Here is a 72089-nt window from a genome sequence, read left to right as displayed (position 1 = left end):
AAGTGGGGTCTTTTAAACACACATTATCAAATTTCATGTATATTATAATTTTATAGTTAAAATATTGATTATCAGAATAAAATTTAAGTAATCAGTCCTATTTCTAGCTTAACACTTAAGTTTTGAGCTAATTTCAGGTTTACAAGTGGGGACCTAAACCGTCTTCCTACCTTATATCTGGGGACATTTTGTATAAATTATTAGATTTTGAATTAGTGTCGAAGCCTATATGGTTCCATCAAGTATTTCAATTTCATTTTTCACACTCGATAAATTTACAAGTGGGGACCTTCACCGTCATTTCAACTGACAAGTGGGGTCTTTTAAACACACATTTTCAAATTTCATGTATATTATAATTTTATAGTTAAAATATTGATTATCAGAATGAAATTTAAGTAATCAGTCCTATTTCTAGCTTAACACTTAAGTTTTGAGCTAATTTCAGATTTACAAGTGGGGACCTAAACCGTCTTCCTACCTTATATCTGGGGACATTTGTGTATAAATTATTAGATTTTGAATTAGTGTCGAAGCCTATATGGTTCCATCAAATATTTCAATTTCATTTTTCACACTCGATAAATTTACAAGTGGGGACCTTCACCGTCATTTCAACTGACAAGTGGGGTCTTTTAAACACACATTTTCAAATTTCATGTATATTATAATTTTATAGTTAAAATATTGATTATCAGAATGAAATTTAAGTAATCAGTCCTATTTCTAGCTTAACATTTAAGTTTTGAGCTAATTTCAGGTTTACAAGTGGGGACCTAAACCGTCTTCCAACCTTACATCTGGGGACATTTGTGTATAAATTATTAGATTTTGAATTAGTGTCGAAGCCTATACGGTTCCATCAAGTATTTCAATTTCATTTTTCACACTCGATAAATTTACAAGTGGGGACCTTCACCGTCATTTCAACTGACAAGTGGGGTCTTTTAAACACACATTATCAAATTTCATGTATATTATAATTTTATAGTTAAAATATTGATTATCAGAATGAAATTTAAGTAATCAGTCCTATTTCTAGCTTAACACTTAAGTTTTGAGCTAATTTCAGGTTTACAAGTGGGGACCTAAACCGTCTTCCAACCTTATATCTGGGGACATTTGTGTATAAATTATTAGATTTTGAATTAGTGTCGAAGCCTATATGGTTCCATCAAGTATTTCAATTTCATTTTTCACACTCGATAAATTTACAAGTGGGGACCTTCACCGTCATTTCAACTGACAAGTGGGGTCTTTTAAACACACATTATCAAATTTCAAGTATATTATAATTTTATAGTTAAAATATTGATAATCAGAATGAAGTTTAAGTAATCAGTCCTATTTCTAGCTTAACACTTAAGTTTTGAGCTAATTTCAGGTTTACAAGTTGGGACCTAAACCGTCTTCCAACCTTATATCTGGAGACATTTGTGTTTACGTTATTAGATTTTGAATTAGTGTCGAAGCCTATATGGTTCCATCAAGTATTTCAATTTCAATTTTCACACTCGATAAATTTACAAGTGGGAACCTTCACCGTCATTTCAACTGACAAGTGGGGTCTTTTAAACACACATTTTCAAATTTCATTTATATTATAATTTTATAGTTAAAATATTGATTATCAGAATGAAATTTAAGTAATCAGTCCTATTTCTAGCTTAACACTTAAGTTTTGAGCTAATTTCAGGTTTACAAGTGGGGACCTAAACCGTCTTCCTACCTTATATCTGGGGACATTTGTGTATAAATTATTAGATTTTGAATTAGTGTCGAAGCCTATATGGTTCCATCAAGTATTTCAATTTCATTTTTCACACTCGATAAATTTACAAGTGGGGACCTTCACCGTCATTTCAACTGACAAGTGGGGTCTTTTAAACACACATTTTCAAATTTCATGTATATTATAATTTTATAGTTAAAATATTGATTATCAGAATGAAATTTAAGTAATCAGTCCTATTTCTAGCTTAACATTTAAGTTTTGAGCTAATTTCAGGTTTACAAGTGGGGACCTAAACCGTCTTCCAACCTTACATCTGGGGACATTTGTGTATAAATTATTAGATTTTGAATTAGTGTCGAAGCCTATACGGTTCCATCAAGTATTTCAATTTCATTTTTCACACTCGATAAATTTACAAGTGGGGACCTTCACCGTCATTTCAACTGACAAGTGGGGTCTTTTAAACACACATTTTCAAATTTCATGTATATTATAATTTTATAGTTAAAATATTGATTATCAGAATGAAATTTAAGTAATCAGTCCTATTTCTAGCTTAACACTTAAGTTTTGAGCTAATTTCAGGTTTACAAGTTGGGACCTAAACCGTCTTCCTACCTTATATCTGGAGACATTTGTGTTTACGTTATTAGATTTTGAATTAGTGTCGAAGCCTATATGGTTCCATCAAGTATTTCAATTTCAATTTTCACACTCGATAAATTTACAAGTGGGAACCTTCACCGTCATTTCAACTGACAAGTGGGGTCTTTTAAACACACATTTTCAAATTTCATTTATATTATAATTTTATAGTTAAAATATTGATTATCAGAATGAAATTTAAGTAATCAGTCCTATTTCTAGCTTAACACTTAAGTTTTGAGCTAATTTCAGGTTTACAAGTGGGGACCTAAACCGTCTTCCTACCTTATATCTGGGGACATTTGTGTATAAATTATTAGATTTTGAATTAGTATCGAAGCCTATATGGTTCCATCAAGTATTTCAATTTCATTTTTCACACTCGATAAATTTACAAGTGGGGACCTTCACCGTCATTTCAACTGACAAGTGGGGTCTTTTAAACACACATTTTCAAATTTCATGTATATTATAATTTTATAGTTAAAATATTGATTATCGGAATGAAATTTAAGTAATCAGTCCTATTTCTAGCTTAACATTTAAGTTTTGAGCTAATTTCAGGTTTACAAGTGGGGACCTAAACCGTCTTCCAACCTTACATCTGGGGACATTTGTGTATAAATTATTAGATTTTGAATTAGTGTCGAAGCCTATACGGTTCCATCAAGTATTTCAATTTCATTTTTCACACTCGATAAATTTACAAGTGGGAACCTTCACCGTCATTTCAACTGACAAGTGGGGTCTTTTAAACACACATTTTCAAATTTCATTTATATTATAATTTTATAGTTAAAATATTGATTATCAGAATGAAATTTAAGTAATCAGTCCTATTTCTAGCTTAACACTTAAGTTTTGAGCTAATTTCAGGTTTACAAGTGGGGACCTAAACCGTCTTCCTACCTTATATCTGGGGACATTTGTGTATAAATTATTAGATTTTGAATTAGTATCGAAGCCTATATGGTTCCATCAAGTATTTCAATTTCATTTTTCACACTCGATAAATTTACAAGTGGGGACCTTCACCGTCATTTCAACTGACAAGTGGGGTCTTTTAAACACACATTTTCAAATTTCATGTATATTATAATTTTATAGTTAAAATATTGATTATCGGAATGAAATTTAAGTAATCAGTCCTATTTCTAGCTTAACATTTAAGTTTTGAGCTAATTTCAGGTTTACAAGTGGGGACCTAAACCGTCTTCCAACCTTACATCTGGGGACATTTGTGTATAAATTATTAGATTTTGAATTAGTGTCGAAGCCTATACGGTTCCATCAAGTATTTCAATTTCATTTTTCACACTCGATAAATTTACAAGTGGGGACCTTCACCGTCATTTCAACTGACAAGTGGGGTCTTTTAAACACACATTATCAAATTTCATGTATATTATAATTTTATGGTTAAAATATTGATAATCAGAATGAAGTTTAAGTAATCAGTCCTATTTCTAGCTTAACACTTACGTTTTGAGCTAATTTCAGGTTTACAAGTTGGGACCTAAACCGTCTTCCTACCTTATATCTGGGGACATTTGTGTTTACGTTATTAGATTTTGAATTAGTGTCGAAGCCTATATGGTTCCATCAAGTATTTCAATTTCAGTTTTCACACTCGATAAATTTACAAGTGGGAACCTTCACCGTCATTTCAACTGACAAGTGGGGTCTTTTAAACACACATTTTCAAATTTCATGTATATTATAATTTTATAGTTAAAATATTGATTATCAGAATGAAATTTAAGTAATCAGTCCTATTTCTAGCTTAACACTTAAGTTTTGAGCTAATTTCAGGTTTACAAGTGGGGACCTTAACCGTCTTCCTACCTTATATCTGGGGACATTTGTGTATAAATTATTAGATTTTGAATTAGTGTCGAAGCCTATATGGTTCCATCAAGTATTTCAATTTCATTTTTCACACTCGATAAATTTACAAGTGGGGACCTTCACCGTCATTTCAACTGACAAGTGGGGTCTTTTAAACACACATTTTCAAATTTCATGTATATTATAATTTTATAGTTAAAATATTGATTATCAGAATGAAATTTAAGTAATCAGTCCTATTTCTAGCTTAACACTTAAGTTTTGAGCTAATTTCAGGTTTACAAGTGGGGACCTAAACCGTCTTCCAACCTTATATCTGGGGACATTTGTGTATAAATTATTAGATTTTGAATTAGTGTCGAAGCCTATATGGTTCCATCAAGTATTTCAATTTCATTTTTCACACTCGATAAATTTACAAGTGGGGACCTTCACCGTCATTTCAACTGACAAGTGGGGTCTTTTAAACACACATTATCAAATTTCAAGTATATTATAATTTTATAGTTAAAATATTGATAATCAGAATGAAGTTTAAGTAATCAGTCCTATTTCTAGCTTAACACTGAAGTTTTGAGCTAATTTCAGGTTTACAAGTTGGGACCTAAACCTTCTTCCAACATTATATCTGGAGACATTTGTGTTTACGTTATTAGATTTTGAATTAGTGTCGAAGCCTATATGGTTCCATCAAGTATTTCAATTTCAATTTTCACACTCGATAAATTTACAAGTGGGAACCTTCACCGTCATTTCAACTGACAAGTGGGGTCTTTTAAACACACATTTTCAAATTTCATGTATATTATAATTTTATAGTTAAAATATTGATTATCAGAATGAAATTTAAGTAATCAGTCCTATTTCTAGCTTAACACTTAAGTTTTGAGCTAATTTCAGGTTTACAAGTGGGGACCTAAACCGTCTTCCTACCTTATATCTGGGGACATTTTGTATAAATTATTAGATTTTGAATTAGTGTCGAAGCCTATATGGTTCCATCAAGTATTTCAATTTCATTTTTCACACTCGATAAATTTACAAGTGGGGACCTTCACCGTCATTTCAACTGACAAGTGGGGTCTTTTAAACACACATTTTCAAATTTCATGTATATTATAATTTTATAGTTAAAATATTGATTATCAGAATGAAATTTAAGTAATCAGTCCTATTTCTAGCTTAACACTTAAGTTTTGAGCTAATTTCAGATTTACAAGTGGGGACCTAAACCGTCTTCCTACCTTATATCTGGGGACATTTGTGTATAAATTATTAGATTTTGAATTAGTGTCGAAGCCTATATGGTTCCATCAAGTATTTCAATTTCATTTTTCACACTCGATAAATTTACAAGTGGGGACCTTCACAGTCATTTCAACTGACAAGTGGGGTCTTTTAAACACACATTTTCAAATTTCATGTATATTATAATTTTATAGTTAAAATATTGATTATCAGAATGAAATTTAAGTAATCAGTCCTATTTCTAGCTTAACATTTAAGTTTTGAGCTAATTTCAGGTTTACAAGTGGGGACCTAAACCGTCTTCCAACCTTACATCTGGGGACATTTGTGTATAAATTATTAGATTTTGAATTAGTGTCGAAGCCTATACGGTTCCATCAAGTATTTCAATTTCATTTTTCACACTCGATAAATTTACAAGTGGGGACCTTCACCGTCATTTCAACTGACAAGTGGGGTCTTTTAAACACACATTATCAAATTTCATGTATATTATAATTTTATAGTTAAAATATTGATTATCAGAATAAAATTTAAGTAATCAGTCCTATTTCTAGCTTAACACTTAAGTTTTGAGCTAATTTCAGGTTTACAAGTGGGGACCTAAACCGTCTTCCTACCTTATATCTGGGGACATTTTGTATAAATTATTAGATTTTGAATTAGTGTCGAAGCCTATATGGTTCCATCAAGTATTTCAATTTCATTTTTCACACTCGATAAATTTACAAGTGGGGACCTTCACCGTCATTTCAACTGACAAGTGGGGTCTTTTAAACACACATTTTCAAATTTCATGTATATTATAATTTTATAGTTAAAATATTGATTATCAGAATGAAATTTAAGTAATCAGTCCTATTTCTAGCTTAACACTTAAGTTTTGAGCTAATTTCAGATTTACAAGTGGGGACCTAAACCGTCTTCCTACCTTATATCTGGGGACATTTGTGTATAAATTATTAGATTTTGAATTAGTGTCGAAGCCTATATGGTTCCATCAAATATTTCAATTTCATTTTTCACACTCGATAAATTTACAAGTGGGGACCTTCACCGTCATTTCAACTGACAAGTGGGGTCTTTTAAACACACATTTTCAAATTTCATGTATATTATAATTTTATAGTTAAAATATTGATTATCAGAATGAAATTTAAGTAATCAGTCCTATTTCTAGCTTAACATTTAAGTTTTGAGCTAATTTCAGGTTTACAAGTGGGGACCTAAACCGTCTTCCAACCTTACATCTGGGGACATTTGTGTATAAATTATTAGATTTTGAATTAGTGTCGAAGCCTATACGGTTCCATCAAGTATTTCAATTTCATTTTTCACACTCGATAAATTTACAAGTGGGGACCTTCACCGTCATTTCAACTGACAAGTGGGGTCTTTTAAACACACATTTTCAAATTTCATATATATTATAATTTTATAGTTAAAATATTGATTATCAGAATGAAATTTAAGTAATCAGTCCTATTTCTAGCTTAACATTTAAGTTTTGAGCTAATTTTAGGTTTACAAGTGGGGACCTAAACCGTCTTCCAACCTTATATCTGGGGACATTTGTGTATAAATTATTAGATTTCGAATTAGTGTCGAAGCCTATACGGTTCCATCAAGTATTTCAATTTCATTTTTCACACTCGATAAATTTACAAGTGGGGACCTTCACCGTGATTTCAACTGACAAGTGGGGTCTTTTAAACACACATTATCAAATTTCATGTATATTATAATTTTATAGTTAAAATATTGATTATCAGAATGAAATTTAAGTAATCAGTCCTATTTCTAGCTTAACACTTAAGTTTTGAGCTAATTTCAGGTTTACAAGTGGGGACCTAAACCGTCTTCCTACCTTATATCTGGGGACATTTGTGTATAAATTATTAGATTTCGAATTAGTGTCGAAGCCTATACGGTTCCATCAAGTATTTCAATTTCATTTTTCACACTCGATAAATTTACAAGTGGGGACCTTCACCGCCATTTCAACTGACAAGTGGGGTCTTTTAAACACACATTATCAAATTTCAAGTATATTATAATTTTATAGTTAAAATATTGATAATCAGAATGAAGTTTAAGTAATCAGTCCTATTTCTAGCTTAACACTTAAGTTTTGAGCTAATTTCAGGTTTACAAGTGGGGACCTAAACCGTCTTCCTACCTTATATCTGGGGACATTTGTGTATAAATTATTAGATTTTGAATTAGTGTCGAAGCCTATATGGTTCCATCAAGTATTTCAATTTCATTTTTCACACTCGATAAATTTACAAGTGGGGACCTTCACCGTCATTTCAACTGACAAGTGGGGTCTTTTAAACACACATTATCAAATTTCATGTATATTATAATTTTATGGTTAAAATATTGATAATCAGAATGAAGTTTAAGTAATCAGTCCTATTTCTAGCTTAACACTTAAGTTTTGAGCTAATTTCAGGTTTACAAGTTGGGACCTAAACCGTCTTCCTACCTTATATCTGGGGACATTTGTGTTTACGTTATTAGATTTTGAATTAGTGTCGAAGCCTATATGGTTCCATCAAGTATTTCAATTTCATTTTTCACACTCGATAAATTTACAAGTGGGAACCTTCACCGTCATTTCAACTGACAAGTGGGGTCTTTTAAACACACATTTTCAAATTTCATGTATATTATAATTTTATAGTTAAAATATTGATTATCAGAATGAAATTTAAGTAATCAGTCCTATTTCTAGCTTAACACTTAAGTTTTGAGCTAATTTCAGGTTTACAAGTGGGGACCTAAACCGTCTTCCTACCTTATATCTGGGGACATTTGTGTATAAATTATTAGATTTTGAATTAGTGTCGAAGCCTATATGGTTCCATCAAGTATTTCAATTTCATTTTTCACACTCGATAAATTTACAAGTGGGGACCTTCACCGTCATTTCAACTGACAAGTGGGGTCTTTTAAACACACATTTTCAAATTTCATGTATATTATAATTTTATAGTTAAAATATTGATTATCAGAATGAAATTTAAGTAATCAGTCCTATTTCTAGCTTAACACTTAAGTTTTGAGCTAATTTCAGGTTTACAAGTGGGGACCTAAACCGTCTTCCAACCTTATATCTGGGGACATTTGTGTATAAATTATTAGATTTTGAATTAGTGTCGAAGCCTATATGGTTCCATCAAGTATTTCAATTTCATTTTTCACACTCGATAAATTTACAAGTGGGGACCTTCACCGTCATTTCAACTGACAAGTGGGGTCTTTTAAACACACATTATCAAATTTCAAGTATATTATAATTTTATAGTTAAAATATTGATAATCAGAATGAAGTTTAAGTAATCAGTCCTATTTCTAGCTTAACACTGAAGTTTTGAGCTAATTTCAGGTTTACAAGTTGGGACCTAAACCTTCTTCCAACCTTATATCTGGAGACATTTGTGTTTACGTTATTAGATTTTGAATTAGTGTCGAAGCCTATATGGTTCCATCAAGTATTTCAATTTCAATTTTCACACTCGATAAATTTACAAGTGGGAACCTTCACCGTCATTTCAACTGACAAGTGGGGTCTTTTAAACACACATTTTCAAATTTCATTTATATTATAATTTTATAGTTAAAATATTGATTATCAGAATGAAATTTAAGTAATCAGTCCTATTTCTAGCTTAACACTTAAGTTTTGAGCTAATTTCAGATTTACAAGTGGGGACCTAAACCGTCTTCCTACCTTATATCTGGGGACATTTGTGTATAAATTATTAGATTTTGAATTAGTGTCGAAGCCTATATGGTTCCATCAAATATTTCAATTTCATTTTTCACACTCGATAAATTTACAAGTGGGGACCTTCACCGTCATTTCAACTGACAAGTGGGGTCTTTTAAACACACATTTTCAAATTTCATGTATATTATAATTTTATAGTTAAAATATTGATTATCAGAATGAAATTTAAGTAATCAGTCCTATTTCTAGCTTAACATTTAAGTTTTGAGCTAATTTCAGGTTTACAAGTGGGGACCTAAACCGTCTTCCAACCTTACATCTGGGGACATTTGTGTATAAATTATTAGATTTTGAATTAGTGTCGAAGCCTATACGGTTCCATCAAGTATTTCAATTTCATTTTTCACACTCGATAAATTTACAAGTGGGGACCTTCACCGTCATTTCAACTGACAAGTGGGGTCTTTTAAACACACATTTTCAAATTTCATATATATTATAATTTTATAGTTAAAATATTGATTATCAGAATGAAATTTAAGTAATCAGTCCTATTTCTAGCTTAACATTTAAGTTTTGAGCTAATTTTAGGTTTACAAGTGGGGACCTAAACCGTCTTCCAACCTTATATCTGGGGACATTTGTGTATAAATTATTAGATTTCGAATTAGTGTCGAAGCCTATACGGTTCCATCAAGTATTTCAATTTCATTTTTCACACTCGATAAATTTACAAGTGGGGACCTTCACCGTCATTTCAACTGACAAGTGGGGTCTTTTAAACACACATTATCAAATTTCATGTATATTATAATTTTATAGTTAAAATATTGATTATCAGAATGAAATTTAAGTAATCAGTCCTATTTCTAGCTTAACACTTAAGTTTTGAGCTAATTTCAGGTTTACAAGTGGGGACCTAAACCGTCTTCCTACCTTATATCTGGGGACATTTGTGTATAAATTATTAGATTTCGAATTAGTGTCGAAGCCTATACGGTTCCATCAAGTATTTCAATTTCATTTTTCACACTCGATAAATTTACAAGTGGGGACCTTCACCGCCATTTCAACTGACAAGTGGGGTCTTTTAAACACACATTATCAAATTTCAAGTATATTATAATTTTATAGTTAAAATATTGATAATCAGAATGAAGTTTAAGTAATCAGTCCTATTTCTAGCTTAACACTTAAGTTTTGAGCTAATTTCAGGTTTACAAGTGGGGACCTAAACCGTCTTCCTACCTTATATCTGGGGACATTTGTGTATAAATTATTAGATTTTGAATTAGTGTCGAAGCCTATATGGTTCCATCAAGTATTTCAATTTCATTTTTCACACTCGATAAATTTACAAGTGGGGACCTTCACCGTCATTTCAACTGACAAGTGGGGTCTTTTAAACACACATTATCAAATTTCATGTATATTATAATTTTATGGTTAAAATATTGATAATCAGAATGAAGTTTAAGTAATCAGTCCTATTTCTAGCTTAACACTTAAGTTTTGAGCTAATTTCAGGTTTACAAGTTGGGACCTAAACCGTCTTCCTACCTTATATCTGGGGACATTTGTGTTTACGTTATTAGATTTTGAATTAGTGTCGAAGCCTATATGGTTCCATCAAGTATTTCAATTTCATTTTTCACACTCGATAAATTTACAAGTGGGAACCTTCACCGTCATTTCAACTGACAAGTGGGGTCTTTTAAACACACATTTTCAAATTTCATGTATATTATAATTTTATAGTTAAAATATTGATTATCAGAATGAAATTTAAGTAATCAGTCCTATTTCTAGCTTAACACTTAAGTTTTGAGCTAATTTCAGGTTTACAAGTGGGGACCTAAACCGTCTTCCTACCTTATATCTGGGGACATTTGTGTATAAATTATTAGATTTTGAATTAGTGTCGAAGCCTATATGGTTCCATCAAGTATTTCAATTTCATTTTTCACACTCGATAAATTTACAAGTGGGGACCTTCACCGTCATTTCAACTGACAAGTGGGGTCTTTTAAACACACATTTTCAAATTTCATGTATATTATAATTTTATAGTTAAAATATTGATTATCAGAATGAAATTTAAGTAATCAGTCCTATTTCTAGCTTAACACTTAAGTTTTGAGCTAATTTCAGGTTTACAAGTGGGGACCTAAACCGTCTTCCAACCTTATATCTGGGGACATTTGTGTATAAATTATTAGATTTTGAATTAGTGTCGAAGCCTATATGGTTCCATCAAGTATTTCAATTTCATTTTTCACACTCGATAAATTTACAAGTGGGGACCTTCACCGTCATTTCAACTGACAAGTGGGGTCTTTTAAACACACATTATCAAATTTCAAGTATATTATAATTTTATAGTTAAAATATTGATAATCAGAATGAAGTTTAAGTAATCAGTCCTATTTCTAGCTTAACACTGAAGTTTTGAGCTAATTTCAGGTTTACAAGTTGGGACCTAAACCTTCTTCCAACCTTATATCTGGAGACATTTGTGTTTACGTTATTAGATTTTGAATTAGTGTCGAAGCCTATATGGTTCCATCAAGTATTTCAATTTCAATTTTCACACTCGATAAATTTACAAGTGGGAACCTTCACCGTCATTTCAACTGACAAGTGGGGTCTTTTAAACACACATTTTCAAATTTCATTTATATTATAATTTTATAGTTAAAATATTGATTATCAGAATGAAATTTAAGTAATCAGTCCTATTTCTAGCTTAACACTTAAGTTTTGAGCTAATTTCAGGTTTACAAGTGGGGACCTAAACCGTCTTCCTACCTTATATCTGGGGACATTTGTGTATAAATTATTAGATTTTGAATTAGTGTCGAAGCCTATATGGTTCCATCAAGTATTTCAATTTCAATTTTCACACTCGATAAATTTACAAGTGGGGACCTTCACCGTCATTTCAACTGACAAGTGGGGTCTTTTAAACACACATTTTCAAATTTCATGTATATTATAATTTTATAGTTAAAATATTGATTATCAGAATGAAATTTAAGTAATCAGTCCTATTTCTAGCTTAACATTTAAGTTTTGAGCTAATTTCAGGTTTACAAGTGGGGACCTAAACCGTCTTCCAACCTTATATCTGGGGACATTTGTGTATAAATTATTAGATTTTGAATTAGTGTCGAAGCCTATATGGTTCCATCAAGTATTTCAATTTCATTTTTCACACTCGATAAATTTACAAGTGGGGACCTTCACCGTCATTTCAACTGACAAGTGGGGTCTTTTAAACACACATTTTCAAATTTCATGTATATTATAATTTTATAGTTAAAATATTGATAATCAGAATGAAGTTTAAGTAATCAGTCCTATTTCTAGCTTAACACTGAAGTTTTGAGCTAATTTCAGGTTTACAAGTTGGGACCTAAACCTTCTTCCAACCTTATATCTGGAGACATTTGTGTTTACGTTATTAGATTTTGAATTAGTGTCGAAGCCTATATGGTTCCATCAAGTATTTCAATTTCAATTTTCACACTCGATAAAAATACAAGTGGGAACCTTCACCGTCATTTCAACTGACAAGTGGGGTCTTTTAAACACACATTTTCAAATTTCATTTATATTATAATTTTATAGTTAAAATATTGATTATCAGAATGAAATTTAAGTAATCAGTCCTATTTCTAGCTTAACACTTAAGTTTTGAGCTAATTTCAGGTTTACAAGTGGGGACCTAAACCGTCTTCCTACCTTATATCTGGGGACATTTGTGTATAAATTATTAGATTTTGAATTAGTGTCGAAGCCTATATGGTTCCATCAAGTATTTCAATTTCAATTTTCACACTCGATAAATTTACAAGTGGGGACCTTCACCGTCATTTCAACTGACAAGTGGGGTCTTTTAAACACACATTTTCAAATTTCATGTATATTATAATTTTATAGTTAAAATATTGATTATCAGAATGAAATTTAAGTAATCAGTCCTATTTCTAGCTTAACATTTAAGTTTTGAGCTAATTTCAGGTTTACAAGTGGGGACCTAAACCGTCTTCCAACCTTATATCTGGGGACATTTGTGTATAAATTATTAGATTTTGAATTAGTGTCGAAGCCTATATGGTTCCATCAAGTATTTCAATTTCATTTTTCACACTCGATAAATTTACAAGTGGGGACCTTCACCGTCATTTCAACTGACAAGTGGGGTCTTTTAAACACACATTTTCAAATTTCATGTATATTATAATTTTATAGTTAAAATATTGATTATCAGAATGAAATTTAAGTAATCAGTCCTATTTCTAGCTTAACACTTAAGTTTTGAGCTAATTTCAGGTTTACAAGTGGGGACCTAAACCGTCTTCCTACCTTATATCTGGGGACATTTTGTATAAATTATTAGATTTTGAATTAGTGTCGAAGCCTATATGGTTCCATCAAGTATTTCAATTTCATTTTTCACACTCGATAAATTTACAAGTGGGGACCTTCACCGTCATTTCAACTGACAAGTGGGGTCTTTTAAACACACATTTTCAAATTTCATGTATATTATAATTTTATAGTTAAAATATTGATTATCAGAATGAAATTTAAGTAATCAGTCCTATTTCTAGCTTAACACTTAAGTTTTGAGCTAATTTCAGATTTACAAGTGGGGACCTAAACCGTCTTCCTACCTTATATCTGGGGACATTTGTGTATAAATTATTAGATTTTGAATTAGTGTCGAAGCCTATATGGTTCCATCAAGTATTTCAATTTCATTTTTCACACTCGATAAATTTACAAGTGGGGACCTTCACCGTCATTTCAACTGACAAGTGGGGTCTTTTAAACACACATTTTCAAATTTCATGTATATTATAATTTTATAGTTAAAATATTGATTATCAGAATGAAATTTAAGTAATCAGTCCTATTTCTAGCTTAACATTTAAGTTTTGAGCTAATTTCAGGTTTACAAGTGGGGACCTAAACCGTCTTCCAACCTTACATCTGGGGACATTTGTGTATAAATTATTAGATTTTGAATTAGTGTCGAAGCCTATACGGTTCCATCAAGTATTTCAATTTCATTTTTCACACTCGATAAATTTACAAGTGGGGACCTTCACCGTCATTTCAACTGACAAGTGGGGTCTTTTAAACACACATTATCAAATTTCATGTATATTATAATTTTATAGTTAAAATATTGATTATCAGAATAAAATTTAAGTAATCAGTCCTATTTCTAGCTTAACACTTAAGTTTTGAGCTAATTTCAGGTTTACAAGTGGGGACCTAAACCGTCTTCCTACCTTATATCTGGGGACATTTTGTATAAATTATTAGATTTTGAATTAGTGTCGAAGCCTATATGGTTCCATCAAGTATTTCAATTTCATTTTTCACACTCGATAAATTTACAAGTGGGGACCTTCACCGTCATTTCAACTGACAAGTGGGGTCTTTTAAACACACATAATCAAATTTCATGTATATTATAATTTTATAGTTAAAATATTGATTATCAGAATGAAATTTAAGTAACCAGTCCTATTTCTAGCTTAACACTTAAGTTTTGAGCTAATTTCAGATTTACAAGTGGGGACCTAAACCGTCTTCCTACCTTATATCTGGGGACATTTGTGTATAAATTATTAGATTTTGAATTAGTGTCGAAGCCTATATGGTTCCATCAAATATTTCAATTTCATTTTTCACACTCGATAAATTTACAAGTGGGGACCTTCACCGTCATTTCAACTGACAAGTGGGGTCTTTTAAACACACATTTTCAAATTTCAGGTATATTATAATTTTATAGTTAAAATATTGATTATCAGAATGAAATTTAAGTAATCAGTCCTATTTCTAGCTTAACATTTAAGTTTTGAGCTAATTTCAGGTTTACAAGTGGGGACCTAAACCGTCTTCCAACCTTACATCTGGGGACATTTGTGTATAAATTATTAGATTTTGAATTAGTGTCGAAGCCTATACGGTTCCATCAAGTATTTCAATTTCATTTTTCACACTCGATAAATTTACAAGTGGGGACCTTCACCGTCATTTCAACTGACAAGTGGGGTCTTTTAAACACACATTTTCAAATTTCATATATATTATAATTTTATAGTTAAAATATTGATTATCAGAATGAAATTTAAGTAATCAGTCCTATTTCTAGCTTAACATTTAAGTTTTGAGCTAATTTTAGGTTTACAAGTGGGGACCTAAACCGTCTTCCAACCTTACATCTGGGGACATTTGTGTATAAATTATTAGATTTCGAATTAGTGTCGAAGCCTATACGGTTCCATCAAGTATTTCAATTTCATTTTTCACACTCGATAAATTTACAAGTGGGGACCTTCACCGTCATTTCAACTGACAAGTGGGGTCTTTTAAACACACATTTTCAAATTTCATATATATTATAATTTTATAGTTAAAATATTGATTATCAGAATGAAATTTAAGTAATCAGTCCTATTTCTAGCTTAACATTTAAGTTTTGAGCTAATTTTAGGTTTACAAGTGGGGACCTAAACCGTCTTCCAACCTTATATCTGGGGACATTTGTGTATAAATTATTAGATTTCGAATTAGTGTCGAAGCCTATACGGTTCCATCAAGTATTTCAATTTCATTTTTCACACTCGATAAATTTACAAGTGGGGACCTTCACCGTCATTTCAACTGACAAGTGGGGTCTTTTAAACACACATTATCAAATTTCATGTATATTATAATTTTATAGTTAAAATATTGATTATCAGAATGAAATTTAAGTAATCAGTCCTATTTCTAGCTTAACACTTAAGTTTTGAGCTAATTTCAGGTTTACAAGTGGGGACCTAAACCGTCTTCCTACCTTATATCTGCGGACATTTGTGTGTAAATTATTAGATTTCGAATTAGTGTCGAAGCCTATATGGTTCCATCAAGTATTTCAATTTCATTTTTCACACTCGATAAATTTACAAGTGGGGACCTTCACCGTCATTTCAACTGACAAGTGGGGTCTTTTAAACACACATTTTCAAATTTCATGTATATTATAATTTTATAGTTAAAATATTGATTATCAGAATGAAATTTAAGTATTCAGTCCTATTTCTAGCTTAACACTTAAGTTTTGAGCTAATTTCAGATTTACAAGTGGGGACCTAAACCGTCTTCCTACCTTATATCTGGGGACATTTGTGTGTAAATTATTAGATTTTGAATTAGTGTCGAAGCCTATATGGTTCCATCAAGTATTTCAATTTCATTTTTCACACTCGATAAATTTACAAGTGGGGACCTTCACCGTCATTTCAACTGACAAGTGGGGTCTTTTAAACACACATTTTCAAATTTCATGTATATTATAATTTTATAGTTAAAATATTGATTATCAGAATGAAATTTAAGTAATCAGTCCTATTTCTAGCTTAACACTTAAGTTTTGAGCTAATTTCAGGTTTACAAGTGGGGACCTAAACCGTCTTCCAACCTTACATCTGGGGACATTTGTGTATAAATTATTAGATTTTGAATTAGTGTCGAAGCCTATACGGTTCCATCAAGTATTTCAATTTCATTTTTCACACTCGATAAATTTACAAGTGGGGACCTTCACCGTCATTTCAACTGACAAGTGGGGTCTTTTAAACACACATTTTCAAATTTCATGTATATTATAATTTTATAGTTAAAATATTGATTATCAGAATGAAATTTAAGTAATCAGTCCTATTTCTAGCTTAACATTTAAGTTTTGAGCTAATTTTAGGTTTACAAGTGGGGACCTAAACCGTCTTCCAACCTTATATCTGGGGACATTTGTGTATAAATTATTAGATTTCGAATTAGTGTCGAAGCCTATACGGTTCCATCAAGTATTTCAATTTCATTTTTCACACTCGATAAATTTACAAGTGGGGACCTTCACCGCCATTTCAACTGACAAGTGGGGTCTTTTAAACACACATTATCAAATTTCAAGTATATTATAATTTTATAGTTAAAATATTGATAATCAGAATGAAGTTTAAGTAATCAGTCCTATTTCTAGCTTAACACTTAAGTTTTGAGCTAATTTCAGGTTTACAAGTGGGGACCTAAACCGTCTTCCTACCTTATATCTGGGGACATTTGTGTATAAATTATTAGATTTTGAATTAGTGTCGAAGCCTATATGGTTCCATCAAGTATTTCAATTTCATTTTTCACACTCGATAAATTTACAAGTGGGGACCTTCACCGTCATTTCAACTGACAAGTGGGGTCTTTTAAACACACATTATCAAATTTCATGTATATTATAATTTTATGGTTAAAATATTGATAATCAGAATGAAGTTTAAGTAATCAGTCCTATTTCTAGCTTAACACTTAAGTTTTGAGCTAATTTCAGGTTTACAAGTTGGGACCTAAACCGTCTTCCTACCTTATATCTGGGGACATTTGTGTTTACGTTATTAGATTTTGAATTAGTGTCGAAGCCTATATGGTTCCATCAAGTATTTCAATTTCATTTTTCACACTCGATAAATTTACAAGTGGGAACCTTCACCGTCATTTCAACTGACAAGTGGGGTCTTTTAAACACACATTTTCAAATTTCATGTATATTATAATTTTATAGTTAAAATATTGATTATCAGAATGAAATTTAAGTAATCAGTCCTATTTCTACCTTAACACTTAAGTTTTGAGCTAATTTCAGGTTTACAAGTGGGGACCTAAACCGTCTTCCTACCTTATATCTGGGGACATTTGTGTATAAATTATTAGATTTTGAATTAGTGTCGAAGCCTATATGGTTCCATCAAGTATTTCAATTTAATTTTTCACACTCGATAAATTTACAAGTGGGGACCTTCACCGTCATTTCAACTGACAAGTGGGGTCTTTTAAACACACATTTTCAAATTTCATGTATATTATAATTTTATAGTTAAAATATTGATTATCAGAATGAAATTTAAGTAATCAGTCCTATTTCTAGCTTAACACTTAAGTTTTGAGCTAATTTCAGGTTTACAAGTGGGGACCTAAACCGTCTTCCTACCTTATATCTGGGGACATTTGTGTATAAATTATTAGATTTTGAATTAGTGTCGAAGCCTATATGGTTCCATCAAGTATTTCAATTTCATTTTTCACACTCGATAAATTTACAAGTGGGGACCTTCACCGTCATTTCAACTGACAAGTGGGGTCTTTTAAACACACATTATCAAATTTCATGTATATTATAATTTTATGGTTAAAATATTGATAATCAGAATGAAGTTTAAGTAATCAGTCCTATTTCTAGCTTAACACGTAAGTTTTGAGCTAATTTCAGGTTTACAAGTTGGGACCTAAACCGTCTTCCTACCTTATATCTGGGGACATTTGTGTTTACGTTTTAGATTTTGAATTAGTGTCGAAGCCTATATGGTTCCATCAAGTATTTCAATTTCAGTTTTCACACTCGATAAATTTACAAGTGGGAACCTTCACCGTCATTTCAACTGACAAGTGGGGTCTTTTAAACACACATTTTCAAATTTCATGTATATTATAATTTTATAGTTAAAATATTGATTATCAGAATGAAATTTAAGTAATCAGTCCTATTTCTAGCTTAACACTTAAGTTTTGAGCTAATTTCAGGTTTACAAGTGGGGACCTTAACCGTCTTCCTACCTTATATCTGGGGACATTTGTGTATAAATTATTAGATTTTGAATTAGTGTCGAAGCCTATATGGTTCCATCAAGTATTTCAATTTCATTTTTCACACTCGATAAATTTACAAGTGGGGACCTTCACCGTCATTTCAACTGACAAGTGGGGTCTTTTAAACACACATTTTCAAATTTCATGTATATTATAATTTTATAGTTAAAATATTGATTATCAGAATGAAATTTAAGTAATCAGTCCTATTTCTAGCTTAACACTTAAGTTTTGAGCTAATTTCAGGTTTACAAGTGGGGACCTAAACCGTCTTCCAACCTTATATCTGGGGACATTTGTGTATAAATTATTAGATTTTGAATTAGTGTCGAAGCCTATATGGTTCCATCAAGTATTTCAATTTCATTTTTCACACTCGATAAATTTACAAGTGGGGACCTTCACCGTCATTTCAACTGACAAGTGGGGTCTTTTAAACACACATTATCAAATTTCAAGTATATTATAATTTTATAGTTAAAATATTGATTATCAGAATGAAATTTAAGTAATCAGTCCTATTTCTAGCTTAACATTTAAGTTTTGAGCTAATTTCAGGTTTACAAGTGGGGACCTAAACCGTCTTCCAACCTTACATCTGGGGACATTTGTGTATAAATTATTAGATTTTGAATTAGTGTCGAAGCCTATACGGTTCCATCAAGTATTTCAATTTCATTTTTCACACTCGATAAATTTACAAGTGGGGACCTTCACCGTCATTTCAACTGACAAGTGGGGTCTTTTAAACACACATTTTCAAATTTCATGTATATTATAATTTTATAGTTAAAATATTGATTATCAGAATGAAATTTAAGTAATCAGTCCTATTTCTAGCTTAACACTTAAGTTTTGAGCTAATTTCAGGTTTACAAGTGGGGACCTAAACCGTCTTCCTACCTTATATCTGGGGACATTTGTGTATAAATTATTAGATTTTGAATTAGTGTCGAAGCCTATATGGTTCCATCAAGTATTTCAATTTCATTTTTCACACTCGATAAATTTACAAGTGGGGACCTTCACCGTCATTTCAACTGACAAGTGGGGTCTTTTAAACACACATTTTCAAATTTCATGTATATTATAATTTTATAGTTAAAATATTGATTATCAGAATGAAATTTAAGTAATCAGTCCTATTTCTAGCTTAACACTTAAGTTTTGAGCTAATTTCAGGTTTACAAGTTGGGACCTAAACCGTCTTCCTACCTTATATCTGGAGACATTTGTGTTTACGTTATTAGATTTTGAATTAGTGTCGAAGCCTATATGGTTCCATCAAGTATTTCAATTTCAATTTTCACACTCGATAAATTTACAAGTGGGAACCTTCACCGTCATTTCAACTGACAAGTGGGGTCTTTTAAACACACATTTTCAAATTTCATTTATATTATAATTTTATAGTTAAAATATTGATTATCAGAATGAAATTTAAGTAATCAGTCCTATTTCTAGCTTAACACTTAAGTTTTGAGCTAATTTCAGGTTTACAAGTGGGGACCTAAACCGTCTTCCTACCTTATATCTGGGGACATTTGTGTATAAATTATTAGATTTTGAATTAGTGTCGAAGCCTATATGGTTCCATCAAGTATTTCAATTTCATTTTTCACACTCGATAAATTTACAAGTGGGGACCTTCACCGTCATTTCAACTGACAAGTGGGGTCTTTTAAACACACATTTTCAAATTTCATGTATATTATAATTTTATAGTTAAAATGTTGATTATCAGAATGAAATTTAAGTAATCAGTCCTATTTCTAGCTTAACATTTAAGTTTTGAGCTAATTTTAGGTTTACAAGTGGGGACCTAAACCGTCTTCCAACCTTATATCTGGGGACATTTGTGTATAAATTATTAGATTTCGAATTAGTGTCGAAGCCTATACGGTTCCATCAAGTATTTCAATTTCATTTTTCACACTCGATAAATTTACAAGTGGGGACCTTCACCGCCATTTCAACTGACAAGTGGGGTCTTTTAAACACACATTATCAAATTTCAAGTATATTATAATTTTATAGTTAAAATATTGATAATCAGAATGAAGTTTAAGTAATCAGTCCTATTTCTAGCTTAACACTTAAGTTTTGAGCTAATTTCAGGTTTACAAGTGGGGACCTAAACCGTCTTCCTACCTTATATCTGGGGACATTTGTGTATAAATTATTAGATTTTGAATTAGTGTCGAAGCCTATATGGTTCCATCAAGTATTTCAATTTCATTTTTCACACTCGATAAATTTACAAGTGGGGACCTTCACCGTCATTTCAACTGACAAGTGGGGTCTTTTAAACACACATTATCAAATTTCATGTATATTATAATTTTATGGTTAAAATATTGATAATCAGAATGAAGTTTAAGTAATCAGTCCTATTTCTAGCTTAACACTTAAGTTTTGAGCTAATTTCAGGTTTACAAGTTGGGACCTAAACCGTCTTCCTACCTTATATCTGGGGACATTTGTGTTTACGTTATTAGATTTTGAATTAGTGTCGAAGCCTATATGGTTCCATCAAGTATTTCAATTTCATTTTTCACACTCGATAAATTTACAAGTGGGAACCTTCACCGTCATTTCAACTGACAAGTGGGGTCTTTTAAACACACATTTTCAAATTTCATGTATATTATAATTTTATAGTTAAAATATTGATTATCAGAATGAAATTTAAGTAATCAGTCCTATTTCTACCTTAACACTTAAGTTTTGAGCTAATTTCAGGTTTACAAGTGGGGACCTAAACCGTCTTCCTACCTTATATCTGGGGACATTTGTGTATAAATTATTAGATTTTGAATTAGTGTCGAAGCCTATATGGTTCCATCAAGTATTTCAATTTAATTTTTCACACTCGATAAATTTACAAGTGGGGACCTTCACCGTCATTTCAACTGACAAGTGGGGTCTTTTAAACACACATTTTCAAATTTCATGTATATTATAATTTTATAGTTAAAATATTGATTATCAGAATGAAATTTAAGTAATCAGTCCTATTTCTAGCTTAACACTTAAGTTTTGAGCTAATTTCAGGTTTACAAGTGGGGACCTAAACCGTCTTCCTACCTTATATCTGGGGACATTTGTGTATAAATTATTAGATTTTGAATTAGTGTCGAAGCCTATATGGTTCCATCAAGTATTTCAATTTCATTTTTCACACTCGATAAATTTACAAGTGGGGACCTTCACCGTCATTTCAACTGACAAGTGGGGTCTTTTAAACACACATTATCAAATTTCATGTATATTATAATTTTATGGTTAAAATATTGATAATCAGAATGAAGTTTAAGTAATCAGTCCTATTTCTAGCTTAACACGTAAGTTTTGAGCTAATTTCAGGTTTACAAGTTGGGACCTAAACCGTCTTCCTACCTTATATCTGGGGACATTTGTGTTTACGTTTTAGATTTTGAATTAGTGTCGAAGCCTATATGGTTCCATCAAGTATTTCAATTTCAGTTTTCACACTCGATAAATTTACAAGTGGGAACCTTCACCGTCATTTCAACTGACAAGTGGGGTCTTTTAAACACACATTTTCAAATTTCATGTATATTATAATTTTATAGTTAAAATATTGATTATCAGAATGAAATTTAAGTAATCAGTCCTATTTCTAGCTTAACACTTAAGTTTTGAGCTAATTTCAGGTTTACAAGTGGGGACCTTAACCGTCTTCCTACCTTATATCTGGGGACATTTGTGTATAAATTATTAGATTTTGAATTAGTGTCGAAGCCTATATGGTTCCATCAAGTATTTCAATTTCATTTTTCACACTCGATAAATTTACAAGTGGGGACCTTCACCGTCATTTCAACTGACAAGTGGGGTCTTTTAAACACACATTTTCAAATTTCATGTATATTATAATTTTATAGTTAAAATATTGATTATCAGAATGAAATTTAAGTAATCAGTCCTATTTCTAGCTTAACACTTAAGTTTTGAGCTAATTTCAGGTTTACAAGTGGGGACCTAAACCGTCTTCCAACCTTATATCTGGGGACATTTGTGTATAAATTATTAGATTTTGAATTAGTGTCGAAGCCTATATGGTTCCATCAAGTATTTCAATTTCATTTTTCACACTCGATAAATTTACAAGTGGGGACCTTCACCGTCATTTCAACTGACAAGTGGGGTCTTTTAAACACACATTATCAAATTTCAAGTATATTATAATTTTATAGTTAAAATATTGATTATCAGAATGAAATTTAAGTAATCAGTCCTATTTCTAGCTTAACATTTAAGTTTTGAGCTAATTTCAGGTTTACAAGTGGGGACCTAAACCGTCTTCCAACCTTACATCTGGGGACATTTGTGTATAAATTATTAGATTTTGAATTAGTGTCGAAGCCTATACGGTTCCATCAAGTATTTCAATTTCATTTTTCACACTCGATAAATTTACAAGTGGGGACCTTCACCGTCATTTCAACTGACAAGTGGGGTCTTTTAAACACACATTTTCAAATTTCATGTATATTATAATTTTATAGTTAAAATATTGATTATCAGAATGAAATTTAAGTAATCAGTCCTATTTCTAGCTTAACACTTAAGTTTTGAGCTAATTTCAGGTTTACAAGTGGGGACCTAAACCGTCTTCCTACCTTATATCTGGGGACATTTGTGTATAAATTATTAGATTTTGAATTAGTGTCGAAGCCTATATGGTTCCATCAAGTATTTCAATTTCATTTTTCACACTCGATAAATTTACAAGTGGGGACCTTCACCGTCATTTCAACTGACAAGTGGGGTCTTTTAAACACACATTTTCAAATTTCATGTATATTATAATTTTATAGTTAAAATATTGATTATCAGAATGAAATTTAAGTAATCAGTCCTATTTCTAGCTTAACACTTAAGTTTTGAGCTAATTTCAGGTTTACAAGTTGGGACCTAAACCGTCTTCCTACCTTATATCTGGAGACATTTGTGTTTACGTTATTAGATTTTGAATTAGTGTCGAAGCCTATATGGTTCCATCAAGTATTTCAATTTCAATTTTCACACTCGATAAATTTACAAGTGGGAACCTTCACCGTCATTTCAACTGACAAGTGGGGTCTTTTAAACACACATTTTCAAATTTCATTTATATTATAATTTTATAGTTAAAATATTGATTATCAGAATGAAATTTAAGTAATCAGTCCTATTTCTAGCTTAACACTTAAGTTTTGAGCTAATTTCAGGTTTACAAGTGGGGACCTAAACCGTCTTCCTACCTTATATCTGGGGACATTTGTGTATAAATTATTAGATTTTGAATTAGTGTCGAAGCCTATATGGTTCCATCAAGTATTTCAATTTCATTTTTCACACTCGATAAATTTACAAGTGGGGACCTTCACCGTCATTTCAACTGACAAGTGGGGTCTTTTAAACACACATTTTCAAATTTCATGTATATTATAATTTTATAGTTAAAATGTTGATTATCAGAATGAAATTTAAGTAATCAGTCCTATTTCTAGCTTAACATTTAAGTTTTGAGCTAATTTCAGGTTTACAAGTGGGGACCTAAACCGTCTTCCAACCTTATATCTGGGGACATTTGTGTATAAATTATTAGATTTCGAATTAGTGTCGAAGCCTATACGGTTCCATCAAGTATTTCAATTTCATTTTTCACACTCGATAAATTTACAAGTGGGGACCTTCACCGTCATTTCAACTGACAAGTGGGGTCTTTTAAACACACATTTTCAAATTTCATTTATATTATAATTTTATAGTTAAAATATTGATTATCAGAATGAAATTTAAGTAATCAGTCCTATTTCTAGCTTAACACTTAAGTTTTGAGCTAATTTCAGGTTTACAAGTGGGGACCTAAACCGTCTTCCTACCTTATATCTGGGGACATTTGTGTATAAATTATTAGATTTTGAATTAGTGTCGAAGCCTATATGGTTCCATCAAGTATTTCAATTTCATTTTTCACACTCGATAAATTTACAAGTGGGGACCTTCACCGTCATTTCAACTGACAAGTGGGGTCTTTTAAACACACATTTTCAAATTTCATGTATATTATAATTTTATAGTTAAAATATTGATTATCAGAATGAAATTTAAGTAATCAGTCCTATTTCTAGCTTAACACTTAAGTTTTGAGCTAATTTCAGGTTTACAAGTTGGGACCTAAACCGTCTTCCTACCTTATATCTGGAGACATTTGTGTTTACGTTATTAGATTTTGAATTAGTGTCGAAGCCTATATGGTTCCATCAAGTATTTCAATTTCAATTTTCACACTCGATAAATTTACAAGTGGGAACCTTCACCGTCATTTCAACTGACAAGTGGGGTCTTTTAAACACACATTTTCAAATTTCATTTATATTATAATTTTATAGTTAAAATATTGATTATCAGAATGAAATTTAAGTAATCAGTCCTATTTCTAGCTTAACACTTAAGTTTTGAGCTAATTTCAGGTTTACAAGTGGGGACCTAAACCGTCTTCCTACCTTATATCTGGGGACATTTGTGTATAAATTATTAGATTTTGAATTAGTGTCGAAGCCTATATGGTTCCATCAAGTATTTCAATTTCATTTTTCACACTCGATAAATTTACAAGTGGGGACCTTCACCGTCATTTCAACTGACAAGTGGGGTCTTTTAAACACACATTTTCAAATTTCATGTATATTATAATTTTATAGTTAAAATGTTGATTATCAGAATGAAATTTAAGTAATCAGTCCTATTTCTAGCTTAACATTTAAGTTTTGAGCTAATTTCAGGTTTACAAGTGGGGACCTAAACCGTCTTCCAACCTTACATCTGGGGACATTTGTGTATAAATTATTAGATTTTGAATTAGTGTCGAAGCCTATACGGTTCCATCAAGTATTTCAATTTCATTTTTCACACTCGATAAATTTACAAGTGGGGACCTTCACCGTCATTTCAACTGACAAGTGGGGTCTTTTAAACACACATTTTCAAATTTCATGTATATTATAATTTTATAGTTAAAATATTGATTATCAGAATGAAATTTAAGTAATCAGTCCTATTTCTAGCTTAACATTTAAGTTTTGAGCTAATTTTAGGTTTACAAGTGGGGACCTAAACCGTCTTCCAACCTTATATCTGGGGACATTTGTGTATAAATTATTAGATTTTGAATTAGTGTCGAAGCCTATATGGTTCCATCAAGTATTTCAATTTCATTTTTCACACTCGATAAATTTACAAGTGGGGACCTTCACCGTCATTTCAACTGACAAGTGGGGTCTTTTAAACACACATTTTCAAATTTCATGTATATTATAATTTTATAGTTAAAATGTTGATTATCAGAATGAAATTTAAGTAATCAGTCCTATTTCTAGCTTAACATTTAAGTTTTGAGCTAATTTCAGGTTTACAAGTGGGGACCTAAACCGTCTTCCAACCTTATATCTGGGGACATTTGTGTATAAATTATTAGATTTCGAATTAGTGTCGAAGCCTATACGGTTCCATCAAGTATTTCAATTTCATTTTTCACACTCGATAAATTTACAAGTGGGGACCTTCACCGTCATTTCAACTGACAAGTGGGGTCTTTTAAACACACATTTTCAAATTTCATGTATATTATAATTTTATAGTTAAAATATTGATTATCAGAATGAAATTTAAGTAATCAGTCCTATTTCTAGCTTAACATTTAAGTTTTGAGCTAATTTCAGGTTTACAAGTGGGGACCTAAACCTTCTTCCAACCTTATATCTGGGGACATTTGTGTATAAATTATTAGATTTTGAATTAGTGTCGAAGCCAATATGGTTCCATCAAGTATTTCAATTTCATTTTTCACACTCGATAAATTTACAAGTGGGGACCTTCACCGTCATTTCAACTGACAAGTGGGGTCTTTTAAACACACATTTTCAAATTTCATGTATATTATAATTTTATAGTTAAAATATTGATTATCAGAATGAAATTTAAGTAATCAGTCCTATTTCTAGCTTAACACTTAAGTTTTGAGCTAATTTCAGGTTTACAAGTTGGGACCTAAACCGTCTTCCTACCTTATATCTGGAGACATTTGTGTTTACGTTATTAGATTTTGAATTAGTGTCGAAGCCTATATGGTTCCATCAAGTATTTCAATTTCAATTTTCACACTCGATAAATTTACAAGTGGGAACCTTCACCGTCATTTCAACTGACAAGTGGGGTCTTTTAAACACACATTTTCAAATTTCATTTATATTATAATTTTATAGTTAAAATATTGATTATCAGAATGAAATTTAAGTAATCAGTCCTATTTCTAGCTTAACACTTAAGTTTTGAGCTAATTTCAGGTTTACAAGTGGGGACCTAAACCGTCTTCCTACCTTATATCTGGGGACATTTGTGTATAAATTATTAGATTTTGAATTAGTGTCGAAGCCTATATGGTTCCATCAAGTATTTCAATTTCATTTTTCACACTCGATAAATTTACAAGTGGGGACCTTCACCGTCATTTCAACTGACAAGTGGGGTCTTTTAAACACACATTTTCAAATTTCATGTATATTATAATTTTATAGTTAAAATGTTGATTATCAGAATGAAATTTAAGTAATCAGTCCTATTTCTAGCTTAACATTTAAGTTTTGAGCTAATTTCAGGTTTACAAGTGGGGACCTAAACCGTCTTCCAACCTTACATCTGGGGACATTTGTGTATAAATTATTAGATTTTGAATTAGTGTCGAAGCCTATACGGTTCCATCAAGTATTTCAATTTCATTTTTCACACTCGATAAATTTACAAGTGGGGACCTTCACCGTCATTTCAACTGACAAGTGGGGTCTTTTAAACACACATTTTCAAATTTCATGTATATTATAATTTTATAGTTAAAATATTGATTATCAGAATGAAATTTAAGTAATCAGTCCTATTTCTAGCTTAACATTTAAGTTTTGAGCTAATTTTAGGTTTACAAGTGGGGACCTAAACCGTCTTCCAACCTTATATCTGGGGACATTTGTGTATAAATTATTAGATTTTGAATTAGTGTCGAAGCCTATATGGTTCCATCAAGTATTTTAATTTCATTTTTCACACTCGATAAATTTACAAGTGGGGACCTTCACCGTCATTTCAACTGACAAGTGGGGTCTTTTAAACACACATTTTCAAATTTCATGTATATTATAATTTTATAGTTAAAATGTTGATTATCAGAATGAAATTTAAGTAATCAGTCCTATTTCTAGCTTAACATTTAAGTTTTGAGCTAATTTCAGGTTTACAAGTGGGGACCTAAACCGTCTTCCAACCTTATATCTGGGGACATTTGTGTATAAATTATTAGATTTCGAATTAGTGTCGAAGCCTATACGGTTCCATCAAGTATTTCAATTTCATTTTTCACACTCGATAAATTTACAAGTGGGGACCTTCACCGTCATTTCAACTGACAAGTGGGGTCTTTTAAACACACATTTTCAAATTTCATGTATATTATAATTTTATAGTTAAAATATTGATTATCAGAATGAAATTTAAGTAATCAGTCCTATTTCTAGCTTAACATTTAAGTTTTGAGCTAATTTCAGGTTTACAAGTGGGGACCTAAACCTTCTTCCAACCTTATATCTGGGGACATTTGTGTATAAATTATTAGATTTTGAATTAGTGTCGAAGCCAATATGGTTCCATCAAGTATTTCAATTTCATTTTTCACACTCGATAAATTTACAAGTGGGGACCTTCACCGTCATTTCAACTGACAAGTGGGGTCTTTTAAACACACATTTTCAAATTTCATGTATATTATAATTTTATAGTTAAAATATTGATTATCAGAATGAAATTTAAGTAATCAGTCCTATTTCTAGCTTAACACTTAAGTTTTGAGCTAATTTCAGGTTTACAAGTGGGGACCTAAACCGTCTTCCTACCTTATATCTGGGGACATTTTGTATAAATTATTAGATTTTGAATTAGTGTCGAAGCCTATATGGTTCCATCAAGTATTTCAATTTCATTTTTCACACTCGATAAATTTACAAGTGGGGACCTTCACCGTCATTTCAACTGACAAGTGGGGTCTTTTAAACACACATTTTCAAATTTCATGTATATTATAATTTTATAGTTAAAATATTGATTATCAGAATGAAATTTAAGTAATCAGTCCTATTTCTAGCTTAACATTTAAGTTTTGAGCTAATTTCAGGTTTACAAGTGGGGACCTAAACCTTCTTCCAACCTTATATCTGGGGACATTTGTGTATAAATTATTAGATTTTGAATTAGTGTCGAAGCCAATATGGTTCCATCAAGTATTTCAATTTCATTTTTCACACTCGATAAATTTACAAGTGGGGACCTTCACCGTCATTTCAACTGACAAGTGGGGTCTTTTAAACACACATTTTCAAATTTCATGTATATTATAATTTTATAGTTAAAATATTGATTATCAGAATGAAATTTAAGTAATCAGTCCTATTTCTAGCTTAACACTTAAGTTTTGAGCTAATTTCAGGTTTACAAGTGGGGACCTAAACCGTCTTCCTACCTTATATCTGGGGACATTTTGTATAAATTATTAGATTTTGAATTAGTGTCGAAGCCTATATGGTTCCATCAAGTATTTCAATTTCATTTTTCACACTCGATAAATTTACAAGTGGGGACCTTCACCGTCATTTCAACTGACAAGTGGGGTCTTTTAAACACACATTTTCAAATTTCATGTATATTATAATTTTATAGTTAAAATATTGATTATCAGAATGAAATTTAAGTAATCAGTCCTATTTCTAGCTTAACACTTAAGTTTTGAGCTAATTTCAGGTTTACAAGTGGGGACCTAAACCGTCTTCCTACCTTATATCTGGGGACATTTGTGTATAAATTATTAGATTTTGAATTAGTGTCGAAGCCTATATGGTTCCATCAAGTATTTCAATTTCATTTTTCACACTCGATAAATTTACAAGTGGGGACCTTCACCGTCATTTCAACTGACAAGTGGGGTCTTTTAAACACACATTTTCAAATTTCATGTATATTATAATTTTATAGTTAAAATATTGATTATCAGAATGAAATTTAAGTAATCAGTCCTATTTCTAGCTTAACATTTAAGTTTTGAGCTAATTTTAGGTTTACAAGTGGGGACCTAAACCGTCTTCCAACCTTATATCTGGGGACATTTGTGTATAAATTATTAGATTTCGAATTAGTGTCGAAGCCTATACGGTTCCATCAAGTATTTCAATTTCATTTTTCACACTCGATAAATTTACAAGTGGGGACCTTCACCGTCATTTCAACTGACAAGTGGGGTCTTTTAAACACACATTTTCAAATTTCATGTATATTATAATTTTATAGTTAAAATATTGATTATCAGAATGAAATTTAAGTAATCAGTCCTATTTCTAGCTTAACATTTAAGTTTTGAGCTAATTTCAGGTTTACAAGTGGGGACCTAAACCGTCTTCCAACCTTATATCTGGGGACATTTGTGTAAAAATTATTAGATTTTGAATTAGTGTCGAAGCCTATATGGTTCCATCAAGTATTTCAATTTCATTTTTCACACTCGATAAATTTACAAGTGGGGACCTTCACCGTCATTTCAACTGACAAGTGGGGTCTTTTAAACACACTTTATCAAATTTCATGTATAACATAATTTTTTAGTTAAAATATTGATTATCAGAATTAAATTTAAGTAATCAGTCCTATTTCTAGCTTAACACTTAAGTTTTGAGCTAATTTCAGGTTTAAAAGTGGGGACCTAAACCGTCTTCCTACCTTATATCTGGGGACATTTGTGTTTACGTTATTAGATTTTGAATTAGTGTCGAAGCCTATATGGTTCCATCAAGTATTTCAATTTCATTTTTCACACTCGATAAATTTACAAGTGGGAACCTTCACCGTCATTTCAACTGACAAGTGGGGTCTTTTAAACACACATTTTCAAATTTCATTTATATTATAATTTTATAGTTAAAATATTGATTATCAGAATGAAATTTAAGTAATCAGTCCTATTTCTAGCTTAACACTTAAGTTTTGAGCTAATTTCAGATTTACAAGTGGGGACCTAAACCGTCTTCCTACCTTATATCTGGGGACATTTGTGTATAAATTATTAGATTTTGAATTAGTGTCGAAGCCTATATGGTTCCATCAAGTATTTCAATTTCATTTTTCACACTCGATAAATTTACAAGTGGGGACCTTCACCGTCATTTCAACTGACAAGTGGGGTCTTTTAAACACACATTATCAAATTTCATGTATATTATAATTTTATAGTTAAAATATTGATTATCAGAATTAAATTTAAGTAATCAGTCCTATTTCTAGCTTAACACTTAAGTTTTGAGCTAATTTCAGGTTTACAAGTGGGGACCTAAACCGTCTTCCTACCTTATATCTGGGGACATTTTGTGATTATACACCTTCAAGATCCACGCAGTGACTTCATTGACAAGTGGGGACTTTCACCTAGCGACATCTATATCTGAATTTTGAAAGTAATCTGGAATTAGGGTCCCCATTTATGCGGTGAAAATATCGTGTGTTTTCAGGTCCCTACATATAAATGTCTTGGGTTCTTTTTCCACAGCGGGTGTTTAATTATATGCTTTACGGCGCTCAACTAATTATTAAATCCTCTTTTTAATGAACTATAGTTAATTGGGTCCTCAGATGTCAATCACTCCTTACCGGTCCCCAAGTGTCAATCGTGTGCCCGTATGGGTGTGTGTGTGTGTGTCAGGCACTTTCACCCCAGGGGACCGCGTTCGCAGTTTCCGAATCGAAGCAAATGTGTTCGCCATTTCCGGACCGCATTCACAGTTCCCGGAAAATTCAAAACTTGAGGCTATCCACAATTCGCCTGGCCACTATTACTTCATCTGACTAGTCAATTATCCATTCCACATGAACACCAATCTGTATACACTGGCTTCTAACACCACCATCTTCTGGTCTTTGCTTTTGTCCATCCCACATGGACACCAGTCTGTACACCTGGCTTCTACACCACCATCTTCTGGTCTTTGTTTTTGTCCATCCCATATGGACACCAGTCTGTACACCTGGCTTCTACATCACCATCTTCTGGTCTTTGTTTTTGTTCATCCCACATGGACACCAGTCTGTAAACCTGGCTTCTACACCACCATCTTCTGGTCTTTGTTTTTGTCCATCCCACATGGACACCAGTCTGCACACCTGGCTTCTACTCCATCGTCATCGTTGTGTTTAAGACATTCGCGGCGATCAGCTAGGGTTACGAGAAACGTCTAGCCTCCCTAAGGTGAGATCGTCCACCGAAGGTTTTCGCAATTGCGGTTGTTCTTGCTTTTAGCTGTAGTTCGAGACCCTTATATACTACGTATTTTAGTAAGGCGAAGCAACCGGAGTATGCTTCATTTCAAACGTCAATATTAGTCAAGTCTCTCAAGAATGTCTAATTGTTCTTTATCAACGCGATGTAACGTTCAATAAGGCGAAAAACTAACGAAGAAAATATTTAATATTAATTAAAATTATTTTAATATTTAAGATAATTTTGTTTCTCAGCTCAAAATTAAAACGGAAATGGTTTGTCGCATAGCCTACTCGATCACGCGCATCACGACACTAGCTGCTCGCGCAACTATAGCGCGAGTAGCGCAGTGTTTGTGAGCGCGGATCGAGTGGGCTGTGCCCGGAGTTTGTGTCATTGAGTCATTCTCATTCCCATTATCAAAAATATATAGACCAACCATAAAGTTTAGCACTGGGCCGCTAGCACTCAACATGAAAAATAATAAACCCCTCCGTGTACCGACCCCCATCTGTGGTAGGAGGGAAAGTAAGGTGGTTCGCCGCTGCGCAGTATTACATTTGCGTAGTTATACACAAGGTACATGAGTGAGTTGGTTACAAAATATAGTTCCACCAAAAGTGTAAGAAGTTTCATCGGCTGCTTAAGGTTGCAAAGGCCTAGTCAAAGCGTTGTTTTTTTCTTCTTCTTCCTTCATGTTTCTTTACATTTCACTTTCGCGATTCTGAAGCTGTGATAAATTAATTAGATAAGCAAAATGTGTGATGATAGTTCCTTGGACTTACTCAAATTATTGAATAATTATGAAAACGATGACATTTTCGTTACTGATAAATTTGGAAAGCTAAAAGCTGCAGTTGAGTACATGAAAACAAATGGTAGTTTAAAGGAATTACTAGAGGATATGTGTACCCAGTACAATTTGCTTTGGAAAAAGTATGAGTCAGAAACGTGCGGATATTCTTCTTTCTTGTACGATTGGAACAATTGGCTTCACAGTTTATTATTTAAGAATGAAAAACCAGATCCTGTTATCGTTCTCGCCGAAGAATATATGTCAGAACTGACAAAATTAGTGCACTGGTTTTCCTGGAAAGTTTTAGACGCAAAAGCTAGCATTAATAGAGAAACTAATTTAGAAAAAGCTACCGCCATTAATAATCCTAGAAAGTTTGAACGCCCCTATGATCTAAATATTCCTGATGATCAGGCAAAAAGATGTAAAACCAGACATTTACGGTCAGACAGACTTTATACTATGAATCGACTAATTGGTGGAGCTATGGGTGAAATGTGGTCAGTCAACAAGGATGGGATGCAAGTTGTGAAAAGACTTAAGAGAGGGAAGAAACCTTTAACTGCTCAACAGAGGGATCAAGCCCATACCTTCTATAAAATTAGCCTTTCCCTCCGCAACAGAAAATTATTGCAGAAAGACATACCACCAGCATTGGAAGCAATAAACAACGGGGGTTTATTTGTTGCTGATGTAAAACTAATCCCATATGTAAACAAAATTTGCAAAATTATAGTTGATACGTATAGGAAATTTAGGTTTTCCACTGTTCCGGGAAAATCAATAAGTAGGTTGATTTATTAATATTATTTTTTATTTAGATTGTATCTAAAATGTAATGGTTTGTTATAGAAGAAACAACAGCAAGAGTGAGAAATGATGAGTCATTAAAAGTTCAATTTCATGAAGCAGTGAAAGATATACCTGCCGTTATTGATCATGGGTTTCAAGAAGATGATCTGGAAAAATTTAGGCTTATTTTTCAAAGAAAAATAATGCATGCAAAGATCGCGGACTTGATTAGGTCTGCAGCGAGAAGAAGAAATGAAAGAAAAGGGCACAGAGGACAAGGAGGCCAGAATCTTCGTTGCATGCTGTATGGTATGCGAAAAAACAAGGCAGTAAAGTCGGCTAAAGTGAAAGCAACGACTGTAAATTTTTTCAAAGCTACAAATAAGGCCCCAAAGAAGAGGTATTCTAAGAAAACCGAAAATATAAATTCTAGTCCCCCCTCAAAACCAACGAAGAGTGAAGAATCACTCACAGTGAACAGTCCACTGGCAACACCTTTAACAGAAGAAGCCAAAAATATAGCAATAACACCAAAGTTGGCTAATAATTCAAGAATCTCAAAAAGAGGAAGACTTATTAGAAAAAGGATTTGTGCAGATTTTGAATATGATTAAGAACTTTAAGATGAGCTAAGAGCTGTGATGTTAAACACTGTTGTACCTAAGTTGATAAGTTTTATTATAAACCAAAGCAAGCCTTTAAGGAGTAAATAGTAGAATTTCAGTATTAATGTTAAAGTTAAAAAGCCAATTGAAAAAAGATGAGCCCAGGGCTTGATAGTCTACACTGTTGTTCCTAAGTTTAATTATAAACCCAAGAAAGCCTTGTCAAGTTTCATTTTAAGAAGAAAATGGTACAATTTCAGAATTAAAGGCAAAAACCAAATTAAAGACAAATGTTTTGTTATACTTGTCACACTTTTATTTCTCACAAATATCCAATCCAACTTTGCGATAGGACGCCTCAGCATTTTGCGAAGTTTTGGTACATCCTTTAATTAACAGAGCCCTACGGGCACTACTGTAGTTTAGGCTAGTGAGTTTGCCAGCGGTTACATATTTCATTTGACTAAATATTGTTTCCACCGCCGAACCATTAATCCTTACGGGGAAAACATAACGCTTAGGGTGCCTAGTTGTGAAATCTTTAATGTAGTCTGCAAACCCATAAACCGAAACTCTCAGCAGCTCCCAGGTTTGCCATGCCAAAAATTTTGGATTGTTTGTCATGGAAACGTTTGCATCTTCATTAATCCGTTCAGTGGCCCATTCTTCAAAATATTTAAGACCCTTAAACATGGATTTCATAGGATCAGAGTCCAATCAATATACAGGCTTATGAGAAAGCAACCCTTCCTCAAAAATATCATGACATGCTCTGAGATAGTCATAGCAGGCCATTACTTCTGAGCGGTCGACAGGCTTAGCTTCAAACATGGGATTTGCATAATTGTATAGTTCGCCTAGAACTGGCATTTGTTGCATAATACTAGCAGGTGTCATGTTCAACTTCGTCCAAGAATCTCGATCAACATAGGACTTCAGAAGGCCTTTCACCTGTACCAATTCATCAGAATCAACGCGATGATCCTCCCGCTTCTTCATGTCTTTTATTTGAGTCCAACCAAACCGAACACCACTTTTTGAGAAATCTCTGGTCCCGTCTATTTGGGAGTTGTGCAACGCATTAATCATGTTTTTCAGTTGGTGGGTAGGACATACAATCCAATATATCCAGGACTCTTTATGGAGAGGATTTCTAAATTTTGTACTGAAACGAAAATCCAGAGATCCATCTTCATTCACCGAAGGTGATTGCGCTCTAGTTATTCCAAGACTTTTCCTCATCGCGGTCATATTGGCACTTCCTCCATCACAAACTAACAGTCCTACTTCAAAACCAACATTATGGAATGCAAAAATACACTTAAGTGTGCAACTCGAAATTGCTGCGTGTGACGCTGGTTTCTCAAACATAAAATAGGGGCCAATAACATCAAATTTCGTGGTAGTACACCGCCATAAATATTGCAAAGCATACTCTGCTTCCAGCAGTTCTGAAGTAGTTTTACATTTGAAGAGGTCTTCCATAGAAGCAAAATTGGTGGAATCTATGGCGCATCCAACAAATTCACCATTTTTCGAGTTCCACATCAGTTTACCGATAATTTTGACCTCATCAAAAATTAGCGCTCCTTCTTTTGGGGGCTTATTGTATTCAGGATGGTCGTTGACAAAATTATCAAATCTTTCTGACTCTTTTTGAAGATGAACATAATCAATGCCACTGTTACTTGGATATTGTCGAATTTTATCGCGCAAAGTGTGAGCACTTGGTAGTTTCAAAATATCAAAGCTGTTAAGGGCTTCATAAGCTGCTGGGGAACGTGAATACACCGCTAATGCTATTCTATAAGTCAGTGGGCTCCATCTATTTCCATTTGATCCTTTAATGCATTTTTCTTGATCATTTAGAAAGCCATTCTCGCAGTCTCTCTTACTATTCATCTGCCAAGCTTTCTTTAACGCCAATCCAACAATTTTATTCTTCTTCATCGCCAATTTGAAAATTTCGTTTAAATCTTCCTTTCCTTTTGTGTTTATTTCATTTAGAACTTCAGACATATTCTTGTCCTGATTTTCATTTAATTCGAGACTAGTTTCTTTAATTTTGTTTTCAAGGTGCTTAATTTTTTGGGTTAATTTAAATCGATTTTGCTTGTTTTGTAGGATTCGCTTATTCTTGGATTTTGGAGTTAGAACGCCAATTCGACATTTAGAACTCGCAGCTTGTCTTTTCAATTTTGTTTTTGGAGTTACTTGATCCATCTTCTTAGAACGACCTTTGATATACCTTAAATACAAGATGTAAAAGTAAAAATGTTTATATTTAAGACAAAGTTGCACACTTATGAGTAAATTAGGGCTAAATTCAAACCATTTTAGAGCACGGCATTTTGAACATTGATATGTTTGTTGTAGAAGTTTATCTTTTGGTGCATTAGTTGGTGGCTTGAACCAAACTAAGCATTCCTTCGACTGAATACGTTCAAAAGGAACATGATGTTTTTTTAGTTTTTTTGTGTCCTTTAGAGTCCCCAATTCATCCTGTCACATGAGTTATATTATTAATAAAACTAAGTATATGTTTTGACACTTAGCGATGATTAATATTCGTACCTTTGTTAATCCTGGGCAAAACACACAGTCTTCGTCTAACTCCCGTAAAACCATTTTAACTACATCTAAATTTAACAATTTGGTGTCTTTGTTGAAAAATTCAAATTCGGTTGTAGGTTTGAATAGTGTCAGAACTGCAACTTTTCCATTTGAAGAAAACATTAATTTGGTTGGATAATCATAATACGTCGAGACTCCTATCAGTCCATTGCTTCTTATTACTTCAATATGTACTACAATTTCATGATCATGATTCGTAATTTCTTTAAAACATAAATCACCTAAATTAAGATAAAAATTTTAATTTTATTTATTTTCAATTGTTTGAAAATTAATTTCATAAAAAGTTTATTTACTTGTATTGACGCTTTGGAAGTAAAACTTCAAAGCTGGTAAGGGTGAAATTGGTCTTCCCCGTTCCTTCACTAAAGCTAACTGTTTGGGTGCAATACCTTCAGGGGGTACTTCCCGGTTGTGTTCTTGGGTCTCCAGTTCTTGGGACATGGCTGTTATCTGCTGTCTTGTACATGTTTGACTTTCATTAAGCCTTCTTTTTCGCGAATGAGAATGCATAATGTTTCCATTGCCACGAGCCTTAACCAAAATGTTTATTTCCTCCCATTTTTCAGGAGGCACGTAGCTTCCGAATATCTCAGTTTGGGTTTCAGAGACGATACTAGTGGCTGGGCTGTAATTTTCAGTTTGCATTTCAGTACTACAAACACTGAGGCTGTTAGTTTGAGTTCCGATGCACGTCTTTGGTTGGAATTGGATTTCATTTCCAACTCCGATTTCAGCCATCACTTTGTTATCTGTTTGGCTAGATTTGTCCTTGGTGTTTAATTTAAGGATGGGAATGTTCATCATTGTTTGTACACCAACAGTACCGCATTCCTTCACATAAAAGATATACTGCGTGCTTTGGTTTTTTGGCTTTAAAGCCGAAAGGGCCATCTGTTCCGCGGTTTTCTTCCGAGGCATCTCAAAAACTGATTATAATATTTGATCAGTATTTATATACAGAATTACTAATTTAAAAACATCGACTGTCTAAATTTTATATTATTAAGAATGAAAACAAAACTTACCAAAGATTAAAATTCAAATCAACTTAAGCCTTGGGCGCCCAGCTCCCGCTCATTAGAGTAATTTTCCCGCAATTTTTTAAAAAATAGCAGACGATCTGATCGTGTTTACGTTTTTCCTCGGACCGCGCCGCTACCGTCGCAAAACTACTTTTAGATGTCCGTTGACTGTTCAGATGACGCAATGAAAGTGGGAGCTTATTGGTGGAACAGAGGGGGTGCAAACGTCCACCCTACAAGCTTCTTATTTTACATGGATATCAAAGCCAGAGCTTAGGAATGGGTTGTGTGCTAAACTTTATGGTTGGTCTATATATTTTTGCCATTATTCTGCTGGTTCTTGGTGAATGGTGAGTGTGGATGCGCGATCATGTGCGACGTATTTTGGGATTAATCTTTTGCAATCTGATAGTTTTTAAAATATTCGTAAAAGTTTAAGTATTTATAAACGATATTCAAGTGTTAATTTCTTCCTTGAGTGAACAATAAGTTAGATTACAATAGATGTTTGAACGTCCAAGGCTTAAGCTTAAAATCGTCGCCATGATGCCACATGGTTCTTTGGAAGGGTCAAGCTGGCCAAGTTCAACAGCCAGTGTTTTGAGACGAGTATATTTACCGCCTCAATTAACTACCATTCTTTTGTGGAGTGAGTCAATCTAAACGCTAACCTTTTCTTAAGAATTGTTATTCTTTGTATTACGCTTTGTTTTTTGTTTGTTGTGTCGTTATATATAGAAATAGGAATGCTATTATTTATGAATATTTAATTATACTTTTACGGAGCAAAAAAAAGAGGACGATTATGCATTTGATATAATCCAAACATTTCATTTCAGCCATCATTTCTGTAGTTCTCCTGAACTGTCAAGGAGTAACGATCAAGCATCAGATTTACTGCCAAGAATCAGAATTTGAATGTAGTACTGGAGTTGCTGTCAAGTACCTCAGTTTCCTTGAAGGATTTAAATTACCGACAACGACCAAAGCTACCGTCAAGAGGCAACGTTTCCATCAAATACCGTATTCACCATCAAGTGCTGGAGTCAAGAATCGGAATTACAGTCGAGAATCGCAGTTTCATTCAGTTATGGCTTTTATATTAAGGCATGTAGTTTTAAAGCGTTTATTTTTTATTTATTTGTTTGTTTGGTACATAAAAACAAAGTTTGACTTTTGAAGATTAATTAGATTAATTAGATATGCCCAATATTTTTGATTAAGATTGAACACGAGAATATTTGGCTTCTGTCTTGGCAGTTTAGGTCAGGGTTGCCCGACTCTTATTGAGTCATACATAGTTTGCACTCATGGAGGATTCAAACTTTACACCAGGAGGTCAGGATGTCTAGAGCTCAAAAGCAGACGGCTTTCTGTCCTCCAGGTAGCTCGGCCTCCTGGTGTAAATGGTATAAATTCTCCATGGTTGTAAATTGTCTATGACAGTGCTATTTATGCTGACCGCATATATTCACTTACACAGAAGTTCCAATTGTTGATAAGTTTGTGCTAAGCCTTAACCGGCCATCCACGTCCTGAAAATGCCTACTAACATAGTTATTGCTAAGTTTAAAGCCAACTGCACACCTTTAAAATGTTATGTTCTATCTCTAATAATAATTTTTCCTTTGCCTATAGAACGGAAAAGCCTCCATATCTGGTCAGAGTGAATGTGGGAAACTCAAAAACAGCGTGTGACAGTACTATCCGCACCGATCGTTATTATTCTAGATTGCCACAAAACATTTGGGAAACATTGAGTGACGCACCATTCCGACGTTTAAACGAATCAATCAAATCTGTAGAAGATGTGACCAATTGCATTGGAACAACACTAGTGGATCTCCAAATCGAAAACAAAACATTGCATAAACATAAAGTGTTAATAACATCTAAAGAATCAATTCTTTCGTTGGGAACCATAACCTTGTTTGGATTTGGAGCAAACATTCATTTCAGAACGCAAAAATTTTCACTAACGACAGCCCAAGCCTTAACGGAACTTCAACTATCAAAGATTTTCAAAAGCCAGTATGGACAAAATGAAGATTCCCAAATTTCATCATCTACAACGTTTCGCAAAAGGTGTTTTTCTTGTGATGATTTTCGCCACTTGAAATATAGTTGTCCAAATGAGGTTTCTAAAAGTAGAGGAGGTCATGAACTACCATATACACGTGATGTCACATCTACTGGTCCGAGGCATCAAAATAAAAAGTGTGATAACTCTAGAAGGCAACGAACGGCAACATCCTATTTCTCACCGTGATCATTCTGCTTCTAGTAGTCAAGGAATATGTCTCTCAACTGCTTCTCCAATTCAAGGAACTGGTTTAAAAAGTGACTCCCACGGTCGAAAAAGCGACTACCTCGGTCCAAAAAGCTACTCCCACGGTCCAAAAAGCGACTCCCACGGTCCAAAAAGCGACTCCCACGGTCCAAAAAGCGACTCCCACGGTCCAAAAAGCGACTCCCACGGTCCAAAAAGCGACTCCCACGATCCAAAAAGCGACTCCCACGGTCCAAAAAGCGACTCCCACGGTCCAAAAAGCGACTCCCACGGTCCAAAAAGCGACTACCACGGTCCAAAAAGCGACTACCACGGTCCAAAAAGCGACTACCACGGTCCAAAAAGCGACTACCACGGTCCAAAAAGCGACTACCACGGTCCAAAAAGCGACTACCACGGTCCAAAAAGCGACTACCACGGTCCAAAAAGCGACTACCACGGTCCAAAAAGCGACTACCACGGTCCAAAAAGCGACTCCCACGGTCCAAAAAGCGACTCCCACGGTCCAAAAAGCGACTCCCACGGTCCAAAAAGCGACTCCCACGGTCCAAAAAGCGACTCCCACGGTCCAAAAAGCGACTCCCACGGTCCAAAAAGCGACTCCCACGGTCCAAAAAGCGACTCCCACGGTCCAAAAAGCGACTCCCACGGTCCAAAAAGCGACTCCCACGGTCCAAAAAGCGACTACCTCAGCCGAAAAAGTCAAAAAAGTGACTCTCTCAGTCAAAAAAGCGTTCCCGTAAGTCAAATGAGCGGTCTCGAAAGTCAAATGAGCGGTCTCGAAAGTCAAATGAGCGGTCTCGAAAGTCAAATGAGCGGTCTCGAAAGTCAAATGAGCGGTCTCGAAAGTCAAAAAAGTGGTCCTGAAAGTCAAAAAACCGGTCTCGAACGTGAAATATCCGTTTTCGATAGTCAAAAAAGTATAGGCGCTATTCCGCGAAGTAAATTAAGCTTCTTGGTGTACTACAACCAGAACGACATTCCATCCAGTGATGAAGGTATGAACTTAGACGGACAACTTTTATGGGACATTGAACAACCTAACTCAAAGGAACTATTAAAACAGGTATTTTTTTGCGTACATTAACGCCATACATGGAAGGGAAGAAATAATTGGTCAAAAATTAAAATTTATTTACCATTTAGCAGGAAAATGTAGCACCAAACGCGACAGCATCGACTGATGAAATTTTGGCCCTTTTGACGGTTACGACGATTCCAGATTTCTCCAACAATAAAAAGAACATGGGCAAGGAAGCAATCAAAGAAGATCGTAAAAATGAGGACGGAATTGAAAGTGTTTCAAAAAGCCAAAAAAACTGTTTAGATGACGAAAGGGATGTATTTGAATCGTAAATTTTGTTTGTAAATAGGGAGGCTTTATTTATTTTGTGTAATTGTTTATAATGGGGAAACTTTATTTATTTTGCTGAATTATAAAATGGAGAAACTTTATTTAAATGGGTGAAAATTTTCCCCATAAGACCATAAATTTATATTTAATGGCCATAGTACAAAAAAACCCCACTAATATTGTGAAATAAAAAAAAACCACCATTATCATTATTGTGAAATTTAAAACACCCCACAATAACATTTAGTATGAAATTAAAAAAAACTATTATCACTTCTTATGAAATTAAAAAAAAACCACTAATATCATTATTAAGAAATTAAAAAAAAACCCACTATTATGATATTTAAAAGTCCAGTAATATCATTTATTATGAAATTTAAAAAAACCGCACTAAGTACATTATTATATTTTTAAAAAAAATACCCCACTAATACTTGAAAAATTTAAAAAAAAAAAAGTAATATTATTATTTGTTATGTAGCTTAAGAAAAAGCAAATTTAATCATTATTATAAAACTAAGTACCCCTCGACTCTAAAATATCATTATTTATTATAAAATTTAAAAATTAAAGGCACCACATACTATTATATATTATGAAAATTATTGCAAAAAAATCCCCACTAATATCATTATTTAATATGAAACTTAAAACAAACAAACAAATAATATCCTTATTATGAAATTTAATTAAAAAAACAAAGTATTTTCATTATTTATTTTGAAGTTTAATAAAAAACAAACTGATATCATTAGTTGTTACGAAAATTATTAAAAGAAAAAACAGTAATGTCATTAGTTACTATTTATGGCACTCTAAATTGGTATTTGAACTGAAGAATTTTGGGTTCTCGGGCGTTTTCAAGTGAAAAATACTGTATGACATATTTCTGTTGAGCTCACTGTTTTGAAGTTAGGATTGCAGTATTCAATTGATGGCCCCTTATAAATTCATTAGTCAAATGCCTTGATTCATGTCTTATTTACAGTCCTGTTAGAGGTACTTTGCCCATGGTCAGGGCTCGACATAAGGCACTAGTCAAGGCATTTGACTATTAAAAAAAATGCGTTGACTACTAAAATAAATCGAAATCTGGGGATTCACTAGTCAACTTGACTAGTAAAAAAAAATGTCCCAAATATTCGTAAACCATGCGGCTCCTAGTCAATACAATTTCAAACATATTTGAAACTAAGGCCTAGAGGTCCGTGCACTCCAGCTAAAAAACTCGCGGATATTTTAAATCTTGAAGATCCTGAAGTTTTTTGTCTCTTGACAGCACGTACAAAGCTACGTTACATAGAGACCAAGCTTTACGCGTGCTGACAACCGATGTTGTAACAGAGTATGTACAGAATAAGCTGTCATTCGAGATAGGGAGTTGCCTATCCTGTAGATTGAAAACAAATTTCCTCACGCGCATTCTTTATCCATGCCTTGACTATCGAAAAGCCACACTATTTTTGCACACTCCTGTCAAATTTTTTTTATATCCGGCCCTGATAGGGGGGCTCACTAGTTAGGCTGACTACTAAAAAAAGTATCCTTATGTCGACCCCTGCCCATGGTGCAGATGATCAGGGTCGGAAATAAGCATAGGACACTGGATATTGTCCAATAAAAGGGGCGTCACTGGACACATAACCTTATAATAAATTTATCTTATTTCCGGCCTTGCAGATGATACCTTATGGTTTGTCGCATAGCCTACTCGATCATGCGCATCACGACGCTAGCTGCTCGCGCAACCATAGCGCGAGTAGCGCAGAGTTTGTGAGCGCGGATCGAGTGGGCTATGCCCAGAGTTTGTGTCATTCTCATTTTTCCATTCCAATTCCCATTTTTCTGCTGGTTCTTGGTGAGTGTGGATGTGTGATCATGTGCGACGTATTTTGAGATTAAGCTTTTTCAATCTGTCAGTGATAGTTTTTAAAATATTCGTAAAAGTTAAAAGTTTAAGTATTTATGAACGATATTCAAGTGTTAATTTCCTCCTTGAGTGAACAATAAGTTAGATTACAATAGATGTTTGAACGTCCAAGGCTTAAGCTTAAAATCGTCGCCATGATGCCACATCGTTCTTTGGAAGGGTCAAGCTGGCCAAGTTCAACAGCCAGTGTTTTGAGACGAGTATATTTACCGCCTCAATTAACTACCATTCTTTTGTGGAGTGAGTCAATCTAAACGCTAACCTTTTCTTAAGAATTGTTATTCTTTGTATTATGCTTTGTTTTTTGTTTGTTGTGTCGTTATATATAGAAATAGGAATGCTATTATTTATGAATATTTAATTATACTTTTACGGAGCAAAAAAAAGAGGACGATTATGCATTTGATATAATCCAAACATTTCATTTCAGCCATCATTTCTGTAGTTCTCCTGAACTGTCAAGGAGTAACGATCAAGCATCAGATTTACTGCCAAGAATCAGAATTTGAATGTAGTACTGGAGTTGCTGTCAAGTACCTCAGTTTCGCTGAAGCATTGAAATTACCGTCAACGACAAAAGCTACCTTCAAGAGAAAAAGTTACCATCAAATTCCAAATTCACCATCAAGTGCCGGAGTCAAGAATCAGAATTGCGGTCCAGAATCCCAGTTTCACTCAGTTATGGCTTTCATATTAAGGCTTGTAGTTTTAAAGTGTTAATTAGATTTGCCCATTATTTTTGATTGAGATTCAACGGTAACACGAGAACATTTAGCTTCTGTCTTTGTCAGTTTAGGCCAGGGTTGCCCGAGTCCTATTGAATTCTCCATGGGTGTAAACTGTCTATGACAGTGCTATTTATGCTGACCACATATATTTCTACCTCTTAACACAATATCTTGCCCCATTAGCAATTTATGGTATATGTTCTTACACAGTCATGTTTAAAAGAAGGAATATTGTACTTCCATCTCTTCTTTCCCAAAACTAAACCAGGCTCATTCACTTACACGGAAGTTGCATTTGCTTTAACTAAATAAGACGGATTGATAAGTTTGTGCTAAGCCTTAACCGGCCATCCACGTCCTGAAAATGCCTACTAACATAGTTATTCGTGTTTGCTAAGTTTAAAGCCAACTGCACACCTTTAAAATGTTATGTTCTATCTCTAATAATAATTTTTCCTTTGCCTATAGAACGGAAAAGCCTCCATATCTGGTCAGAGTGAATGTGGGAAACTCAAAAACAGCGTGTGACAGTACTATCCGCACCGATCGTTATTATTCTAGATTGCCACAAAACATTTGGGAAACATTGAGTGACGCACCATTCCGACGTTTAAACGAATCAATCAAATCTGTAGAAGATGTGACCAATTGCATTGGAACAACACTAGTGGATCTCCAAATCGAAAACAAAACATTGCATAAACATAAAGTGTTAATAACATCTAAAGAATCAATTCTTTCGTTGGGAACCATAACCTTGTTTGGATTTGGAGCAAACATTCATTTCAGAACGCAAAAATTTTCACTAACGACAGCCCAAGCCTTAACGGAACTTCAACTATCAAAGATTTTCAAAAGCCAGTATGGACAAAATGAAGATTCCCAAATTTCATCATCTACAACGTTTCGCAAAAGGTGTTTTTCTTGTGATGATTTTCGCCACTTGAAATATAGTTGTCCAAATGAGGTTTCTAAAAGTAGAGGAGGTCATGAACTACCATATACACGTGATGTCACATCTACTGGTCCGAGGCATCAAAATAAAAAGTGTGATAACTCTAGAAGGCAACGAACGGCAACATCCTATTTCTCACCGTGATCATTCTGCTTCTAGTAGTCAAGGAACATGTCTCTCAACTGCTTCTCCAATTCAAGGAACTCTTTTACCAACTGCTACTCCAATTCGAAAAGCTACTTTATTAACTGCTACTCCAATTCAAGGAACTCGTTTAAAAAGTGACACACTCAGTTAAATAAGCGTTCCCGAAAGTCATATGAGCGTAAGCGCTGCTCTAAGTTGGTTAAATGTTCCTCGGAGTCAATTAAGCTCTTTGGTGTACGACAACCAGTACGACATTCCATCCAGTGATGCAGATACAGTTATTAACACAGAAGAACAAATTTCACGAGATGTTGAACAACGTCACAAAAAGGAACAATTAAAACAGTAATTTTATTTGCGTACACAAAAGCCGTACATAGAAGAAAAGAAATTCTTGGTCAAAATAACTTGAAAAGTTTGTGCTAGTTCCAAAACAAAGTTACATAGCAAAGTTCTAAAAGATAATAACATAACCTTGCCTTCCCAAGAATAACTTAACCAAAACTTTAGTATCGGTTAATTAAAATTCAATACTTTATAGTCCAGAACCAAAAATATATTTGAATAAGGGACTCTATGCTACAAATATATTTTCTTAGGCATATATGGCGGGACAGATAACACTATTTATACAGTGTCGATAAATGTTACGGTGAATCATATAGCGGGAAAATGTCGCATCAAACACGACAGCGGCCACTGGTGAAAGTGTGCCTTTTCTACAGTTACAATTATTCCAGGTTACTAAAATAATAACGACAACTTGGGCAAACAATCAATTCACGAAGATCGTAAAAATGAGGACGGACTTCAAAAAGTCATGACTGCGAAGACGACGGAAGGGACATGTTTGAATCGTAAGTTTTGAATGTAAAATGGGGAAACTTGATTTATTTTGTTGAATTATTTAAAATGGGGAAACTTTATTTATTTAAATGGGTGTAAATTTTCCATAAGACCATAAATCTATATTTAATGGTCAAAGTACAAAAAGCAACTAATATATTTTTATTATGAAATTAAAAACCCCACCAATCTCATTAATTTAAATTGAAAACCCCACCAATCTCATTAATTTAAATTTAAAACCCCCCACTAATATAATTTGTTATGAAATTAAGAAAACGCACTTATATAATTTATTATGAAATTAAAAAAACTACAAATATCATTATTATGAAATTTAAAATAAAACACTTTGTATATCATTATTTCTCATTAAATAAAAAACGCACACTAATATCATTATTTGTCATGAAATAAACAAATAAAACTAATATCATCATAACGAAATTTAAAAATGCCACAAATATCATTTTAACGAAATACAGAAACCCACTAATTTCATTATTGGTTTTGAAATTCAAAAAACCAACTAATATCGTTATTTATTATGAAAATAAAAAACCCACATCATTATTTATTATGAAAATTAAGAAAAGAACACTAATGCCATTATTTATCAGGAAATTTAATAAAAAATCCCCCCGCTATGTCATTATTTATTATGAAATTTAAAATTTAAAACCCCCACATATCGTTATTTATTATGAAAAAAAAAATAAAAAGAACCCCCACTAATGTCATTATGAATAGTTTAGTAGTAAATACAAATTATTTGACAACCTTAATGCCTGCGTTTAGTTTAATATACCCTAGACGTATTTTTAGTAGAAACGTACCAATCGCTCACCCCAATCGTGAAAGTGAAGCCCGAAGTAAAAAGCGTGCCTGAAATGTAAATGAGATGTGTAAAATATGGTTTGTTAATTTTGGGCAGAGTTCCAAAAGATAGTTTCTTTTTTGGCGGGAAAACTCCCCCATTATTGAGATATCAAGCTATGGGGCAATCGTTCCTTGGCTTGTTATAAAGAAAATCGTCAGTTTCTTTGTTTACAGGGATATTGTTGTAGCCGAACAACGTTCACCTCTTCGAAACAGGGCGGCTTCCTTGGCAGTAAGCTCAATAATGAAGATGTGAAATACAAAAACATTAGGCTATATACACTGAATATAATGAACTTAAATGAAAGTGAAAGTCCGCGAGTTACGGAGCGCATGAGCCCCGCCAGGCTTTTTTTCGTGCTTGCCACGTGCCCAGGATTTTCGTGACGTGTTCTTTGGGCCGTTCCGTAGTGGTCAGACATTGCACCTCGGCCAAAGAGTGGTCAAAATATTTTAACGCAACTCTAGCATGCCCGGATCTTGGCCAGTAGCGTGATATTCAACTAGAACATGGCGTTTGTCCTCAGAAGACTTGTCACGAAGGCGGCATATGAAGGAGACAGGAGAGGCCCCCGAACGAGAAATGGCGATAGAAGCTAGTAGAACCATAGTTATATTCCCTCGCAGCACTTGCCGAGTAGCCGGACTCCAGTAGGCCTGGAGGGAAAGGAAGACAACGCTTTCTTATTGTCCTAATTTTTACACTCTCAGTTATTTTGGGAAAAGAGTTTTTTGAGAAAAGTGCATAGACACTAGGTTAAGTGAAGGTAGGTGGTCGACCCCTTCCCTCAAAAAGTCATCCTTTTCGTTGCCGAAGAATTGCAATAGAGGCGTATTGCTTTGGAAAACCGTGAAAAGTGACAAAGACCCCCAGACGGTATTAAAAGCTTTAGCGCCGAAATTGACCTGTACTCCTGTAGCAAAAAGGAAAGGGCTAGGTTGGTGGAAGTGCTCTCTGAATTCCGAAGTATATTCACAAAGAAACTTGGCACACTATAAAGACGGGCGAGGGGTGTCATCCCCAGTCCGGTTAGCAACGAGAAGACGGACGAAATAGACAGGCAGGGTTGCCACGGGTCAGGGAAAACCTGGAAAATCAGCCGAAAAGGTCAAGAAAAAGTCAGGGAATTTAAAAGTTTTAGCAAAATCAGGGAATTTGATTTTAGTGGCTAAAATTTCTGGTTATAAGTCTTTGTTGAAAGAGTAATGAAAGTTTCTCCTCATCATCTCTTAACACAGAAAATTCTAGAGCAATCCTTAAAAATATCTAGAATTGTTCTTACAAATTCAATGCCTTTAAAAATCTCTTAGACTGTTATTCATCGTGAAAATGTTTCTTATTCATTTCGGTGCAACAAATACATTATTGAACCAACTGAGGATGATGAGTCTTCAGTTATAGATGAGTTGAAGTGTGCGTCTCGTTCCTCGGGAACTAGCACAAGCTCAGGTGGCGGTAAACCAAAAACAACTCCAAGAAGAAAACGAAAGAATGATTAAGGCCCACAATTGAAACAAAATATGAACATGATATGTTTGCAGCCTTTTTAGCTTCAAAACTAAGGATTTTAACGCCACAAGATTCTGATGAAACTTAAATTAAAATTTATGCAACTTATTTTTGAAAAAAAACATCAAAGAAGTGATCTCAATCAATAAAATTATATTTCGTTAATCATTAATTGAATAAACATTTTGTTTTAATTACATGTAATTTATGACTAATAATCATATAATCGGTTCCATTGTTTTTCGAAAGCTCCTTCATTACAGAAAAACTCCATAAATTCATTTCTTATGGCTTTCGCAGCGTCAGATGCGTGAGATCCTTGGTGATCTAGCGGCGTTAATTTCGTCCCATTATTTATTTCCTTTTTGTTTTCGTTATCTTCATCGTCATCATTACCATCGTTCTCCGAATTTGACTGATCTCTCAAAATAAAGGACATCGGCTTCATTTGGGTGCCCTTTTACGATGTGAAAACAAGGAGCAGTTTCAAAAACAGTACGAGAAATATCGTAGAAAATGGTCGCAGCATTTTTTGCCATAGGCCGAAACGTTTTTGAGAGTTGACCTGAAAAATAATGCGATTGCGGTGCAGTTCAAACGTTTTCCTGCGTTTCAATCAAACACTCCAACAAATAATTTAAGCGAATCGTTCCATAGTGTACTAAAATCAAGTACTAAAGAAAGGAACTTGATTTTTCTGAGTCATTTGGAGCATTCTGCTTTGAACTCGTTCAGCAAAGCATACAAGAATATTCAGGAAGACCACCCAGTGAAAGAGAACGTTAAAGATTGCAACTATGAACTGAAATTGAATTTCCGCTCAGAGTAGGAGATAATCCAAGAGGTTAAATCTAAATTAACCTCCTATATCGAAGTCAAACTAGAACATAGAGGTTGTACTAGGTTTTTGGCAGAAATGTGTTTAGAAAATGGACTAGTTGAGTTTTTTCAGCATTTGTTAGTTTACAAAGTCGGAGATCCTTGTAACGAAATTAAGTTCATATCGCCGGTCCCTGGTTCTACCGAAATTATTTTTATGTGGGAAACGATGGTAACGGACTGAAACATTACCAACGCCAGCTCTCCTTTGAAGTGTATGTTTAGGTTAAATAAAGCACACTTTTGCTCTGCACATAATTACTTTTATTAAGCTCGGTTCTTGTTTAATTGTTATTTTGAACTAATTTGCTCTTAGACTTTTTAGTTAATGCTCGCACGTTACATTTATTTTATTTAGCTCGCTCTTCCTATTTTTAGTTCTTAACAGCTCGGACGCTCGATGCTCAATGTTCGAATACTTATTCTATTCTAAAGGTTTCCCTCTTTTTTTTGTTTTTCTTGGAATCATGCTGGCTTCCATGCAGCACCGATTTTAACCCTTCCTTGCCCTTAGGGCAGTAAGCTCAGCCCGTGACACGTTATCACCTCTTTTTATCTATTTAGACAAGCCCCGACGCCACAAAGTCGGTGGCCGCACCTGGATTTCTATATAGCTCTAAAAGGTTTCTTTTTGTTACAATTTTTACAAGTTTGCATGGCCATGCACAAGAGAATTTAAATACAAAAATAGATTAAACAGAAATTATATACAACAATTATTAAACCAAAGTTATGCACAGAAATTATATACATTTAACACACTATTTTAATTAATTAAAGTTTATAAGCACATTATTTTACAATCCTTTTCATGAGAACAGAATAAACGTTGTTAATTCCAATGATATTGAGCCATCTAGCACGTGCAAGTGGGGAAAGAATCAGTGTTTCCACATTTTAGATGTTCAAGTGCTTTGCCAAAGAACAGCTCCGACCGAGGGGTCGGACGCTTGTCAAAATCCCGTACAGTTCGTTTGAAATCTATTAAAATCTCTCTCGAAAGTCTCGAAATCCCGAAATCTTACCCTTGAAATCTCAAAATCCTGAAATCTTACCCTTAAAATCTCAAAATCCTGAAATTTCTTGTCAAAATCTAGAAATCCCAAAATCTCACGTCAAAATGTGAAAATCCCAAAATCCCTACCTCAAAATCTGAAAATCCCGAAATCCCTACCTTAAAATCTGAAAATCCCGAAATCTTCACCTAAAATCCAGAAATCCCACATTGAAATATATAAATCCCGAAATGTTAACGTAAAATCCCGAAATCTCACCCTAAAATATCAAAATCTGAAAACCCCCACGCTTACAATACACGTTTTGAATCTATTTAAGAGGGGAAGACACGAGGGTAAATCTCTGCCTTCCATCTCTCTTTTTGGCACCTGCGCTATGTAAGAGTTCTGTATTAAAAACTAGACTATTTTTCTTGATTTTTCTCCAGTATTCATTACGGTAATTTAAAACAAATTTAAAGTCTAAAACCTAAACCTATATTTCAAAATCTCGAACTATTCTTTGAACACCGGAAGTTAATAGTAAATCTTGATATCCCCTGCAAATACCCAAAATTTCATCAAAAATCCGAAAATCTCCTCGAAATCTGAAAATCTCCTCGAAACCTGAAAATCTCCTTCAAAATCTGAAAATCTCCCTCAAAATCCCGAAATCACCTTCAAAATCTGAAAATCCTGAACAAAACCCCGAAATCTCCTTCAAAATCTGAAAATCCTGAACAAAATCCCGAAATCTCCTTCAAAATCTGGAAATCGCGTTCAAAATCTGAAAATTTCATTAAAAATTCCGAAATCTTAAAATCTTGGAGTAGATTTCAAGATTTCTAAAATCTCAGTCAGAATCTCAAAATCTGGGGAAAATCTCAAAATCTTGGTCAAAATCTTGAAATCTCAAAATCCCGTACACTAAAATGACGAACGTCCGACCCCTCGGCTCCGAAAATGAGAAATCCGAATTCTAAATTAAGTGATCGGTACAATGGAACAACCACGGGGAAGCGTGGAAGGAAAGGTTGTTATCCTCAATTGCTTGATTACAGTATTTTCGATGCTCCAGATTGTATTAATGCAAGATGTAACGTAACGGATGATTTTTTTTCAGAAACGCCGAAAGGTTTTCTAACCATCTTGTCTCGAAAATCAAATTAAATTTTCAATTAATCACTAAATTAATAACGAAATGCCTTAAATTAAACTTAAACCTATCCCTTTAAAATAAGCTGTAAAGAAAGTTCTTTCGTACAATAGAAAAGGAACTAGCCCATCAATGTTGACTCAGAACTTTCTAGAACTATCCTATAGCCCTATATCCACAGTCATGAGTGAATCATATACTAGCTCCCTATAAGTTACTCAGCCACACTGGCCTAATGTATCCAGCATTTTCTTCCCGCCAAAAATGTGTTACCTATATGCGACCCCCAGCGAGAGAAAATAACACTACTCTCGGCGCTTACGAATTTCCGGCAAAAAAACCGGAAAAGGGGATCAACCAATGAATCTTTGAACTGAAAGGTAGTATAAGCAGACGATGTTTTAGAAATGTTGTGATTGCTTGCGGACGGTTCACAGTCGTATTTTATCTTTGAAATTATTTTAATGGATTAGGGTTGGCGCAAAGTTTTATTTTTTCGCATTAAAATGGCAGAATTTTGGATATTTTTTGACAAAGCCTAAATGAATTCAGAGCGTTGCCTACGTTCAGAGGCAGGAACTATTTATGGTGAGAGAACGAAACTTTATCTAAAAATAAGAAAAACAACAACTTAATAGTTATCTCGAAAACCTTAATAAACTTTTTAATAATGCGTCTAAAGAACTAATAGAAAAACTTAAAGAAAGGCCCAACCCATTTTTAACGAAGCCTGTTGTGAAACCAAAATTATTTTTCAATAAGCAAAAGAATGAATGTGACGCAAAGAAACCAAAACCGTTAATACCATTTGGAACTATCGTCACTTTCAAGTTCTCGATACATTAATTTCAAAGCCCTAAGAGAGGGCGCCGTCTACTATCACTTTCACCCGCCTCCCCTCCTCTCGACTACTATTCGGAAGAAAATGCTGGATACATTAGGCCAGTGTGACTGAGTAACTTATAGGGAGCTAGTATATGATTCACTCATGCCACAGTGCAAAAGAGAAATACCTAGCTACTAAAGTATTTTCCAAGAACCCAGAGAAATGTCTCGCCTATTTAGACCCGAAGCAACAAGACCTTGATTCGCTATCCTGGTACCTGGCCCGAGAAACTTCTAGAACATTTTTTTAAACCCTTAAACTGACCAATCCGTATTGGGTCCCAGACTTAAAAGTTTTGCCTATTCGTTGATAACATGAATCCGCCCGGCTACGTCATAAATTGACAAAGCGTGTAACGGCGAGTAACGGTTCAAGCTTTAGGTCAAGGTACTATTCTGCGTTTATTCAGAGTAACATTGAACTGTAGTAGTAATAAAGTATTACTTGACGTTTATAAACTTGAAAGGACGGCGTAACATTGTTGAATTGGACATGCTTTGTTGTCTGCGTAGTAGTTTACATTAGTTTTGTTACGGCGAGGCTTAGCGGAGTATAGTCAATCGGTTGGAAGAGCGCCTCTGTGGGCACCCAGAGGTAAAGGCGCCACCTTTTGACTATAGGGTTTATAGAAAGACGCGGTAACCAGAGTGTAAATAGAAAACTTTAACTTAGATCGCCGTGACTCCGATTATATAAAATGCCTATTTCCAAAAAATATAACAAGCCGGGTAAGGAAGACGGGTGTAAACAACTGTAATACGTGCGGCGTTGTAGATTGTCCGAAAAATAAAGGGACAAAGAAACCGAGTTCATGGATTCGGTGTATTTTGTATGATGATTGGCACCATATAGAATGTGTCGGAATAGAAATCTCAATGATACAATCAGTCAAAGGCTCATTCCTATGCCCTACATGAAACACGCCAACAAAAAAACAAGGATCAAATAGTCACACTGCTGGGGAATGTTCCCCGATCAAGAGGCAGCTTGCTCTGGAGAGGTAACAGCCTCGACTGGTACAGAAATTAACTCCTATATCTTATTCACAGGTGGGCAGCAAAATGCCCCCAGGACATTTCGAGGTGGGACCCACCTAATATAGAACCTGCTCATTGTCAGGGAACACTTACATTGGCCAACCTTACCATGGCCCTTGAAAGCATTATAGACCGGCAATTAGTGGCTCAACAGACCCATATTATGGGCAGATTGGACCAATTAGCACAGATGGATACAACATTGAAGGAGAATCTGGAGCTGGGGCTACAACACATGCAGCTTAGTTTAGCGGCTGAACTGGCTAAAAGAGAAGCCGCGACAAATGGCCGGTTTAAGAGCTTAGATGAGGTTCAGGTGAAGCAGGGAGCGATGACTAGTTCACTGAAGGAGGCTGTAGAATCTCTGCAATCAGATGTGGGGAAGCTTAAAACAGAACTGGTGCAGGCTCCATGTGTTCAGAAGTCTTCTGAGAATTTGAATGTGATAATATTTGGGGCTGCTATGGTGTGTATGGAATCTCCGGAACAGGCGGAAGCGTGGCTTCGTACAAATTTGCTTTTGAAAGCTGAGATCCAGTTCAAAGTGACTCGTTGTGAACGATTTGGCCGAGCAGAGCGTCTGGAAGATAAACCTATCAGAATTACCTTTGATAGTTTAGAAAGTAAAGGTTATATTTTGGGCAAGGTCAAGAACCTACAAAAAAGTGACTCTGAAGTGGTTCGAAAAATGGCCATCCTTCCTGATCTCACGGTAGAAGAACGTGTGGTGAAGTGGTTCAAACGCAGACGGTTCTCTCAAAGAGGGCGACCTAATAAGGGTAGAGGAAGAGGCCACGGAGACGCGGGGAACCATACAACCCCGGAAAACTAGAGCTGGGGCCTGGTTAACACCAAACAGGCCCCGGTAACCCTTTTGTAAATAAATTGTTTGTAAATAGTTCCATCAATGACTGTCATTATGTTGTTAACTCTGTCATAAGTAATGGAGAGCGAGTCAAAACTAATGCCAACGCAATTCCTAGTCCACATTGCTCAAATAAATGCATTTTCCCTGCACCAGACGATAACCTTTCACGGGCTAATTTGAATAGCAGGAGTTTCAGAGGTAATAAGAAACGTAAACGAGAAGATGTCAGAAGAATAAAACTCCGGGATCTCTTAAGTTTGCACGCCTTAATATGCAAGGTGGACGTACAAGCCATAAATGGAAGGAATTAGCAAAAATTATGTGCGAAAGGGGTTTGGTATTTTTTGGCCTAGCTGAGACGCATCTTAGAGATGGTGAAGAACCCACACTTCCATCAGGAATGAAATGGTTTGGCCTAAATCGGCAAGGGAACGATAAGAAGGGTGGTGGCCTGGGCTTCCTGGTACCTAGTAGCGAGGTTATTATTAACCGTAAAGAGTGTAAGGAGCATATGTGGTTCAGCTTGGCTGCTTACCCACAAGTAAGCTTTGCGGTAGTTTACTGTGCCACTGGGTCCACCAAGACCACGGACGCGTGGAATGCCAAGACTTATGACTGTTTGGACAGAGACTGCGCAGAGATGACGGAGTTGGGGAGACAAGTTGTAATTTTCGGGGACTTTAACGGCCATTTTGCCGAGTTTGGGAATGAAGATGTAAATGGGAAACTGTTAAAGTCATTCGCGGACAAGAATGCTTTGGTGATTGGTAACTTATTGCCGGTTTGTCAGAGCCGTTATACTTGGCATGGCCCATCTGCGAGATCAACTATTGATTATGTTCTGTTCAGCGGCCCCCTAGTTGAAACAGTACAGCCAGTCCACATTGATGAATTAGGTGATATCAGTCTAGGGAGTGACCATAATGCACTAGTGGTTGACTGCCTTGTTCCCCAGAATATTAGGCCTCCACCGCAACTTCCAAGCAAGTCGACCTCAAAGGTTTTCTATGACTTCCACTACGATGACGCTTTAGCGAAGTTTAAAAATAAAATGGAATTGGAAGTGCAGGGCGCGATTTACACATATGATGAGTTTGCTGATGCTATTCGTAGGGTGATGGACTTGACCTTGGAGAAATTTAGGGTCTCCAAAAGATTACCTAATGGCCTGAAACCTAAAAAGTGGTGGGATGAGTAGGTTGCTGAAGCTATAATAGCCCGCCAGGCTTTGGCCAGGAAGGAACCTTTAGAAGTAGTGAAGAGGTTATGGTTAGACCTGCTAAAAGCTAAATCTCAAACTAGGTCGTTAATACAGCGGAAAATACGACAGCTAAACTTTAAAGTGGAGAAAGACATTGAACAAGCTGGTAAGGAGAAGGGCAAAAAGTTCGGGCGATTTGTCAAAAAGCTCCACAAAGAGGGACACGAACTAGTCCGAAATACCCTTAGCGTTAAATCAAAAACTGGCGCATTGCTCATGGATAAACAGGCTATAGCAGATAGGATAACCGAATATATCTTAGATGTAGAAGATGAGTTGTTAGGATTGCGAGCTAATACTCCGCCAAACAGTGAATTAATGGCTGTGGGTCCTATGGGTCTTATCCAGAATACAATGGGAGATGGGAAGTTGGTCAATTACTTCACGCAGGAGGAGGTGGACCAGGCTATTCATCGACTTCGTACTGGTAAGGCGGCTGGCAATGACGGGATTTACGCTGAGTGCTTGAAACACCTCGGTCCTAATGCACCGTCCTGTCTAAGAGTGGTTTTAAATGACATAAGGCGTACAGAACGCAGTCCCGAAAGCTGCCATGTGACGAGGGTATCATTAATTTACAAAGGAAAAGCAAAGGACGAAACAGACCTGAACTCATACAGGCCGGTTGCGGTTACCTCTGTCCTTTATAAGCTGTACACAATGTTGCTTAAGGAAAGGCTCGGGGCTTTCATGGAGGAAAATAACATCCTAAGTGAAGCTCAGGGTGGGTTCCGTAGAGATCGCAGGCTAGCCGACTACATTTTTACATTGGCGCATCTCATTGAATTCTCTCGCAAAGAGAAAAGACCACTGAAAATCGCATTTCTAGACCTTAAAAATGCGTATGACAGCGTACATCGACAGAAGCTCTGGGTTTGCTTACGTAATTTGAAACTCCCCGAGGTGGAGATCAGTTCTATTTTTACGTTGTATGTATGGTCACTGCAGTTATACATACAGTGTTGGAGAGACGGTGACAAAACCAATACTAAGCAACGTGGGTCTCTGCCAAGGATGCCCTTTATCGCCGATATTATTTATAATATTTCTGGACGGTCTGTCTATGGAACTAAATAAAGTTGGGCTAGGTGCGATCCTAAAGTGTAAACATAATCACCCACGAATGAGAATAGATTGTCTGCAGTACGCGAAAGATATTGTTTTGACGGCGAACTCCTCAAGTAACATGCAGAGGATGCTGGATATATGTTCTACATTCGCTACGCGCAGAGGCCTGTCTTTCGGCATGGAAAAATCTAACTGTATGTCTCTGGGCTCCGGTCGCGTGCAGGGGTACACATTACAAGGACAGCCAATGACATGGATTGACTCCTACACCTATCTTGGAGTTACTCTAAGCGCTGATGACAATTATCTGGGAAAAATGGAAGAACTAGTGCTTAGAAAGAGCAGAAAGCTTCGTTGGGCAGTGGAGAACCTTGCAAAAAACTCTTACAATAAGTACACTGTGAGCAGGACGCTGTGGAAAGCAGTGGCTGTCCCCGCTCTTACACATGCCAATGAGGTCGTCAGTTACTCGAAACGCACAGTTGAGCTTTCGGACCGGGCCCAACGCGACGATGGAAAGGCGGCGTTAAGCGCTGGCCCGTACGCGGCGGATTTGGCCGTACGAGGGGAAATGGGTTGGTCTCTTATGGTTACGAGAGAAGCAAGGAGCAAACTTACTTGGGGCGCCTTAAATTTATCCCTGAGGAACGGATGGTGGCGCGCATGTTTAGTTTTATGCGTGCTAATGGTTATGACTCAAATTGGTCTCGACGGATAACCCAACTAGACCGTACATACGCGATCGGAACTGAACGACATACATCGCAGTCATATAACGTCTGGGCCCAATGGGCCCAATATGTGGACAGAGAAGTTATGGCTGCTGAGCAGCAAAGATGGAGGCTAGCGGTAACGAAAAAACGCAGTCTTAGCATGTACGCGGTGAAGGAGGCACCGCCTAAAGAAGGGTGTTATACGGGAACGGTCAGATGTGGCCTTCTGTTCAGAGCCCGAACCGGCACTCTACTTTCGGGTGAGAGACAAGCGGCTATATTAGGAACATCCCCGGAATGTAAACTATGCGGTTATGCCATTGAAAACCTCGAGCATATTTTATTGGAATAACCTGTTGTGGAGCGTGAGTCGCGTGAGTCGCGTGAGATGAGAAACTGGAGAGGCGACAAGTGGGGCACCCCGGTGTCAGAATTAATAGGATTAAACAAGGAGCAGGCTAACTGGGACCCTAATATGATCCGGTGGATCTTAGGGAATTGGGAACAGGAGAAGAAACTATGGAGGAAGGCCAACCTGCATTCAGATGCCCCCAACTAACTAGCTACTTTTTTTTACGCTGAGCTCCTTTGGGAGACGCCCTGTTTCAAAAGGGTGTATATTTGTTATACGGCATCTATAAACCTGTAAACCTGGTCCACTATTCGCCTAACCAAAGTCAATCAACAAACGTCATTGTCCCAGAGATACTTCGGAGAAACTACAAGTTATATATACGAAGTCCCTCCTGTCCCACCCTCAGTCGATACCTGCTGTCGGCTCATCCTTAAGAAATCGTTAGACGTACGGAGTAAATTTTAAATCGAAACTTTTATTTTATTCATTTTGATACCTTTATGTTCAATCTATTTGAATCCTTAATTTTTCGGAAAAGAAACTCGGAGATATTTTTTTAAAACCCTTAATTTTAAGAAGAGAAGGAGCGTGAGTGCGCAAAATATTAAAAGAAAAAAAATAATAATTAACACTTAAATCGAGAAAGAAGAAAAAAGAACCCTTAACCCTTAAAAAGATTATGGAAGAGGAGCAGCTTGTCGTAAGAAATAAAAAACTTGAAACTATTTTGATAAACTGACTTGAAGTTGCAACTATGGTAAAAGAACTTAGATTATGGTTGACGGATTGATTCAATTTTAAAAATCTTATTTTTTTATTTTTGAACATTATTATTTTAGTGCATAAATATAATTTTTTAACCTTAATACCCCTAAAATTTAAATTCAAAACATAAAAGGAGACATTGCAGTCGGCAGGATACGATCCTTGGAATCTTTTTAATACGATGGATTTTGACATGTCTTGAAGAGAGTGAAAGTTGGTTCAATTGTAAAAACCCCAATATTATTTTTGAGAAAATATTGAAAATAATCGAGCAATAACCATGAGTCAAATTGACACATCAGATGTCCTAATATACGTTTTGATTATTTTAATAATCATATTGTCTTATGACAAATTAATTCTACTCTTGAAAAAATTATTTTGTGACGTGGTTAGTTCAATCCAAAGACCAAATTTAGTGACCCATAATCTTAAGGATGAAATGATATTAAAACTCGTACAACAAAATGCTGAGTCACAACAAATGTTTAAAGCAACTCTAGAGACCCTTAATAAGAGTTAAAGAGATTCATTAGAAGCCCATAGAGGTTCCCCTCCCCAATCTTCGAGATCTAATGCAAGTTCGAGTTCGGAATTAATACGAAACGTACTCATATAAAAGATATACAAAAATCACCCGAAGAAAATACTATTAATAGAGATGAAAGCCTTAGAAGAGTCGAAAAGTCTAGAAAACAGGAAGAGAGATTGAACACCATATTTACATCAACCCCTTAAAACCAAAAAGGAACAATCAAGAAAGAATCCCTCCCTACACTATATGAAAGTGAGTCAACAATCCTTTTATAAAGGTAAAAAAGTTAAGTTTATTTTTACAAGTGAATTTGTTCCTTCCGAGTCGCGTTTCGGATTGCAAAAGTGCTGGTTATTCGAGGGCTTTGGTCCCTCGAAACCCGATCTATTGCCCCCTATTGGGCTAACATTTATTTTGAGTTTGTTCAACTTGTAGGCCTAACTGGCAGGTATAAAGGAATGAAAACAAGCTGGGTTTATCCAAATGCTGGTCATCAGCTCGCACCACTCTCCCGCCCCCTAAGTAATCCATTGATGAAAGAGAGATATGAGCGAGGGAAATTCTTTACACAACCCTTGACATCGTACCACCCCTATCATCTCCACGAAAAATATTAAGTAAAGAAGTAGGGTTATATAACGTAAAATAAGCATGGTTTAGAGAACTATTTTTAACACGCGCCTTTCTAAAAGTCTTTCCAATATTACAAAAAAATACTTAATACAGCAATATTACAATTTTTACAAATCTGGGTGCACGGCAGTGCACTCGCCAAGTTGTCGTGCACTACCAGCAATCCTTTACCCGAAACATTTCAGCCTCATTTTGACCCCCTCTTAACTCGGTACTGGAGAATAGTACACCACTCATATTTGCACCTCAAGGGCACAGTGTTAATCCTAGGAAGTCCTCCAACTTCCAGCTTTCTAACTGATTTGGTTTCTGTGATAATCCTATGTGAAAATGACACATTATGAGACTGACTGACTGACTGACTGACACATCGTCAAAACCTCTAGGGCATTTCCGGTGGTGCTAGAATGATGAAATTTGGCATACTTGTACCACTAAGCATACAAGCAAAGGGAAAAGTCCCAAAAGCGGGAGTTTCCCCCTTTTAGCCCCTGAAATGGGGGTTTAAAATTAGAGTCATCATCTAAACCTCTAGGGCATTTCCGGTGGTGCTAGAATGATGAAATTTGGCATACTTGTACCACTAAGCATACAAGCAAAGGGAAAAGTCCCAAAAACGGGAGTTTCCGCCTTTTAGCCCCTGAAATGGGGGTTTAGAATTAGAGTCATCATCTTAACCTCTAGGGCACTTCCGGTGTTGCAGGAATGATAAAATTTGGCATACAAATAGGACTTAGCATACAAAGAAAGGAAAAAGTCCAAAAGCGGGAATTTTCCCCTGTTAGCCCCTGAAATGCGGGTTTTATAATTTATATCCCCTCGTAAGAGGACATTATAATTTAATTTTTTCGTCTTTTAATATTAATATTTTTTACTAATATGATTCTTTCGTATTATTGCAAAATTTATGTTTTTTACATAATGTTTTAGTAATTAAATTTTTTACTCATTTCCTTTTCATTTCGTCTGAAATGGTTCTAAGCGTGTTTTGATTCATTTAGTTTTTCTTAAATCTATTCTGTTGATTAAAAGTGTTACTTGCCACAATATTGTGTTCTTCGAATAGAAATACGCTTAACAATTATCACAGCCTGAGAAAAATAAAGAAAGTTGAATGCAAAAAAGTTGAAAAAGGCAAAGCTAAGTAAAACTCTTGGAAAGAACAAATAAAAATCTAAAAGTACAAATGTTTATTTCACTTCATAATCCTACTTCTATAAATCTACAAGAACATGCACGTACAAAAAGGAGTGAAATCTCACCAAAAACATCTCTGTAAAAATATGCCAAGTTGTTTGGCCGTAAAAAGAAGTGAGATCTAAAATACGGCCAAGTTATTATCTCCAGGTGAACCAACATTTTATTCGACTTAAGTTAAAACTTCTCAAGAATGTTTTTCTGACTTGGCCATTAGCATTCCAAACTTGCATCCTTCTTCTTTGCACCCGTGAAGGTTAATAACGGAAATTACAAGTTTAACCACAAAGGCTTATCAAGAATATTTAACCAATTTGATTTAATATTTTAATTTCGATCCATATCTGGAATTAAACGAACCCTTGATATGCAAATGGCCAAGTCAGAAAAACATTCTTGAGAAGTTCTAAGTCGAATAAAATGTTGGTTCACCTGGAGATAATAACTTGGCCGTATTTTAGATCTCACTTCTTTTTACGGCCAAACAACTTGGCATATTTTTACAGAGATGTTTTTGGTGAGATTTAAAACTTAACTGATATATCTCTTCCAAATTAAAAAAAAATTTCTTATAAATAAATACGTTATCATTTTGTTATTGTAGCGTGTTATATGTAATTAAGAGGACCCTACACGCTCAAAAATTTGCACAGAAAAACGTGGGGCCCGTTGTTTAAGTTACAAAGTAAAAGTAAAACCTAATACAGACTAACATTTGCGCAAAGTTCAAATATAATGCCACAATATTTTTTAGGAAATGGAACCCCATTCGCGGTTATTTTTAAAAAATATTTGCGTAATAAAGTGAAAATATACATTGAATAAGTCTTTTTATTGCTCATAATGTTATTCAAACAATTGAACAATATTTCGCATTCGAATAACATTAAAGTCTGTTTTTTTCGACGCGTTTAGGCTATAAAATTTTACCCGGTCGATGGATTCAATATCAACATTTTAATGTGACCAAAATATATTCAATATACTTGACTAAATCATGTGGAATTTTATCAATGTATTTATGCAATAAAGTTCTAGGGTTTTTTTCTTCTAAATATTGGGCATTTAACATCATGTTGGATTTTGATTTGCACAATTAGTGAAAGGTTTTGGGAATAATCTGTAAGACCAAGAATTTTAAAGATGTCCCCCATTTAATTTGTGCAAAGGGTTACCCCATTTCACCCAATTTAATTCCATAATACCCATTTACCCAAACCTCATTCATCCCAATTGCCATTTTTCATATTCCAATTAACCCAAAATAGCATACCCAAAAAGACTGAAATAGAGTAGAATTTGATGCCTTTATTTATTTTTTCATTCCATAAGGGATACATTTTAATCCATTTTAAAGCCCCATTTGATAATTTCTAGGAACACTTCGGCGGTTTTGGTTCCGTTTTCTAGTTGCATACGCGCGTCGTGTCACTTCTTCACTAATATCAAAGGTATCCTGAACCAAACCAAACCAAACATAACCCAACCAAAACCAAATCTAACCTAACCCCATCTCAGAAAAAGGTATTTAAATATATCTTACGTACTTTGTTAACAGAATCCAGTGGCTTTGAAATAACTCTATCCTTCATAATTAACTTGCATTCCGCTAACGGACAGGCTCGTTCTTCTTCATTCTCATTGCCTTGAGGTTGCGCTACCTCCAACGGTCCCCCTTTTATCGGAATTGTATAATATAATTGTAAATTTTAACCTTTAAGCAATAAATGAATTTTTATACCACGGACTTGTCCTCCGTACCGACATGATCTAAGACGGGCCCGGCCGCCCCGGCCGATACCACGACCTCGGCGTTGTATATTGTCGTCACCATCACCACGGTCTTGTGGGGGCCTTCCACGGCTGCCCCGCCCGATACCACTACCGCCCCGGCCGATACCACGGCCGCCCCGGCCGATACCACGGCCGCCCCGGGCAATACCACGGCCTCGTGGTTGTATAATTTCACCATCACCACGGTCTTGTGGATTTGCAATAGGACGGCCCGGGGGCCTTCCACGTGGCCTTCGACGTGGTGGGGGTATCGCCCCAGGGCCTTGGGGCGGTTCTGGGGGTGCTACGGGGCCAGGGACTTGGGGCCCTTCCGCTGGTGGTATGGGGCCAGGGACTTGGGGCCCTTCCGCTGGTGGTATGGGGCCAGGGACTTGGGGCCTTCCAGGTCGACGACCAGGACCTCGGCCGCCCCTACCGCGCCCTCTTCCTCTTACCGCTTCATTCCCGTAATACACTTGCACCGTCACCGTTGTGTTTTCGGTAAATATAAATTGCCGAGACATATTGGCCACTAGATTTTGAAGTAAAGACATTTATTATTATGGTACTAACCTATGTTTTACTCGAGGACTATTTTCACATTAATGGAAGCTTATTTTAATAGTAAAAAATATTAAAGGGACTGAAAAACAGACTGGAGAAAAGGGGTGCATTGGATTAATCTTAAAACATTAATTTCTTGAATTAATCGAACTTAGTTTCTTGAAACCCTGGTTATCTTAATTACGGGCCTGTACCGTACTTTTAATAATTTTTCCCCACCAGCAAACCGGCCCTCTTTTTACTTCTCTTAAGCCTTAGCTGCAGCCTTGAAACTTGAAAGAATCAAAGAAAGCAGCTCTCATTAACCGAGGCTTAAGTTCTATCATAAGAAAATAATATATAGCTCCCTATAAGTATGAAACTCTACATTTAAGCCATGTAAACAGCATTTTTTCCATTGAAATTTGTTAAAAGTTTCTAATGCCACCTATTAAGAGTTTTTGGCGTTAAAAAAGATGAAATATTTGTTTAGAAAATTTTCAAATTTTATATTGTAATTAAATAGTTAAAGGTCTAGACGTTATTATTATGATAATTATAACTGATTAAGTACATGTCAAAATTATCATAATAAATTAATAGATGGCGCGAGATTTTGACGAACGAGGCTCGCGCCTACACTAGGCTGGTACGAGGTAAGGAGTATCTTGTGTCTCTACGGGCGCGGCGATATTTCCCCGGCCCATCGTGCCTTTCGCGGAGACCTTAGGTGGCGGCGGCGGTTTCGCGCCCCTTTTACTCGTAGTACCGAAACTTCTCCTGCGGGGCGTAAAAGCGTAAGCGCGCCAAATTTGGAAGCAAATGCTGTAGTATGAAAATGTACTACGTTTCATCACGGAGAGGAAACTCGGTCTCTTCCCCCTCGCTCTTAGCGTACCTCGGTTCTGCGCACCGTTTTCATTCCTCGCGCGCACCCTGAGCCTATGTAAACAGAGTCTGACGTAATTTTCTTGTCGCAAGGAAGTTGGAACGCGACGCCTGCTGCTTGTAGACAAGGCTTACGCGACCGCCGTTGAAAGTTTGAAGACGTTGAACGTGGTCGTGTAGCTCCGTTGTGCTCTGAACAAATCCAGATTATATTAAGCTCCGTGATTATGTTGAAAATAAAGGTTTTGTGACTATACAAATGGAGACAAAAGCCTCTCTCCCTGCTAAGACTGAAAAGCTACGGTATAAACTTTAATTCCTGGCCATAAAAGGACAATTTATATCGTGAATCGCTTCTACAGCTTCCGTAAACACATTTCTTCTTCTTCCCCTTTTTACAAACTAACTGATTGTAATCGCAATCCATTTAATTTTTAAAATTGTACCAATTATTATTAAAGCAATTAAACATTAAAAAGTCCAAGGCTTATGTCTTTCTACGAAAGAGTGAAGGCGGCCATCTTTGTTGTTTACATAGGCTCCCCTTTTTTACCAGTGAAAACCGAGGGGGGGGGGGTTAAAAATGTGCCCCTTTTTATGGACAAATAGTGTCTACGTTTCCTAAGGGCCTTTACAGTACTTGAGGGGAAGGAAGTTTCCTCTCCCTGTTAATAGAAGCTCCGTGGTTTCATACTTATAGGGAGCTATATATTATTTTCTTATGCTAAGACTAATATTTGGTTTTTTCCCAATAGATCCATGAATTTATCCTTATATTCCCAAACGGGAAGACCAATTCTCTTTCTGAAATGCTCAGATAATGGTTATCCCATTATCTGACTGACCGCCGCCAAAGAGTTGTCCTACAGGGTCAGCACTCTCCCTGGGCCCCCATTGAGAAAGGTGTCCCCCAGGGTTCAGTTTTAGGTCCACTACTTTTCAAAGTATTTATCAACTCCGTCCCTAGTGTTGTTAAATTTTCGCGAGTTTTGCTATTTGCAGACGACACGAAGCTCTCATCCCGTATAAAATCCCCATCTGACTCTCTAAACCTTCAAACTGACCTGGATTCCGTAGAAGCATGGGCCTCTGACCATGGCCTCAGCTTCAATATTAATAAACGCGCTGTACTTCACCTAGGATCCTCTAACCCGCGGTATACTTATCGTCTCTACGGTCAACCCATTCGTGCCACCCTATCTGAATCTGACCTGGGTGTTACAATGGACCCAACCCTTAAATTTACCTCCCACACACCAATAAAGTCTCTAAAAGGATTTATTCCCTATCAGGTTTAATTCGACGAAATTTTAACAACCGCTCCCCAGCCCTCGTTAAAACCCTTTATAATGCTTTGGCCCTGCCTATTTTTGACTATGCCTCCCCTATTTGGACACCATCTTCCTCCCTTGGTATTACTGCCCTACAGAAAGCCCAAAACAAATTTACTAAACTAACCCATAAATTAGATAAACTCCCAGCCCCTTCTCGATTAGAAAAACTTAAAATTGATCCCGTCATTATCCGCCATAAAATTAACAACCTATGTTTACTTCATGACTTCTTTAATAACAAATTGGCACTTAACGTTGAAACTTTTTTCCACCCTGCACCGTATCCCTCTACCCGCGGGCACTCCCTCCCTAAAACTTGCAAAACCACGCGCCCTGACGTCTGTAAAGTCAGAAGCCAAATTAAGAAATCAACTAAATGTCAGTTTTTGGCGGTGTAGCGTGTTTTGCCTCATGGAATGAGAGTCTGACTAGATGTTCTCACATTCGATTCTCAAAACTTGATGAATCGCTGGCTTTTGTTTGCTTTCTTGGCCGGATTGCAACTAACTGTAAAGTTGGTTGGAATTTGGAAGGGTATTAAAGCTGCAAAACGCGCAAGAGTTCAAATTGTAGTGGTTTTCTTTCATCTTGGAAATGTTTATGAATTTGGAAAGTTTATGAAGAGTGGACGTAATAACCCGCCAATGTTTTTCTGTGGTGAATCCAAGAGTAAAAGTAGCATCGCAACGACCTTGACGACAAGTGGCCATTATCAGTTTAGTTTTTGATTAAGCGTTGTAATTAGTGGAGGGCCATACCAGCGCCCTCGAATCGCTTTTTACTCTCTGTCCATCGGGCGCAATACAGCAGTCTCATATGGTTCCAGTAATGTAACCGCGGCAATCAGAAGCAATGCAGGAAGCTTGGAATGAACCAAAGCATTTCCTTGGCGAGGGCGAAGTGGTCGAGCATACCTCTCGCGGATTCTTATTCATCAATCGTTCTAGGCTCAAAAAGCGTTTAACTAAAACTTGGTTTTAAAAAAAGCGGGTTGGTTTCGTTCACTGTCTGCGCTGTTCAAAATCTAATTTGAAATTAGGCTTAAGAATTGTTGGGAAGATCGTAGTCACGAGACTTTAGCACAGTAAAAGGCTGCACGTGCCATTACAAAATTTTTAAATGTTGGCGCGCTTTTGTTTTCGAATTTAATTAATTTTAAGGGGTCATCCGTAAATGATCCTTATCATAACTTCTAAACGGTGGCCTGGATGACAAAATGCCATAGAAAATTTTCGACTTAAAATCGCTCATAGAACCCGCAGTAGTTCGGTTATACCACCATTTTAGAATCACCCGTATAAATACTCTACTTTTCAATGCTAGGTCGTTTTCGGGGAATTGCGCATAACTCATGCAATTTAAAGGTACGTGTAGGAAAATTCACCCCCGTCATAATGAATAACTTATCGCGGTACGTGAAATATTTTTTACCGCGTAACTTACGTACATAAACAGTTATTGTTTGTTTTAGCTACGATGCTTATCTTATTATGCAGAGAATTGGATTGATTAAAGAAGAGAACATTTCTTGTTTTCCGGCAAACACTGAAACATGTATTAGTTTCACTTTAGGACGCCCTCGTTTTATTGATTCTTTTCGCTTTATGCCAGCCAGTCTCGAAACCCTAATCACTAATTTGGCCATGGGTGGACCTGATAAATTTCCCATACTGAGTGCATTTAATCCTGCTCATCAAGTTCCTTATCAGTTAAAAAAAAACGAATCTATCCATACGACTATATGAGTTGCGTAGAGAAATTTGAAGAAACCGTACTCCCCTTTCCGAGACTCCTTTGTCATCTGCTCCTGATGAAGCCAATATAGAGGCTAGATTTTTTATTTCACCGAGTGATGATTGTTTTGGAAACGTTCTGTTCTCGACTTATTCATCAGTCTGTGTGTTTGTTGGTCTGTCTGCCTGTTGTTACACCCCAGGGGATCGCGTTCGCAGTTTCATAATCTGAACAAAAGGGTTCTCAATTTCGGATCGTATTCACAGTTGACGGGTATCTGAAAAACTGTACTGACCACTATTCTATTAACTGTCATCAACAATCTAACTACACCATTTTAAGGTCTTTCAGACACTCGCGAAAGAGGCATACTCTAGGAAAAACGTCTCTTAAAACGATACAACTAGAAGTATAATAAGTAACTTCAGATAAAAATAATTAATATCATATAATTTTAATAAATTATTTGAGAAAAACTTCTCTTAACTGAAAAATCTGTAGTCAAAGTTAGTAAAGGACGAGTAACGAAGATTGGGTAAGAAGTCGATAGACTGGATTCAGTTAATAGTTTGTATAAAGCGAAAAATTGAGACATTACTCCACTGTATCATGAAACTCTTTCCAAAGCTAATATAGGATGAGTATTGATATCGTTAGTTAATAAAAACGGAATAGAGAAGTCGTTTTCAACTAAATGATCAAAATATGTTTCGAGTGTGACCTTCTGAAATATAGTTGGCGGTAGGGACGAGTGGATTTTTACTTCTCCTGAGAGACAGGCTTTGTACCTGACGTGTCTGTCTGTGTTTTGTTTCAACTTGTGCAATTGTTCATCAATAAAGAGAAATGATTGCATATCTAGGTAAATAGGTATGTTGGTGATCCTCAAATATTATTTCACTTCCCCTTTTTACTTTAACCCTTTTATATTACACTAACCCCTCTTTGTTCGAGTCTAGGGCGTTTATGTTGAGATAATATGGATGGGTTTCGAAGACATCTATTTTCGAATTAAATCCAGCATTATATATTATCCCCCTCTGATGTTACACATTAATTGTTGTTGCTTTTATCGTCATTTCGACGATACGGTAAGCGGTATCACGAGATCCCTATGGCGAAAATATCACAGATAGAGTCCACTAACGTAATAACTATGGCTTTTTGGAATTGGGTTTTATCGAAAAGATTGTAACAATAATTGAGTTTGGCTATCTGATCATAAATAACTGATACGGAGATAAGCGTATACATGTTAAATTCTAATAAAAAATATTAGTGACAATATTCCAGATGAAAGTCTACTTCAAAAAAATGATTTGCATATTTTTTACAAAGCTTAAATTACAAAATATTACGCTAAAAGTTAGACTTCAAAGCAAGTGGATTTTATAACATAAAATATTTTTAATTTAACCGAACGTAGAGTACGACCCTTTTCTCTACATAATTTATTTTCGAAAAATTTTGTCCATTGCATACATTTGTCGTTTAAAATCTTACTAAGATTATTCAATCTCAAAAAATATCATCTAAAATTGTTGTATTGTTTAAACGAATAAACTTCTGAATAGTTTTCGATTATTTGTAGTTAATCGTATTTTCCGAAAAAATCGACCAAAAACCCCGAGCCCTAGCCCGTACTTCGTAACGAAAAAACTATCCAAACATTGTATTTATGGGATTATTTCATTTATGTTGAATAAAAGATCTGTAAAAATAAATACCGAGTTTGCCGGGACTCGAACCTGCAATCTTCTGCTCCGTAGGCAGACGCGTTATCCTATGCGCCACAAACCCTATGGAGGCTGAACAAAATATATGTCCGTAATAAAATAAATGGAACGGTTTTACCATGATTTATAAATTAAATAAAATAAAATAATTAGACTTAATTGTTCTTAATCAAACTTCAGAAGTTCAACGTTCAATAGTTGCTTGATAATTCAAAAGTGTTCCGAACCCTAACTTCGCAGTAGTTTCTGAGTTATTCGATGGAGTGGACCACCAAAAATCCCATGCTTTTTCTATGGGACGCTAAGCCTAAAATCTGTGAATTATTTCTTTAACATTACGGGCGGGTGTGGGTTCTTATCTAGAAGGGCCTACCGGCCCTCTAGAATAAATAAAGAAAACTAAACTTAACATTTCGATACAGTCTGCATTCTTAGCGTAGTTTGAATTAATAAACCTATGAAAAACATTAACATGTACAAAAATGGACCAAGCCTCGCTTCGTGCCCTCTCCGCCGTAAAACGTTCTGAGATTCCATGTAGAGCCAAGTCTGTCTTTTGTTCTCATTCAATCGCTAATTGATCAATTATGTTATAAATTAAGTCCTTTACCTAATTAATAACCAATATTCTTTGACTCTATCATTATTAGACATCTTTGTTCGTATCAAAAATATCGTGACTTGTCAATCGCAGGTAAGTAATATTAAAAGGAAGTCGAGGGGATATTCACTAAATCGTTGCCGATTTTAAAATAATAGAAGGGATATTCACTAAATCGTTTATGGTCGAGGGGATATGTACAAGTTTATAAGATAAGTCATGCACACCCCATGTACAAATTTTATGGTGACTTATGCATAACCCTATTTACAAGTTTATAAGGCGAGTTATGCATAACCTTATGTACACGTTTATAAGGTTCTTTAGCTTTTGATAGGGTTTTGATTTTCAAGAGGCCAAATTCTTTCTCCTTCTCATCAAACACGAACCCGTCAGAAGAGGCTCCTAAGACTGGTTAACCTGGATTGATAACTAATCCTACGTTGAAAACCTGCACTTCTTGGTTCTTGTAGTTGCAGTATTTGATTTTTGCCTTCTCTTCATTTTCAATTCCTTCTTTGACATACTTCATGCGACTTATATCAGCGCCACTCCTCAAACTATTGAGAAATTTGTTAGTTACTTTAGCACGCCGCTTGATGATTTGTCCAAAATGTGACGCTGTCAGCCTTTCGCGTCTTTCAGCTTTCCACAATTGTGATGCAGCTTGATCTCTCGTTTTTTCCTCAATTAACTGACAGTCATCCGTAGAAACCATTAATGATTCGGGAAATGTTATTTCTTCATTTTCTAACTTCGCTTAGATTATTTGGACCGGTAATGAAATTCTACCAAAATCACATGATGATTGCTCTTCAGGAGGAACTTCGATGCTATTTGTGTACTTTATTGGTTTGAAATCCAACGGAGTATATTGCGTCTCCATTAATATTTGTTGCCACATTGGCCTTCTTTTCATGGATTTAAATTCTTCCGCCAAACGTTTAATTTGCGCCTTATCGCCAGCCACGTTTGATCCCCGAGTTACTGATATATAATTACAAACGCACATCTTTCTAGCGCTCCTGGTACTTTTCTTCTCCCCAGGGTTGTGTTATAAGAAATGTAAAATGCTGAAACGTGTCGTAGACAACGTTTTTTTAACGTTTAACTTACCCCATTTCTGGGCAACATCAGTGGGGGAGACGTCATTTGGTACGAATGTTAAGCGTTCTAAAGTACAATCCAGGATACACCACAGAGTCGCAGCTACATGGCAACATACACCACATCTTCCCGATTTACAATCACAACATCCAGCCTTGACATCTCCACTCTTTGCATTTAACGCAACATGTACATTGTATATTTTATGCGCTTTGAACGAAGCATGTACTTTTGATTTCACATGTGTAATGTTTTTCGAGCTTTCAAGTGAAATAAACACATTCGCTTTAAACATGCGATACCCTTTAATTTTGTGTTTGCTACTTTTCCTCGCAATATGGTGATCATGGATAATCTTATCACTAAAGCTGAGTGGAATGGCTTTTATTAGCTTCGTCCAATTACCTTTTTTGGCCTAACTAACAATATTTTAAATCGAAATAACATTTCTCAAAGAAATGGTTTTCTTCCTTACCTCTCACCGGGGATTTTTTCGTCCATATTTTCTCGTTCACAACATTAAGTAAATCTATATATAAGTCAAGTCACCTTAAAAATATAATTAATTTGATGTTTTACCGTAATATTTACCACCTCGATTCCATCGAAGTAAAGGTTGTCTGCACAAATTCCCACAAACCCACCATCAAGCATCAACCAAAGACAAAAAACAGTGCTGTGTTATGTTCAGCACTGAATATTGTAACCTGCGTTCAGGAATATTAACCATAAATGTCAACGCCGTATACTATAAGACTTCGGTTTTATCGGTTACAGTTGACTGAACGCAGTTTAAGGAACCAATCAGGTTCGTCATACGGGTTGTCTTTTCCCAGCAAGCTCTGCGGCTACTGGAAAAACCGTTGGGATTTTTGAACGATTAGTTTTAAGCGCGTATTTGGTCTCTCCGAGCCTACTTATACGGACTATGGCTCGGCCATGGGAACTTTAACATTCTTCAGAGGGAAAGGAGGAGAGAAGGTAGGGGAGGGACCCAGCCCATGTTTAAAAATAAAATCTTGAGGGGGTGAGGCTTACGCTAGGGGGAGTGACGACCTTCGACTAAAAATGAAATAGGTACTTATAGTGACATCAGTAGTGAGTTTTTGAACAAGAACCAAAATTATGTTTTAATTCAATATCTCCTCTAATTTCAAATATTTTATCATCAAATTAATTCAGCGGCCGTATTCTGCAGAAAAGTTAAGCTCCTCTTTCTGCCCTTGGCTCGCTGGTTGGACCGTCAACCATTGCCCTTGGCCT

At 35.2% G+C, this 72089-nt stretch overlaps 3 protein-coding genes and 1 long non-coding RNA gene across 4 annotated transcripts; 2 read left to right on the top strand and 2 right to left on the bottom strand.

Annotated features, from left to right (window-relative positions):
• The first annotated feature begins 33025 nt into the window (after positions 1-33025).
• LOC149656711 (uncharacterized) lies at positions 33026-34764 on the top strand. Its single transcript, XM_089844521.1, has 2 exons — positions 33026-33851; positions 33917-34764. The coding sequence occupies exons 1-2, from the start codon at positions 33026-33028 to the stop codon at positions 34468-34470; spliced, it is 1380 nt and encodes a 459-aa protein (XP_089700647.1). The 3' UTR covers positions 34471-34764.
• LOC149656710 (uncharacterized) lies at positions 33895-35809 on the bottom strand. The gene is made up of 2 exons (XM_089844522.1): positions 35260-35809; positions 33895-35145 (listed from the first exon to the last, which is right to left on the bottom strand). Exons 1-2 carry the CDS (start codon positions 35710-35712, stop codon positions 34777-34779), a joined length of 822 nt encoding a protein of 273 aa, XP_089700648.1. The 5' UTR covers positions 35713-35809; the 3' UTR covers positions 33895-34776.
• On the bottom strand, positions 35736-38449 carry LOC149656709 (uncharacterized). Its single transcript, XM_089844536.1, has 6 exons — positions 38124-38449; positions 37392-38024; positions 37036-37316; positions 36794-36963; positions 35806-36709; positions 35736-35744 (listed from the first exon to the last, which is right to left on the bottom strand). The coding sequence occupies exons 2-6, from the start codon at positions 38014-38016 to the stop codon at positions 35736-35738; spliced, it is 1989 nt and encodes a 662-aa protein (XP_089700662.1). The 5' UTR covers positions 38017-38024; positions 38124-38449.
• A 5684-nt stretch (positions 38450-44133) lies between these two features.
• LOC149656708 (uncharacterized) lies at positions 44134-44984 on the top strand. Its single transcript, XR_016370016.1, has 2 exons — positions 44134-44395; positions 44894-44984. It is a non-coding gene; the product is annotated as an uncharacterized LOC149656708 (long non-coding RNA).
• Positions 44985-72089: the final 27105 nt, after the last annotated feature.

This window comes from Phalangium opilio, unplaced genomic scaffold (assembly GCF_054372755.1).
Source record: "Phalangium opilio isolate 3A_F unplaced genomic scaffold, DU_Popi_V2 ptg000077l_1, whole genome shotgun sequence".
Taxonomy (NCBI): domain Eukaryota; kingdom Metazoa; phylum Arthropoda; class Arachnida; order Opiliones; family Phalangiidae; genus Phalangium; species Phalangium opilio.
This window is presented reverse-complemented; position numbering and strand designations above follow the sequence as displayed.

What these genes read in the sequence shown, in the direction of transcription:
- LOC149656709 (XM_089844536.1), bottom strand. Translation starts at nt 38,016, where the DNA reads ATGCCTCGGAAGAAAACCGCGGAACAGATGGCCCTTTCGGCTTTAAAG. An exon ending in TTTGCCCAGGATTAACAAAG is followed by an intron (nt 36,964 to 37,035) that starts GTACGAATATTA and finishes CTCATGTGACAG; the next exon opens with GATGAATTGGGGACTCTAAA. An exon ending in AAATGCCGTGCTCTAAAATG is followed by an intron (nt 36,710 to 36,793) that starts GTTTGAATTTAG and finishes CTTGTATTTAAG; the next exon opens with GTATATCAAAGGTCGTTCTA.
- LOC149656711 (XM_089844521.1), top strand. Translation starts at nt 33,026, where the DNA reads ATGTGTGATGATAGTTCCTTGGACTTACTCAAATTATTGAATAATTAT. An exon ending in TGTTCCGGGAAAATCAATAA is followed by an intron (nt 33,852 to 33,916) that starts GTAGGTTGATTT and finishes GGTTTGTTATAG; the next exon opens with AAGAAACAACAGCAAGAGTG.
- LOC149656710 (XM_089844522.1), bottom strand. Translation starts at nt 35,712, where the DNA reads ATGACCGCGATGAGGAAAAGTCTTGGAATAACTAGAGCGCAATCACCT. An exon ending in AGCCTGTCGACCGCTCAGAA is followed by an intron (nt 35,146 to 35,259) that starts GTAATGGCCTGC and finishes TCCATGTTTAAG; the next exon opens with GGTCTTAAATATTTTGAAGA.